General features: G+C 37.0%; 11 protein-coding genes and 1 pseudogene across 18 annotated transcripts; 7 read left to right on the top strand and 5 right to left on the bottom strand.

The window, feature by feature from the left end:
* Positions 1 to 4,010: 4,010 nt before the first annotated feature.
* Positions 4,011 to 5,693, top strand: LOC121784283 (homeobox-leucine zipper protein HAT3-like). Of its 2 annotated transcripts, XM_042182450.1 has the most exons (4): positions 4,011 to 4,289; positions 4,329 to 4,540; positions 4,665 to 4,951; positions 5,043 to 5,693. In XM_042182450.1, the coding sequence occupies exons 2-4, from the start codon at positions 4,348 to 4,350 to the stop codon at positions 5,370 to 5,372; spliced, it is 810 nt and encodes a 269-aa protein (XP_042038384.1). In that variant the 5' UTR covers positions 4,011 to 4,289; positions 4,329 to 4,347; the 3' UTR covers positions 5,373 to 5,693. The 2 variants fall into 2 exon arrangements, with proteins under 2 accessions (XP_042038384.1, XP_042038381.1); XM_042182447.1 differs by having other exon boundaries at positions 4,012 to 4,540.
* A 2,987-nt stretch (positions 5,694 to 8,680) lies between these two features.
* Positions 8,681 to 10,548, top strand: LOC121760135. The gene is made up of 2 exons (XM_042155753.1): positions 8,681 to 9,374; positions 9,445 to 10,548. The coding sequence occupies exons 1-2, from the start codon at positions 8,681 to 8,683 to the stop codon at positions 10,332 to 10,334; spliced, it is 1,584 nt and encodes a 527-aa protein (XP_042011687.1). The 3' UTR covers positions 10,335 to 10,548.
* Positions 10,549 to 14,715: 4,167 nt separating this feature from the next.
* Positions 14,716 to 17,753, top strand: LOC121784265 (phosphatidylglycerophosphate phosphatase PTPMT2-like). 2 transcript variants are annotated; one of them, XM_042182429.1, is made up of 6 exons: positions 14,716 to 15,499; positions 16,181 to 16,303; positions 16,614 to 16,707; positions 16,814 to 16,896; positions 16,991 to 17,080; positions 17,187 to 17,753. In XM_042182429.1, the coding sequence occupies exons 1-6, from the start codon at positions 15,290 to 15,292 to the stop codon at positions 17,532 to 17,534; spliced, it is 948 nt and encodes a 315-aa protein (XP_042038363.1). In that variant the 5' UTR covers positions 14,716 to 15,289; the 3' UTR covers positions 17,535 to 17,753. The 2 variants fall into 2 exon arrangements, with proteins under 2 accessions (XP_042038363.1, XP_042038365.1); XM_042182431.1 differs by lacking the exon at positions 16,181 to 16,303.
* A 520-nt stretch (positions 17,754 to 18,273) lies between these two features.
* LOC121784274 (peptidyl-prolyl cis-trans isomerase FKBP20-2, chloroplastic-like) lies at positions 18,274 to 19,876 on the top strand. Of its 2 annotated transcripts, none has more exons than XM_042182438.1 (7): positions 18,274 to 18,603; positions 18,718 to 18,793; positions 18,880 to 19,073; positions 19,141 to 19,250; positions 19,327 to 19,435; positions 19,504 to 19,580; positions 19,659 to 19,876. In XM_042182438.1, exons 1-7 carry the CDS (start codon positions 18,555 to 18,557, stop codon positions 19,776 to 19,778), a joined length of 735 nt encoding a protein of 244 aa, XP_042038372.1. In that variant the 5' UTR covers positions 18,274 to 18,554; the 3' UTR covers positions 19,779 to 19,876. The 2 variants fall into 2 exon arrangements, with proteins under 2 accessions (XP_042038372.1, XP_042038374.1); XM_042182440.1 differs by having other exon boundaries at positions 18,550 to 18,603; positions 18,887 to 19,073.
* Positions 19,877 to 19,998: 122 nt separating this feature from the next.
* LOC121784260 (cationic amino acid transporter 9, chloroplastic-like) lies at positions 19,999 to 22,993 on the bottom strand. 2 transcript variants are annotated; one of them, XM_042182425.1, is made up of 9 exons: positions 22,744 to 22,993; positions 21,959 to 22,365; positions 21,664 to 21,840; positions 21,347 to 21,571; positions 21,089 to 21,265; positions 20,775 to 21,014; positions 20,607 to 20,696; positions 20,444 to 20,533; positions 19,999 to 20,286 (listed from the first exon to the last, which is right to left on the bottom strand). In XM_042182425.1, exons 1-9 carry the CDS (start codon positions 22,964 to 22,966, stop codon positions 20,266 to 20,268), a joined length of 1,650 nt encoding a protein of 549 aa, XP_042038359.1. In that variant the 5' UTR covers positions 22,967 to 22,993; the 3' UTR covers positions 19,999 to 20,265. The 2 variants fall into 2 exon arrangements, 1 of the variants encoding a protein (XP_042038359.1); XR_006046705.1 differs by lacking the exons at positions 19,999 to 20,286; positions 20,444 to 20,533 and having other exon boundaries at positions 20,775 to 21,010.
* Positions 22,994 to 27,678: 4,685 nt separating this feature from the next.
* Positions 27,679 to 34,049, top strand: LOC121784246 (protein ARABIDILLO 1-like). The gene is made up of 13 exons (XM_042182407.1): positions 27,679 to 28,031; positions 28,113 to 29,848; positions 30,025 to 30,183; positions 30,275 to 30,361; positions 30,451 to 30,582; positions 31,122 to 31,249; positions 31,407 to 31,494; positions 31,656 to 31,750; positions 32,132 to 32,195; positions 32,653 to 32,828; positions 33,039 to 33,260; positions 33,373 to 33,457; positions 33,562 to 34,049. Exons 2-13 carry the CDS (start codon positions 28,514 to 28,516, stop codon positions 33,739 to 33,741), a joined length of 2,751 nt encoding a protein of 916 aa, XP_042038341.1. The 5' UTR covers positions 27,679 to 28,031; positions 28,113 to 28,513; the 3' UTR covers positions 33,742 to 34,049.
* A 60-nt stretch (positions 34,050 to 34,109) lies between these two features.
* Positions 34,110 to 35,147, bottom strand: LOC121784251 (protein yippee-like At3g08990). Of its 4 annotated transcripts, XM_042182423.1 has the most exons (5): positions 34,843 to 35,136; positions 34,732 to 34,766; positions 34,539 to 34,638; positions 34,408 to 34,463; positions 34,110 to 34,322 (listed from the first exon to the last, which is right to left on the bottom strand). In XM_042182423.1, exons 1-5 carry the CDS (start codon positions 34,951 to 34,953, stop codon positions 34,250 to 34,252), a joined length of 375 nt encoding a protein of 124 aa, XP_042038357.1. In that variant the 5' UTR covers positions 34,954 to 35,136; the 3' UTR covers positions 34,110 to 34,249. The 4 variants fall into 4 exon arrangements, with proteins under 4 accessions (XP_042038357.1, XP_042038350.1, XP_042038354.1 ...); XM_042182416.1 differs by having other exon boundaries at positions 34,110 to 34,463; positions 34,843 to 35,147; XM_042182420.1 differs by having other exon boundaries at positions 34,408 to 34,638.
* Positions 35,148 to 40,557: 5,410 nt separating this feature from the next.
* On the bottom strand, positions 40,558 to 44,391 carry LOC121784240 (palmitoyl-protein thioesterase 1-like). The gene is made up of 12 exons (XM_042182403.1): positions 44,018 to 44,391; positions 43,262 to 43,346; positions 42,862 to 42,913; positions 42,743 to 42,763; positions 42,614 to 42,667; positions 42,447 to 42,497; positions 42,030 to 42,092; positions 41,801 to 41,866; positions 41,509 to 41,547; positions 41,188 to 41,304; positions 41,022 to 41,114; positions 40,558 to 40,941 (listed from the first exon to the last, which is right to left on the bottom strand). Exons 1-12 carry the CDS (start codon positions 44,121 to 44,123, stop codon positions 40,705 to 40,707), a joined length of 984 nt encoding a protein of 327 aa, XP_042038337.1. The 5' UTR covers positions 44,124 to 44,391; the 3' UTR covers positions 40,558 to 40,704.
* A 647-nt stretch (positions 44,392 to 45,038) lies between these two features.
* LOC121784224 lies at positions 45,039 to 49,934 on the top strand. The gene is made up of 6 exons (XM_042182389.1): positions 45,039 to 45,209; positions 47,355 to 47,811; positions 48,147 to 48,454; positions 48,532 to 48,588; positions 48,963 to 49,324; positions 49,427 to 49,934. Exons 2-6 carry the CDS (start codon positions 47,450 to 47,452, stop codon positions 49,691 to 49,693), a joined length of 1,356 nt encoding a protein of 451 aa, XP_042038323.1. The 5' UTR covers positions 45,039 to 45,209; positions 47,355 to 47,449; the 3' UTR covers positions 49,694 to 49,934.
* LOC121784231 lies at positions 49,904 to 50,678 on the bottom strand. Its single transcript, XM_042182397.1, has 3 exons — positions 50,533 to 50,678; positions 50,403 to 50,463; positions 49,904 to 50,306 (listed from the first exon to the last, which is right to left on the bottom strand). Exons 1-3 carry the CDS (start codon positions 50,676 to 50,678, stop codon positions 50,016 to 50,018), a joined length of 498 nt encoding a protein of 165 aa, XP_042038331.1. The 3' UTR covers positions 49,904 to 50,015.
* Positions 50,679 to 51,060: 382 nt separating this feature from the next.
* LOC121760000 lies at positions 51,061 to 56,851 on the bottom strand (annotated as a pseudogene).
* A 4-nt stretch (positions 56,852 to 56,855) lies between these two features.
* LOC121771932 (ethylene-responsive transcription factor 1-like) lies at positions 56,856 to 57,720 on the top strand. Its single transcript, XM_042168835.1, has one exon. The coding sequence runs from the start codon at positions 57,135 to 57,137 to the stop codon at positions 57,609 to 57,611; it is 477 nt and encodes a 158-aa protein (XP_042024769.1). The 5' UTR covers positions 56,856 to 57,134; the 3' UTR covers positions 57,612 to 57,720.
* Positions 57,721 to 67,465: the final 9,745 nt, after the last annotated feature.

Raw genomic sequence — 67,465 nt, 5'->3', positions numbered from 1 at the left:
AAATTCTGGACCACTCATTTAATAAAAATGAGTGGCTGATAATGCATCTCAATTAGGCTAAAAAATCTCAATTGATCACAACCCTATAAATGTATATTCGTTTAATTCACAGTTTATTTAAGTATTTCTTAACTTTTGTTTTACTATACGGCATTTGTCCATATCATTTGATGTGTTGTTTAAGTTCTTTGAATGTTGTACTATCACTTTCTGTCTATGTAAATACGTAAAAAATTTGATTCAATTCTTCATTACTGAAAAATGAAAGCGGTAAATTTATAAATGTAGTTACACTTACCCTTCTGTTTCGTAATAATGAAAATAAATGATGTTCGAATTGTGCCTTTCATATCAGTTATGGAAAGAAAAAGTTATAATTATAATTGAGTTTTTTATGGACCGAAAAAGTATTTTTATTTAATTGGATTAAAAAGGAAAAAAATGAAACAGTAATTTAGCAAGTGTAAAGTAGGAGGAGTAAAAAAAGAAAGGTAAAATAGTGGGGGGGCGCGTGGGTGAAAAGGGAAAGGGAAAAAGAAGATAGAGAGAGAATCCAATGATTGTAGGCAAGTGGGTGTCGGATTGAGGAGCGACAAAGGTGTCACGCACGAGCGCTACCCTTGGGCCCCACGTGCTCTCACGTGGGAGCCCACACTCCACGTGAACTCACGCTGCCTTCCCACGTGATCTCCCTTTCAATTTGTTCCATTCGCATCCACTTGCCTTGTATAAAGATCCTGATTTTTTTAGAGTGATGCTAAATGGCCATAATGTGGCCGGCCATAAAGAGTTAATTTAGTCCATTTACATGTATAAAAAAAATTAGAATTACCGATATAAACTTATATGTGTGTGAATGGACTTGTGAGTTGATTCTTATCTTTGAATTCCATTACGTAAAACACATTAATTTCACGAATTACTATATACGTTGAGCAACAATCAAGAAATGACAGTAGTAATAAGTTGAGCAAAAACTACGAAAGAGCAACACTAACATGTTGAGCAACATATAATGAACATGATATAAAAGTAAAATCAAGTAGTATTAAACCAAAAATTTGAAAAAAAATCAATTTTTTTTGTTATTTAATTAATTTATGGCTGGCCATAATGTGGCCGCATAACATTATTCTTTTTTTTTATATACCACTAGTAATTCTAGTTTTTGGTTTTTTAAAAATGTAAATACACAAACTTAGTACTGCTATTCTCTTATTTTTCTCTAAATAAGCAGCTTTTAATAAATTAAAATTTACCACTTTACAAATGATAGAGTATACCTATGTGATTCTAATGTATCAATTCTATACCCTCTCTTCATCTACAAAAAACTGTTCATTATGAGGAGTAATTGATAAAATATAAGTATATGACACACAGTTAAAATGTTTTTTAAAAAATGAATTTGAGATTAATTTTGATGGATGGATCAAAATGATACTAATAATTTAGGCCAAAAGTGATAGCTGGGGTTGAAATAGCAAAAAGTTTGTTATTCAGATTAACTGGAAAAATCAGGAAATGCTAGGAATTTGTTTATTTAAGGACAAACAATCCAAAAAAGAAATTTCAAGTGAATTAATGTTGCATTGAAGGTCATTAATATCGTCCCTGCAACAAAACGCATGTTAGGTAATAGTAATAATATACGGTTATTGTTACTATATATGCTCAAATATGCCTTAAATAATATATGCAAATTGGTGATAAACAGTGTACCAGTGTACATTTAACGAATTTAATTGTTTCGATTTTGTCAAATTAATTCACTGGTTTGCTTATGGGATAAAAGACGGTTGTTAGGTGAGAATATGTTAATAGTGAGTATTAAGTACTCTTCCATCCGCAAGACTGAAAATTATTCAAATTAACTATGGGATATTGTAGTATTAAATGATATCTATGAATAACACCATAACTCATTTTCCCCTTAAAAACACCACTCATATTTTACAACAAATTCCTCCCCTATCACATAGTAATATGAAAAATAATTGAAATAAATGATATAGATTCACGTTCTAATAATCAACATTTTTATCGTAACTTTTGGCGAAGTCGAAAATTAAGGGATAATTACAATTTCAGTTACAATTTTCCTTTGACTTCTAATCAGTCTCATAATTATAAATTTACAATTATTTGCAGTTGTCATATGACAATAAAAATCGAAAATAATGACAATTGCATCTTCGACATTATTTGATTTTGATCCATCTAAAAAAGTCAAATATTTTGATTGACGATTAGGTCACATTGAAACAAGAAGTTTAGTCCACCAATCTGTTAGAATACCTTATAGTACTATTCATGAATATAGTCAAATAATACTAAATTTCGGTCTAACTTTTCCTTATTACATGCACGTTAGTTTTGAATCCCAAACAAAATTAGTTATATTATCTCTCGTCATTTCAAACTTCAAGTCAAAAGAGTTAGCAATCATTCTTCTTAAAACTTTGCCTTGGCTAAAATGGTGCAGGAATCTAAAATTTGCATAAAAGATATATTAACTTATGGAGTATTCTAAATAAACACGTAAGAAACATAGACTCATAATTTTTAAGGACATTAGATGTTAGTGATTCAAAATTTGCAAATTTGTTAAATATGAGGTCGTCAATTCACTTTACATGGTTGGTCTTAACTTATTCTAATAAAAATTTACTTTTGTAAGTCTTTTCCATGTGAAATATAGACATATAGTCTAATTCACTCATGAGTGGTGATATAAAAAAAGTATATTGCACAAAAATGAAATTGGCAAGAGTGATTGATGACTTCTACTATGGAATGGAATAAAATGGAAAATTGATTTTACATGTCAATGCTTACTTTTAAAAAAATTTCCAAATTGATTTAATGTTAGAAGTCGGTCACCGCTTTTTTATTCCCTCATAAAGTGGTTATGACTTTCCTAACTTTGTAGACGAGTTTCTTAACTTTTTGACCCCAATTTTCAGCTACTTTAATATTGTTGGAATATCACATTATATGAGCTACCTATTACATTTCCCTCTTTATTAACAATAAAAGAGTATTCAATTAAACGATACAAACAACATGATGTAAAGAGATAATGAACCTAACAAACTAAATGAAACAAATACTAGAGGGGTAAATGGTAATGTTGATTAAATGTCTCACTCGAAACTCCCCTTCTTATTTAAAGTGTTGAGTATTAATTAATCAATGGTCCATTTGAATTGCGTTATTTAAATTACCTCATTCCTAATAAACACAGCAAATTCCGTTTGCCGTCGGCAATCAAGTACGTTTCAATTTGTGACACAGTAAGTAACCTTAATTCACACTAATTAAGGAGTGGAATATAATAATAATAATAAATTAGTGAATAGAAAAGACAAAGACAGCAACGCAAATCCACGTGCACCACACGGTTGTTCCGTGAAGCGTGGGCCCACCCCCAGGGTGTGCCTTCCGCCATTTCACGAGGGTGGCGCGTGCGAGGACTAGGTGCGTGGGTTTCGGGAAAAACCACAGAAACCAAATGGTCAATGGTCAACGCTTTGAAAGTACTCTTTTTATGAGGAGTTACTGTTGAAACTTGCAACAAGAAAAAAGAAGGAAAAAAGTCATGCCTAAAATTTGTTTTCATTGATATTCAAGGCTCCAATATTTATTGTCTTTAGCTGATTTATTTCTTTTGCTATGCCAATTTTATTTCGTGTTTGACCAGATTGTAATCTAAAGAGAGAAAATATTAGAGTCGCTAGAAAAGGATTAGGGTAGCAGAAGGGCTACGGCAGTCAACTGTAAGGAAAGGGTTATGTTTGTTTGCCCAAATCTCCAAAGGAAAAAGTAAACCAATGCAGAGTTAAAAAGAGAGAGGTGGTAAAGTTAACCATGGTTAGTGAAAAGGCGACTCAAAAATCAAAGAGGTCTCCAAAGCCAAATCCCATCATTATGATTGAGGCAGCAGCGACCTCTGACAAATTCATCATTGAACATCTGCAATGTATCTACTATATCATCATCGTCACACACATTATATAAGTATTGTGTATGTATACACACAGAACACACACACACAAGTAGGTCCACAGCTATATTATCTTTTCTTGCAATAGGCCTGATAAAAAAGCTGTAACTCCTCTGCCAAAGATAAAGACCACCCCATTTCTCTTCATTCTGTCCCCCCCTTCTTGTTTTCTTTAATCCCTTCTTTTCTCCCTTTGTCTCTCTGCATATATACTCCAACCCACGTCAACTAAAGCTTGTCACTCTTCATTTTCAGCTAGTAGTGAGTGTGTGTGTGTGTGTGTGTGTGTGTGTGTGGTGAGTGAGAGAGAGAGAGAGAGAGAGAGAGAGAGAGAGAGAGATATGTCAAGCTCTAGAGATGATGGGTTAGGTTTGAGCTTGAGCCTGAGATGCCCGGAGAATCACAGTCATGATTCTCCTCCTCCTCCGCCGCCTCCCGCCGCCGCCCCTTTTCCGTTGAATCTGTTTAGGTCTCCTCTGCCCTTTATGCAGCAGCATAAACCCTCACCACCTGAAGCTTTTTACCATTCTACTGGTAAATTGATAGTAAAGATTTGATTTTTATTTAATTGTATACCCAGATCCATGCATGCTTTGCTAAATTACACACTTTTATCCGATAAAGGTTGAATCTTGATTGTTTAATTTTGAAATTGCAGATGGGAATATGGAGGCGAGGTCAATATTCCGAGGAATCGATGTGAACAGGGCGATAACAGTGATCGACTGCGACGAGGAGGTGATGGTTTCTTCCCCCAACAGCACGGTGTCGAGCCTCAGCGGGAAGAGGAGCGAGAGGGAGGAAAACGACGGAGAGAGGGCAACCAGCTCCCTCGAGATCGACGACGACGGAGGCGACGCCGCCGGCAGAAAGAAGCTCCGCCTCTCCAAGGAGCAGGCCGCCGTCCTTGAAGAGACCTTCATGGAACACAACACTCTCAATCCGGTAAGTTGAAGTTTCATTTCGAAATTCCGCTTTTTCAATTTCTGGTCATTTCAACTGACTTTGTTGTTCCATTCTCTCTAAATTCGTGCAGAAGCAGAAAACGGCTTTGGCGAAGCAGCTGAATCTGAGGCCGAGGCAGGTGGAGGTGTGGTTCCAGAACAGAAGGGCGAGGACAAAGCTCAAACAAACGGAGGTGGACTGTGAGTATCTGCGGCGGTGCTGTGAGAATCTGACGGAGGAGAACAGGCGGCTGCAGAAGGAGGTGAGTGAGCTGAGGGCGTTGAAGCTTTCCCCTCAATTCTACATGAACATGAGCCCTCCCACCACCCTCACCATGTGCCCCCAGTGCGAGCGCGTCGCCGTCTCCTCCTCCTCCTCCGCCGCCCACCACCACCACCAGAAACCGCCGCCGCCGAGATAAATAGGATTCTGATGTTAGAGATTTGACATATAACCTTTGGTGGAGTGGAGTGGAGTGGTGTTAGAAAAAGTTGACTAGTTTACCAACTCAACATGAATCATTGGCTCAATTTTTGTCTAATGATGAATGTGCTTTTGGGATATAACCAATTTTTAGTTTTGAAGAGAACACAACTATATCCATGAATGAATAAACCAAACCAAAGTGTTCTTCAATGTTGTTTCTCTCTTTGAGTAGGGTAAATTATTATAGGGACTGTAATAGTAATATGACAGATTTTGGTAGCTTTCTTACTGCATTTATTATGTGCTTTCATTCTCATCTCTGTTGTCTCTGTTTATTGTGTTCTTATTACTTCTTACCATGGATAAGCACTTGACAAATTCTGTTCACAAATAGTTTCCAGTGTACCATTTAGAGAAAAATAATTGAGAAGATAAATAGTAGTACTACCTTATCACAACAGCATAATCATTTTACTGGATTACTCATTCTGGTATAGGATTATTTTCTTCACTAGATTCGGTACAAGTTGTCATCCCCAGTTAATTTGTCAACTACTACCAAATGTTGTATGATGAGTTATTTATTACTCCTATGATAAAAAAAACAAGAAATAAGCAAGAAAAGGAATGTGAATTCTTGTGATATGAACATAAACCCAAATCTTTTCCTGGTATTTATGTCAGAGCTACTAATTCAGTTTATTCCAGCACACAGAGATGGAGGATTTGGTATTCATATAGTCTATTAGTCTTTACAAAATAGGATTGGTGCTTGTGCTTGCTTATCTTTTAGAGAGATTCACCTCTAATTAACTTTTTCTAACCAAAGAGGGGATATTTTGTCAAACCAAACACGTCTTTGCATTAACATGAAAATGTGATTTCCATTACCTTTCTTCACAATTGATTCCTGTGACAATGCTACACAGCATATCATATTTTCTTCAATTATTCTTAGACTTGATGAAATGTCTTAACTACATAGGGACATATGAATACAAATACTGTATTGTCTATGTTTGAAATTAATTGATGTGTTTTTATTCAGCATGTATCTTTGTAACAGATACTACTATTAGTATTTCATGAATTAAGTAGATATTCGATAAATCAATAATAAAAATATAACCCAAAATACTTCATCCATCCTTTAAAAATAAATCACATTTGTATTTTAGGAGGTCCCTAGGAAAGAAATTAATTTATTTAAGGAAATATTTATTTTCTCTATAATGAGATGCTCTCATTCTCTACTAACAAAACACCAATCAATTTTTTTTTTCTATTTCGAATGTACTTTACCGATTTCAAACCGTGATCTATATTTTTAGTAGTGATCTTGAGAGCATGCACAACGGTGGCGCCGGGCCCCGCGTCCGTCTGCGCCGCTGGCAAGGACGAGGCTCGCCGCCGTTGCGCTCGCGCCGTGCCAGCGAGCAGGACACGTGGCGAACGGCGATTGGGCAACGGCTATGCCGTTGCCTTTGAATATATATATTTTTTATTAAAAATTGGTTTTTAATTAAAAAACAGATTAAAAAAAATTCACTTCCCAAAAAAATATATCCGTTTATTACCGTTTTTTACCACTTTTTATTTATTTATTTTATTCCCCCCCCCCAAAATACACACTTTCATCTATAAATACCTCCACTTTCACACCCAAAAATTCACATCAAACTACACAATTCTCATATTCATTCTCCTATATCCATTCTCATCTTCATTCTCTCATATCCATTCTCAATCTTTCTTCCGCCCTACAACATAACAATGTCCGGCCAAGGCGATGACCACCCGCCCTCTCACGGTTGGAACCCCGAATGGTTCGGTTCACAATCGTTTCCTAGTCCGGAAACGGAATATTCGGTCCCTCCTCAAACCCAAAGTTCGGGCGTTCCGGGTGGCTACCGGCCATACCCAATCGACGATCAAGGTGCCTCCGAAGGGCGATACGGGTGGACACCGGAGCCTAGGCCGACCGCCCCCTCCCAAACTCTGACTCCTCCTACTCGCGGTGTCCGCACACCGTACACTCCGGCGGAGATGGATAAATTGTTCAAGGCGTACTTGAAAATCTCCGAAGATACGGTGGTTGGCACGAACCAATCCGGCGAGCACTTTTGGTGGCGCGTCGCTCGCCGGTACAATGAAAACCGGTCGCCGAGAACGATCGAGCACAACGAGAGTATGGTGCGCAACGCCATCGACCGAGCCAACGATGAAATTGGCAAGTTCAATGGCTATTTCCTCCAGGAACAGTGAAATGTCGGGAGAGGCCGGAGTGAGGTCGACATCATCACTGCCGCGCTGATCACCTACCAATCCATGAACTGCAAGTCGTTCAAGTACCTCAACGTTTGGCAGGATACGCGGACGCACCCGAAGTATATGGGAGGCGTAACATACTCCTCTAGCGGGGCTCCTCCAAACGGTAAAGGTCGGTATCTCTATCCGACGCCGGCTCCGAAGAAGTGGCTAGCCAACTCGCCGGATCTAACTTGGGTAGCCCCGACGCCGGACCGAGCGGTTCCCAATGCCGACCGCAAGGAAGGAAGAAGGCGGCGGCCAACCGCCGTCGCGGCGAACCCGCTCCCTATGCGCCACCTCCACCCCCGAACAACTCGTTGTGGATCCTCTTAGGCCAACTCAATATGCCCGATAGGTCAATTATGACCCCCACGCAACTTCAAACGCACGAGGCCATGATATTGGGTCTCCAAAAATAATTGGAGTTAGTGCCGCCGGATGAGTAGTCTTCCACGGGTAATATTATCCAATAATTATGTAATTTTTAATTTTTAGGAGTTTAATTATGTAATTTTTAATTTTTAGGATTTTAATTATGTTTTTTTATTTTATTTTTAATTTATAATATTTATTGTGGTTTTTTAATGAATTTTAATATTATAGAAATGTTTTTGTTTAATTGAATTTTAAATTGAATTGTGTTCGTCCTTGCGGAAGAGTACAGCTGTGAGTGTTGTACTCTTGTCAGAGAGCAGGTAGGAATAGTGACGCCGGGCTAATAATCGTGCTCATTGGTAAGAGCACGGATGCTCTGATGTGATAGAACACTGTCAACTAAGACAAAACTCCCCCCAAATTCAAATGATTGAAGTGGGGGCAATTCCGCCAAAACAAAACGGTCATAATTATTGTTTCACCTTTTTTCAAATAATTGGTCACCTACTCACTCCACCTTCCCTTTCTCTCCTCTTTCTCACACAACCTTCTGCTTTTCCCTTTACCTTTGCTAGTAAGTCTCCTTTCCTCCCTCTTCACCCAATCCGCATTCCAACAATGGCACCAGCAGCACCGCCCCCGCCCAATTTCTCTCCCTTCACACCTCCACCAAGTAAGTCCGATTCAAACGCCCTCTTCAAATCCCTCATTATCGTCTTTCTCCTTCTCGCCATTCCGCTCTTTCCTTCCCAAGCCCCCGCCTTCATCCCTCCTCCCGTCTTCGCCGGTTTCTGGGAGATCATCCACCTCCTCTTCATCGGAATCACCGTCTCCTACGGCCTCTTCGCCAGACGAGCTTCTCAATTCGTCCCTGATAAATCTGCGGATGCCAGAACCGACGCCTATTTATCCGGGATTTCTCACATTACTTCAATTTTCGACCATGGGTATGAAAATGATATGTTGCCTGATAATTATGCTAATTGTGGTGATTATCAGCTATTAGGAAGTGATGAATGTGTAGTAGTTCCTAGTGGTGCAAAGATTAGATCTTTAGTGCGGGATGGTGAGGATGAGGGGGGTGGGGATCAAGCCTGGCACTCGCGTTATACGAAAGGTGAATCTTTGGTAGTTGTCTCTAATGCTAAGTGTTTTGTTGGTGGAAGCTCTGATTTTAAGCCATTGAATTTGCCTATTAGGAGTTTGAGGTCAAGAGCTATGGATAGTACTGATAGAGATAGTGATAAGCAAGAATTCAAGAAAGGAAATGAGTTTAGTTGTAACAAATATGAGGCTAAGGGAAATGATGATAGTAATGATGATGATGATGCTACGGCTGTTGTTAAGATTAGGGGTGTGGTTCCTGTGAATTTGGACAAGAGGTTTGAGGAGGTTGCTGGGCGATCAACGAGCCCAATCCCTTGGTGCTCGCGATCGGGGAGGGTGGAAGATGAGGATGATGTTTCCAAGCTACCTGTTCATAGTAGGCCTCACTCTGTTGGGGAATTTGAGTTTGAGCATCTCAAGTCTAGGAGGCCACTTCGTGGTTGGAAGTTTTCGAGTACTCTTGAGAAGCTCGAAAGTAGAAAATTTGGAGAGGGAAAGGGTGTTTGCTGCCTCACATTCGAAAGCAGACTCCATAGATTCTGACCCCTTTAGCAATAGTGCTTCTTCAGACATGGACAGTGTTGGGGATTTGGAAAACAGCCTTGAAAGCTCTAGTGTTGAAGAGGAAGTGAGGAAAGGTAAACAAGCTATTGAATCTTTGGAAAGTGATGTGAAGTCATCACCCCTTTCTAAGGTTCCAGCGAGAGCTAAGTCGGTTAGGACAATCAAACCAAAGAGATACGACGTAAATCAGAAGGAGCATTGCCCTAATCGAGGTGAAGGCAGGGTTGGGAGGAGGTTTATCAAATCCGAAGCAGTGAATTCTTTGATTAAAGGAAGAGAAGAACTGGAAATTCCCCCTGACCATCAAAACCAAGAATATGGTCGCATATTCTCTATGCCGAAGCCAAAACCAACTCTTCCTGAGGTCCAGAGTGAAGAGAAACATGATGTTGATGAACTTAGTTCTACTAAGTCTGTAGATGGAGAGATAGGGTTTGACAAGACTTCGGCCAAGGATGAAACTAGACCTAGCATTGACACTGATGGCGAACTTGGGAGTGAAGTTGATAGAAAGGCTGATGAGTTTATAGCCAAGTTCAGAGAGCAAATAAGGCGCCAGAAGGCTTCGACTTCATCTGTGGAAGGTCACAGTGGCTGGTAGCAAGTAGTCTAGGTAATTCGAAGGCTTGTGCTGCTGTGCTTGCAGCTGTAAGTTTGTGTGATTAGTAGCTGGAAGCTAAGATTGTATCAGCCAGCATCGTATTTTTTAATTCGTTTGCTCTGTAAATTATGTATCCGACTGAATTTTTATCGTATATGATCAATCATAGCACCATACCACGGGGATATTAAGTTCAAGTTATAGGTATCATGAATTACTGTTTTGTTTTAAGCATGTTAAATCTGTTTCCAACTGCCTATTGCTGGTTTTACTAATTGTAGATGATGATTCTTTGTCTGAGTAATGGCTGATTACTGCAAGCATATGCTGATAAATTTGATATGATGGATTCAGTTCTGCATCTTGTTCACTGCATTCTTGTATGACCATGTAGCCTATGACACCCCTATTGCGTGCTTATGAGCAAGTGTTCGATGATCAGAATAGCTCGACTCCACTGACAAAACTTCATCTTTGATAAGTCTGATGCCAAGTTGCCAACCATTTGTTTTAGGGCATTTTCTTTTAATGGTTCGACTTTAGCTGTAGGAATGATGTTGAAGAGGATGTAGACGAAGTTGTTACGGACACGATACTCGGGTTGTTAGCTTTGTTAGAATAGCAGCAGGCAATTGATAAAAGGTTGAAGCTTGAGGATCATGGACTTCTACTATGGTTTGTGAATGGTGAAAAGAATTGAGAGTTTATTAAGACTTTCAAAGATTTGGGCATACTTGTTTCTAATAGAGTGATTGTTGTAAGGTATAAAAACCAATAGTATTAATTTGGTTAAAAAGATTTACTTATTTATATTCAAACAATATTTTGTGGTTGTGATAGGGACATGATATTTTATTTTATTCTGGAAGAGAGCTGATATTCTCTCCGTATATTTATTTAGTTTATTTATGCTTTAGTATTATTTAGTTGTTATGATTTTATTTACTTTCCATAGTGGTTAGGATTTGATTTGCTTTCCTAGTTTATAGAAGATCTTTTTGTATCACATATATTATAAATATGTGTGGAGTCTTTTATTATTATCAAGAAGAATGAATTAAAATAATATTTATCATTCTCTCCCTACGGTTCTCCCCCTTGGAGAAACCGATTTCTCTCTAATCTCTCTCAAAATTCACGTCTCTTCCACTCAAATAACTACTTTGATAGGTAAACCCTATCAAATTGGTGCTTTCATTAGGTTCTCATCCTCCTATTGGTTTACTTTCTACCACCATGTCCGTCTTGCTGTCAAACTCTCCTCCAGACTCTCCTCCTTGGTTTTCTGGTGTTAACCCCGTGAGATGGATTTTGGATATTCAGAAATATTTTGACTATCACTTGTTTTCTGATGCTGATCGTCTATTTTTTGTGAGGTTATTTTTTGACCATCCAGCATCTGTATGACTCCATGAGTATCGATGCTCGAATCCTAAGTGCTCATGGCAAGAATTTCTGGATGCTGTTTATCATAATTTTGATGAGGATGTCATTTACTTCGCTAAGACGAATAAACTTCTCAACAAAATTACGGAGGCAGTTGCATATTTAGCTAAAAAGGAGGCCATGGCTAAAAAGGAGGTCACATCTGATTCTATCATCGAGTCTGTCGCAAAAAACGATGGTGAGCCAACAACAAATGTAAAGTTTGATCCCTTCATCGAAGAGAAGGTAAAAAATGATGATGAATCTTCAGAAAAGATAGATGAGCCAATGGATTTGGTGGAAACCAAATTTCCTCCAAAATCTCATAGCCCAAAAATCACTATTGTCATCCTTGGTTATGTCACTGAAGTCGCGGAAGAGATCTCATGTCCAAAGACGGTTTGTCCATCACTCGTTGCGATCCCAAATGATACAATTTTGTCTGCAGACGAAGATCCAAACAAAGACAGCGCCAACGAGATTGAAGATTATTTTTCTGACTTCCACCTTGAGGGCAAGGTGGTTTTCAACGATGGGGAAGTTGATAGGGACATGATATTCTATTTTATTCCGGAAGGGAGCTGATATTCTCTCCGTATATTTATTTAGTTTATTTATGCTTTAGTATTATTTAGTTGCTATGATTTTATTTACTTTCCATCAGGGGCGGACGCAGAAATAAAGTAGGGCTAAATTTTCAAAATTTTATACAAAAATAAATTTCCATGTAATTTAAAATATTATTAGGGGCTTTTATATACCAATATGTTCAAAATATGAATAAATTTTAAAATTTTATAATAGAAAAAAATTAAAAAATTGGATTCATTAGGGGCTAAAGCCCTTTCCTGTTTAAAGGTGGGTCCGCCAATGCTTTCCATAGTGGTTAAGATTTGATTTGTTTTCCTAGTTTATAGAAGATCTTTTTGTACCACATGTATTATAAATATGTATGGAGTCTTTTATTATTATCAAAAAGAATGAATTAAAGTAATATTTATCATTCTCTACCTACGGTTCTCCCTCTTGGAGAAACTGATTTCTCTATAATCTCTCAAAATTCAGGTTGCGTGCTCTCTAATCTCTAAACTGATTTCACTCAAATAACTAGTTTGATATGTAAACCCTATCAGGTTGCGTGCAAGAGATGAACTGAATTGATACCATATACTACTATTAATCGATTTTTTTACTTACATAAATCGAGTTAAATCCAAAATTTGCACGAACGGTTAAAGTGGTTTTCTTTCCTATCAAGCCAAGTAATTATATAGATTGATTATACTAGATCAACTTACGGTCTAACATTCCATCTCTTTTTTAATTTAATAATGAATCTGATTTTATTTATAAAATCTCATGATTGTAAATTGTAATATGCCAACACTGAGTACTTTTTCCATTACATCTATTTTAACATTAAAAACAACTAAACAGATTATTTTGATAGAATTTTCAAACAATACTGCCAATATCATATGACATTCTGTAAAATGAAATTAAGATACTCTCATCCCACGTTGCATGACATAATAGTTTTATTTGTTTTAATTAGAGAATAAATCATTGTTCCCTATTTTTCATCTGAAGTAGATTGATGTGCTCAGATTCTTGCTCATATAATTAAATATGTGAATACTACAATGCTAGTGTAAAGTTTATTTTATTTGTTTTAATTAGGGTAAAAATCACTGTTCCCTATTTTTCATCTGAAGTAGATGGATGTGCTCAGATTCTTGCTCATATATCTAAATATGTGAATACTACAATGCTAGTTTATTTTGTACGGGACAAATAGTTATTTAAATCACTAAGTTTAGTCAAAATCTAGTTTATCCACAAAGTTTAAATTCTGATAATTAAATTACGAAGTTTCAATTTTTCTAATTTATTCCATGTGTTGAATTTTAGATGGAACCTTTGCATCTTTACATTGAAATTCATTTTGAAATCTCAATCCAACTTTAAGATCAAGCTCCTTGAGATTACACTTTGAATTATACACGCATTTTTCCGTGATTTAAATCTCAATCCACGTCAACAAAAATTCCACCTAAAATTCAACTCATAGGATAACTTAAAAAATTGAAACTTCATGACTTAATTAGCGGATTTCAAATTTTGTGAGTTAGAGACCAGATTTTGATCAAACTTTATAATTTAAATGACTATTTAACCTTTTGTATAATAACCTGCAAAATATTTGAAAAGGGACAAAAGAACACACTAAACAAAACCGAAACGACTAACTCATTTAAAAGACATCAATGGGATATGAATATTTAGACATGTTGCTGTTGTCCTATCCAAATGGAAAAGTCACAATTGCAATAAATCATAGTAATACACTACTACTATATTAATGTCTTCAGCTATATAATAAATAAAATTAGACACTAGAATCATGAATTTTGGACACACACCAACCTTTTCTCAAAAACAATAAATTTATCACCAAATTTTTGTGATTAATAGTCCCTCACGCATAACACATGGCATTTATAATCATTCAATATGAGATCTTTAAATATTCCTCGAAGAAAAAAGAGGAAATTGGGATATATGTATATGTATATGTATATGTATATGTATATAGTTATAGTTATTTTAAAAAACATTATACAAAATAAATAAAAAAGAGGCACTGCAATTCCATTTTAGAAATTAAAAAAAATAGTGCTAAATCGATCAAACATAACATTCCACTTTCTCCAAATATGACAGCTGATCTTTCGAATTTGAGGTAATAAGGAAATTTTATGAGAGAAAAAGATTACGAAATATTTTTCATTGACAAATAAAGAAATAAATATATTTTTCTCTAAAAATTTAATTCTCCGAATACATCCGAGATTCAGTTACGGGAATATCCGGTTTAATTGCAGATATCAAACCGGATTTATAAATTAGCTATTTTTAATCACAATTTAATTGTGAAATTAGAATAAGATTGTGAGATGGAGAAAAATTGAAGTAACCTTTTTTCGGTGAATTTGGTTTAGTTTTGGCGCACGCACTTTGTAAGAAAACTACATCCAACAACCATTACCTCTCCTTGCATACTTCCCCAATTTACTTTTCTTCGTCTTCGAGCAATTTATCTAATTCGATCTCTTTCGGGGTTTAGTTTTCGTGTCTTGGTTGTTTGAACATGCCCATTTTTTACCCCGATTTCCATTCTATTTCTCGGGATTATCAGAGTTGGTGTAGGATTAAGGGAAATAGTAGGTTTTGTTGTTGTTGTTGTTGTTGTTGTTGTTGTTGTTGTTGATGTTCGAGGTGAAGGGCTGGTGTGTTTTTTTTCTTTTTTATAAATAATAATGTCTTGTGGTTTTGTTGATTTTCGAATTAGGTTTTGGTGTGGGGCTTATTTGGGGTTTTGATCAATTCGTGAGAAGTCTGATTTTTTATGTGAATTTCTCGACGGTTCTATTGCTGTTGTGTTTAATTGGTGTTGTGCAGAGTGTTTCTTTTCTTGATTTGTCTTTTGGGTTGGGGTTGAATTTGGATTGTTGAGTTTGTAAACTGAGATGTATATTGAGGAATTGAAAGAGGGGGATTTTGAGTGCGGTGAGCAGCAAGTGTGTGGTGATCTTTGTGAAGGTGATTTAGTCGTTTGGGACCCGAAAAGGCTCTTGGTAGGGGCGGGTGCTCGTGCTCTTTTCTATCCAACATTGTTGTATAATGTTGTCTGGAATAAGATTCAGTCCGAGTTCCGGTGGTGGGATAGGGTTGATGAGGTATGTATTAACTCTTGATTTGAATATTTGTTATAGTTTTATGGCTGTATTTCTGGTTCCTTGTTTGTATTGTTGTTTTTCCATGTGTTATTTTGTTGTTGATTTGGAAGTATGAATATTAGTATTACTCTGTTGGAAATGTAATTGTAGTGTGTTGTTCTTTATTCTGTCTTGAAATAAAGCCTCACTTTTAATAGCAAAAATAGAGCCTTGTCTACTGATGGATCTAGAGAATGCACTTGGTTTTGTTTCTTGAGGTTCAGTCCATTTAAAGGAGATAACTTCCTTTTAGGGTATGTGAGTAAATTTAGTGGAGTATTTAGGTAGTTTCTTCAAAGAAATCAGGTTAAGAGTGATATGGAGTAAACAAGGACAAGGGAAATTTCTTATGATTGAAGATTCTTATCTCTATTTTAGATTTTACTGTTTGTGTGTTGGATTGTTGGTTGAGTTATTCCTTTTAGGAGTTACGAGTTCAGAAAAATTTCTGCATATTTTCTGGTTATTTAGATTATTCTATCCATGAGCCAAAACATTTGAACTTTCTACACCATAGTTTCTTTTTTAAAAAAAATAAATTTCTGAAGTATCTGGCATATTTTTCCATTTATGCTCATATTATTCTTTCTGCCCGCCTTTGTGGCAACTTGGTGGCCTAAGTTAGGTTTTCTGTTTTTCCAGTATGTTTTGCTAGGAGCTGTTCCATTTCCAACTGATGTGCCACGCTTGAAAGCTCTTGGCGTAGGCGGGGTTGTTACTTTAAATGAATCATATGAGACTTTAGTTCCCAGTTCACTGTATCATGTAAGATTGTTTTACTCTCACTTAACCAATAATTTACATTTTTGCTCAAATTTTTTAAACTAGACAAGTTCAACCGCATCACAAACATAGTATATTTTCACCTCATGTCCAGCTTGGTAAGGATTTAGCCATTAAAATCCAGTTTGGCTGACATGCTGGAGAAGAAGCTTTAAAATATAAGAGAATATCTATAATTTGATGCAATTGATTTGAACTTGAATGAAAGTGGCAAGTCTCATCTTGTGAAATTGGTTGTTTTCTCATCAGCTGTTGTTTATGTTGAATAATGTGTTTCATCTTCTCTTTGAAGGATCACGGCATTGACCACTTGCTGATTCCCACAAGAGATTACCTTTTTGCTCCCTCGCAAAGGAATATATGCCAAGCTGTAGAATTTATCCATGGTAAGTTGTGTTATTCACATAACACATTTTTCATACCGTAATTTTATGTTCCTACTATCAACTAGATTGTGCCACATTCTCACATATACACGTGTGTCCGTTTCAGGCAATGCACTTTGTGGAAAAACTACATATGTTCACTGTAAGGCTGGCCGAGGACGCAGCACTACAATCGTTCTCTGTTACCTTGTATGTTACCTAATCCAAGAATTTTCGCATGATTACAAAATCCAGTTTTGTTTTATAGATTTTGTGTTTTTTCTAAACTAACCTTCAATAACAGGTTAAACACAAGGAAATGACACCGGGAGCTGCATTTGAGTATGTGAGATCCATCCGGCCAAGGGTCTTGTTGGCCTCCTCCCAGCGGCAGGTATGATTAATTGTACGATGCGCAACAAGTGTTCCGTTACATTTAATACTTATATTAATCAATCGGAAGTGATGTAGCATTTTATCTTTTCCTTGGCAAAACACAGGGTGTTGAAGATTATTACCATGGGTTGAAAAAATCTGGGGGCGAGAGTCTTGTGGTAAATGCTCCAATAACAACTTTGAGCTTACCCGAGACTGAGGGAGACGATGCGGAAGAGTTTGACGAGAACTCATTGGTGTTGATCACTGAATCAGACCTTGATGGATACGAAGAAAACCACGAATCTGGGGAAGCCGGCGAGAAGATGATGAGTGAAATAAACCTTGCTTGTAAGGTGCAGTTTGTGAGCCAAGCAGCTATATCAAGGCTGTCGTCGTACCTGTGGGTTCGTTGCCAGACGGGTCCAGGAGGAGTGTGGGGGTGGACATACATGTTTATTGATGGAGGGTGAGTGATTAGGGAATAAAGATGGGGTTGGTTTTTTGCTGATGGTGGTGAGAGGGATCTATGTATGAGTACAGTTGCCGAAGAAGAGTTACCGGATTTGGTAAGTGTACAGTCTTTTTATTTTGTCATCTAACTTGGAGTTGAGCAAGTACAAAAATACTTATGTATATAATATACGTATATGTATAAGACTTGAGGGTTTTCAAAACAGTATTTATGCTAATTGTGTCTGGACAACAAATAATGACCAAATTCACTTGCTTAACGTAATCAGAGGGTGTAACGTGGGAGGAAATATTAAGTTTTGTAAACAAGTAACATTGCAATACAATGAATATAATATCTTAAGTGTCAAGATACATGTCGTTATTTTAGTGAAATATTGATATCAAACGAACCCAAGCTAATATTTTGATTACAATGAATGAGGCTCGTGTAACATCCCAATGAAACGGACTCTAGTTATAAAAGGGCAAATTATGGGGAAAAAATTCATAAATTTTGATCAAATTATGGTTTGTCCTGCAAATTTTAAAATCGACTATAAAAATCATAAATTTAACCTTTTTCTTAATTTTTTTCCATGGGATCTAGTTCAGGTAAAATAAAAACCCATGAATTCCTTAACTTTTTGACATGGTCTAATTTGGGTGAAATTATATTTAATGTGACATCTAGAAAATCCTGTGGACGACATTGCCGGTGAAGTACTAACATATGAAAAAATTGAGAAAATTGTAAGTAGTGGAGTAGTTTTTACAGCTAATTTTTTAAATTACGGATCAGAATTTTGAAAAAAAAAACATGATTTTTTTCCAGCAACTTGATCCTACAAAAATATACAATCAGGGAAAAATCGTCTGCTATTGAAAGCGATTTTAGTTGAAAAGTAAAAATCGTTGAAGTATATCGATAACAGAATGAGCAAGAGAAGATAAAGATGGAGAGCAGCCATAGCCGGCCATTGTTGCTGGAGAAAAAAGTCAAAAAACCTTGAGATTTTTGGGCGCAACAATTCAAGGCTATGAATTTCCTTTCTTCATCATTGCCCTCCACTCCTAATTATTTTCCTTGTAAGTCTCCCCCTCTCCTCTCTCTCTAGGAATCATTAATTGGACATTAATACTCCATGACACAAATGATTGCCCTGTTCTTGTTCTAGTATTGAAGTGATAATGCTGTGGCAGGTAATACTCTTGTAATCTATCAATCCCATGGATCCTCTTGGCCTCAAACCAGAGCACCATCTTGTGCCTGCCAAATGTATGTATAAATGTCTCTGTTTTCCATTTGGGATTATTACATGTGTTTACTTGTAGCTAGCTTATGTTAGAACCTTTACATGGTAGAGACCAGGGGAAAATGGGTAGGAGGCTCTTCTTCACTTTCCTTGCTGGATCAGGTGCCATGTCGGCAGCATTGCCATCCTCCGGGAAGACAAAGAAGCAGACCCCGTTCGATGAGAGACGCCTGCTTGAGCAGAACAAGCGCATTCAGAGGGAGAATAACGTGCCCGATGACTTCCCGAGTTTTCTCAGAGAAGGTTTCTTTTCTTCTTTTCACACCACATTTCTGCCTATCCATGTATTGAACACATCTTCATGCTTCAGGTTTCCAGGTTAGAGTAGTGGCACCGGACTACTATGTTACGCATGGCTCAGGCCTGGTGTTGTGGGATATTGCATCCGGCCAAGGTGATTGCCCTAAGGATGGCCAGCAGGTTTGGTTTCTCTATACTTTCTTTACCACTTTGGATAAGTTGATTGGTGCATTCTCAAAGTTGTTCTCCATGGCAGGTGACGTTTCACTATGTTGGCTACAATGAGTCGGGGAGACGTATAGACAGCACGTACTTGCAAGGCTCTCCTGCCAAAGTTCGACTTGGTACTAATGGATTAATCCCAGGTAGTTGAGCTGAGCTTCATAATATAAGGTTTTATCGGAGAGAGAGAGAAACTAAAGTTTGGTGACAGGATTCGAGGAAGGAATCAAAGACATGAAGCCGGGAGGGAAACGGAGGATAATCGTCCCTCCAGAGCTAGGTCCACCAGTAAGTCTCACTTTAATTAAGATAAACTGTGTTTTTTTTTGTTGTTTTTTATCATATAGCCAGACTGTGTTCTTGCAGGTTGGACCTTCCACTTTTTTCAGCTCCAAGCAGTATGAAGTTTTTGATATAGAATTGCTAAGCATCCAAGATTGCACGAGGAGGACGATTGGCTTTTATTCCGATGTTGTTTGTTCTTGAGGAGAAAGACTCAGCAATTCATTAGCTAGTAAGTGAAATTCATTCAGTTGTAGAATTAATTCATTTGATATAGAATTGCTAAGCCCCCATTATCAAAATCCTAGCTCCACCACTAGTTTCACCCCCAAGGTGCATGCACAATTCACAATACTACAATTTTTAATCATGTCTAATTCTTAATTTTTCTAATTAATTATATAAATACCATAACAAACTCACATACGGTGCTTACATAAGATATGCAGCATATAGCTTCTCATCATTTATGTACACAAGTATAAATACATGCCGTGCTCAAAAGCAAATTTACAAGATAGTTGGGACTTTGGACGATGAGTATTATTTTGATTCATAAGTGTGTAACTGATGGAGATGGACTCGAGAATACAACAATTACAATAACACATACAACAACAATGAGAAAAGAGTTACCTATAATGGAATCGATACCATGATCGCTGAAAAAGCCCAGTCATTAGTTACGAATCTAAACTTCACCAGCAGAACCCTAGAAGTAAACATGTCGATGTCAAAAAGAAAATAGAGCAGAAGCAGGCCAGCAATGGTGGTTTTACAGTGGAGAAAGTATTTTGGAATATTAATAAAAGCGGGGTAGGTGAGTGTTTTATGCTCTTGTATTCAGTTATATACAGAGTTGGACTTACAGGTTTGGCGTGAAACTGGCCGTAAAATGCATAAACGCCGAGTGAAACAATGTTGAGGACAACAAATCTCACCCAGGCTTCATAATGGAGCTGCAAAACCAATTACAAATTCAAATGTTACTCCAAATTCATTCACTACTGTGTTTTCATGTTTCTGAAATACCTGAGCGAATAGAAAGATATTGACGAAAATACTGATTGACGGAAGTATTGGAACTCCGGGACAAGAAAAACCCGGTGGATTAGTATAAGCCTGCCAGAAGCAACATGTAGTGTAACAAGTGAGCTGGTATTTAATGAAAATCAGGAAGTAGACGGTGTCTTAACTTACTTGTCGTAGATAGAGTGTTGCACCAGCAGACAGTGCGATCAAAGAAGCTATTATGAGGTAAACAAATGAAGCACCAAATCGGAAGAGGATGCCAGTAGCACAGCCGCAACAGGCAATTGCAACGAGGCAAAAGATGCCTTCTGCCCTATTAGAAATACGCTTTGTAGAATCCTCGTTTGATGTCTTATTGTCCTTCCAGCGTAGGGTAACCACACATGCTGAAACAACTGAATATCCTGTCTGTGACAAACAATTTACCCGATTATTGGTCTCCCGATTCGGGATATAATAGCAGTGGAGTTTCTACTACTTACCAAGGATCCAACTGAGAGAACGTGTGAGAGCACACGAACATTAAGAAAACCTGCCAAAATGCTAGCAATAAGACCAACCCAAACTTGTGAATGAACTGGAGTTTGTCGCACCGGGTGGACTTTGGCAAATATAGCTGGTAGTAAACCATCTCTTCCAAGTCCGAGATATAAGCGAGACTGGCAAAACACAAATCACTTATTAGGAACTGCAAGACCAGAAAAATTACTGATTGAAACATAACTTCAGACAAGATTTACCTGAACGTAGAGCCCAACTAAGAGTGTTGTTGTAAGTCCAGCAATCGCACCGCAGCTAATTAGGACTGAGACGTATTTCAAGCCCTTGGAGGTGAAAGCATTAGCCAAAGGTGCTTCTTCTCCTAGATGTTCGTACGGAACCATTCCAGTAATCACTAAGCAAACAGCGATATACAACCCAACACAGATCATGAGGCTGCCTATGATGCCTAATGGTAAATCTCTCTGAAAGATCAAGCTCCGGGACACTACGTATCAGTTTAACATTCACACTTATACAGTGGCGAAATGTGAAGGCGTATGTTCATTCAGCATACCTGCGGTCTCTTGGATTCTTCCGCAGAATTAGCAACTGCATCAAATCCTACATATGCAAAGAAGACCACAGTTGCTCCTGTCAATATTGACTTGGCACCATTTGGTGCAAAGGGAGACCAATTCGCAACGTCAACCTTAAAGGATCCAACAATTATGACAAAGATTACAATGATTACCTGCACAAGATTTCGTGTTCTATCAAACATTGTACCAAATGTATCTATTGTATGAAAGTTTGCCAGAAACATAAGTTGAAGAAGTTTAGGAGAAGAGAGAGAATGCTGGATGGGTAACCTTTGTCACGGTCATGATTGAGTTCAATATGGAAGACTCTCCTACACCCTGACAGAGCACTACCGTGAGGAGGCCTAGAATGATAGGAGCAAAGATGTTAATCGAGAATACATGAAGAAATGTGTCGCCATGCCCAACCCAACTTGGAATGTTATCGTTTAGAAAGGGAATGAGCTCCAAGACAGAAACCCAATAGCCGGCTAAGCTACGTGCTATGCTAGCAGCACCAATATGATAGTCGAGCATCAGCTGAGTAAACACTAAAAAAGCTGTGAGCTCGTTGAAAGCCGAGTAAGTGTACATGTATGCTCCCCCAACAACCGCGGGCAAACGAGAAGCTAGTTCAGCATAACAGAGAGCATTCAGAACACAAGATGCTCCTGCAATGATGAAGCTAAGTGTAACTCCTGCAGCAGCAAACACATGATTTACTTTTCAATTAGGGATTTGGTGCAATAAGCTCAGTTACACAGCATTACTTCAAGTAGAAATCAGGAAATCCTTTCTAAATAATATCGTCGGCTGAATTTCAAGTGTATTACTTTTCCCATTCAAATTCAATCATAGCATAATACCTAGAAATCACCGATTCAAAATGATAAATAGCGTTATTGCGACTAAACGCATTAATCAATCTATCTCTTAGCCATAGATTTCGCCATTAAATTCCTAATCCTCAGCTAATTAGCGAAATTCAAAATTAATGCGTACCAACTTTAAAGCAATAAAAAAATTTATTTAAAAAAAATAATACTACTGTCTACTAGTGAAGTGTAGTAACTGACCAGGACCGGTGTCACGGGCGACGGTGCCGGTGACGACAAATATCCCGGCGCCGATGGAGGCTCCGACGCCGATCAAAATGAGATCGAACAGGCCTAACCGCCGCGCGAGGCTCTCGCGGACGGAGGAGTCCGGCGGCGGAGAGATCGGCTTCGACCTGGTGGCGGAAGACCAGAAGCGAGAGTAGCACGACGGCGAGGGGGATGACGTCACGGGGCGTTGCATACTTCCTTCCCGATTGGTGGAGTGGAGAGAAGTAGTCTGTCTCTCTCCCTCTCGTCTGGGAAATATTTATAGGTGTGGGAAAGGTACAAGCATTAAAGCGTGTCGAGCAAGTGTCAATTCGGAAGGTACTAACCACTGCAGCGAGTGACGTGTGTAGGTTGTGATCAGGAGGAATTTGTTTGCTGGTCAATAAATGTCAACCATTTATCTATTCGTATCAAATGGCATATTAATTTTATTATGGCCAAAAGTATTTATCACTGAAATGGCATATTAATTTTATTAATTTTAAAGGGATGTACCTAGACGTTTCTCATGTATGAATCCGAAGCATCTAAACAAGAAAATCACATAAGAGAATGAGCCGACAAAATTATTGGTCCATGATTCAATCGATCTGACCGAGTCAACTATTGGTTGAACTGATATATTATTATAAATATAAGTGGTGTTCGGTTTGAAAGATAAAATAGTAATGAGATTCAATATATGATAAGGTAAGATGGGCCTTGTTTTGGACTAAATTAGTACTACTAAATTTTATATTGATGTTTGGTTGAAGAGACTATGTCCAAGACACAATATTAGTTAAAAGTTTGATTGATAAAATTAATGCAAAGCTTATCATTAATTAAGTTTATTTATTATAAAATTTACAAAACAATTTTAATTTATCTACTCATTATATGATACAATAAATAAATATTAATTAATTATATATTCCAATAAAATAATAAAAAAACTTATTTAATTATTACTGAAGTAGGAGGACAACATAAATAGTCGTACAATACAACCCAGTAAATCTCATTCATGAAGAATTGATAATATCCATTAATCATTATAACCTCATTGCCATTGACCAAAAAAACAATTGTTAAACTATAAAAAAAAACCTTTGATAAAGGGGATGTATTAGTGTAGAGACAAAATAGAAGGGGGTAAAGTGTGAGATGGATTGTACGGGATTAAAGCCATCATTTTCACTCTTGATATGGGCTTTGTCAGACCATGACTCTGAGTTGCGGGCCGAATTTTGGTGGATATTGACCAACCGAACGACAGATTCTATGCAATCCTAGCATTAGTTCGGCTAACCGAACGGTGCTATATAGTATTAAATACTCTCTCCGTCTCAATAAATATGAAACATTAAAGTGTTGTTTTGTGAATTAATAAAGAGAGGGTAAAGTAAAACAGAGGATAAAGTAAAGATATTGTTGTTTCCATTTTATGAAATGTTTCATTTTTAATAGGACAATCTAAAAAGTAAAATGTTTCATTTAATTTTTAATGGAATTTAATAGGACAGCCTAAAAAGTAAAACTTTTCATTTAATTTTTAATGGAACAGAGGGAGTATATAATATATTACAAAAATATATTCACTTTAGTGAATAATAAAATAAGCTTCATATATATCACAAAATACATTGAACCTTAGTATATTATTATAAATATAAAAAATATTAAAAACTAGTGAATGATAAAATCTAAATATTTTATCAATAGATATATTTAAATATAGTAAATTATAAGTTAATGCATATAATTTTTTTAATATTTACTTATAAAAATAAATAAGTTCATATTAATTTAAACAAGTTTATATGGCGAAATCATATTATTGCGACTTGCGAGTAGGATAGTGATAAAACGCAAACTCTAAATATTATACAAACTTCAAACTATAATCCTTACAAAATGTAAACAGATAGACAAAATAACAGCAACAAAAAATGTCAACACAACATCTACCGTTGACACTATGTTGACATTTTTTGTTGAAATTATTTTATCATCTGTTGACATTTTCTAACGGTCGAGACCATAGTTTGAAGTTCGTACAATATTTAGAGTTTGTATGAGACGGAGAGAGTAAAAATTATAGCGAAAAAATTACCTAAACAATATACTTATTCCATCCACAAAAAATGGTCTCATTGTCGACGGCACGAGTTTCGATGAGAAATTAGTAGAGTAAGAGAGATAGTAAGAAAAAGTAGGTAAAGTACTAGAGATCGGAGAAAAAGTTAAAAAAATGAAAGATAAACTCCATTTTAATAAATGGGACTATTTTTTTCCCAACTCCAAGCCATATTAAAATTAAGCCCAACACTGAGAGCCCAAGTTGATATCCAACTCAAATTATATATATTTATGTCTAGCGCCACCAATGAATGATCTTCTATGATTAGCAATAGTATTTTCTATGATAAGCACGATACTCAAACAGAAATATATTATATCAAACTACAATAAAATTATAATTTAAGAACATGAAAATTAGACGCAATTACTTTCGTTGAAAAGTTTTAAAAAATAATAATAACTTAGGATGTAAAAGAAAAAAGGTCTTTAATTAAGGACAAATTAACTTAATCTTCTGTATTTTAGGACGCTTCCATTTGCGTTCTTTAATTTTAGTTGCCAACGGTAACTCGGTAAGTGCGCTTTTTGAAGAGTTGGTAGTATATTTAGGGGGTGTTTAGTTTGCAATATTATATCCCATGATTAAAATTTGGATTATGTTTAATAATGAGATTGAATATCATGACTTAATCCTAGATGGATAGTCATCTAATAATTAGTTATAGTCAATTCCATCATGTTAAATAATTTCACAATTCAATCATAAATTATATCTTACCTATTTTATCTAGTAAACCAAACGCCACACTATACACATATCAACCTGTATTAAAAAACATACTTGACAAATTTTTTGTGAAAATATGGCACATAGTATTATTTTTGGTGCTCCTTTGAAGTATCTTTTTTTAATACCGGGGATGAAGTGTAACGGAAATTCCACTCCCTCCATTTTCTAATTTTCGATTCACCACTGGTTTTGTAGGTTGTATATTTGCAGTGAATAGTGATAAAGACGAGAGTTGTTGACAACTACACTCAATTGTTTTCGATGGCTTCATAATTAGTTAGTCCCATAGTCAACTATTCATATATTCGTTTCCATTGATATTTTTGGCAAAATGTATTTATGACAATTTGCCTGCCAATTAAAATTATTCTTTTTTTATTTATATTTTTAGCAAATGTAATTATTGACAATTTGTTTGCCAATTACAAATATTTTTTTTTCTATTTATATTTTTGGCAAAATGTGATTATGACAATTTGCCTGCCAATTTAAAAATATCCATATTAAATATATAGTACTCCTAGTAATAAATAATTTTGAACTAATTTTGTTTAATATTTTTGGCAAAATTTAATTATAACAATTTGCTTATCAATTTAAAAGTATATGTGTAAATAATTCTGAACAAATTTTGCAATCAACTAATGTCTCGACTACAATCAATATTGGGTTTACGATTTTGACAAGTATAGCATGGAGATATATGTCACTTGTTTTTGTTTGACCATGTATGGGTCAGTGAGCAAGTCATGTCAATACTAATAATCCCTTGGTCAAATAGAAACTTTTGAAATTAGATTAAATAATGTTAATAAAGTAAAAGAAAATAGTAAAAAAAAGTAATAATTAAAATATTGTTAGTAAAGAGTCTCACTTCATTAGAAAAGATCTTTTTAAAAATATAAAATTTCTTTTTTATGGGAAGATCAAAATAAAATCAATTTATAATTTTAAAGAACGGAGAAAGATTTATTCTTCTCAATTGTAAAATCATAAATTAATGGTTTAGTAATAAACATGCAAATTTTAAAACTAATATATAGAATCAAAATTTGAAGTGAGTTCAAGAATTTATATAAGATAATCCTAAATAGGAATGTGAATTCATCTATATAGTATGTTTTTACAATAAAAGAGCTAATTTTACACTTACACATTAGGGAAATATCAGAAATGACTCAAAATTAAGTCTGAGGAATTAATGACAAAACAAATATAATGATTCATATACTAAAAATTGATAACAATACCGCTGAATAATTTCATGCCAACTTTTTTCAAAAGTTACTATAGTAGTTCGTTAGGTCAAGAATTTCTAGAGTTACTGTATATCGCACCCAAATGAACAAGACAACTCTAAAACCTATCTTTCTTGTTTCGCCGGCACCCCACAACAAGGGTTGAGGTGACAATTGTGATTTTTTGGCGGAATGTGCGAACGCGATCGTCAAAGAAGTCTGTTGTCGCCTTTGCCCCCCTACACATGCGTTACTGGTAGTAGCAATTGTTGTCTTCAAGATGACAATTCCTTATTAGGGCCGATGATATGTCAATCATGAAAAGATTGCCCCATGCAGACGTATATATATAATATTTGAATTAGGATACTGAGAAAGATACCTGGCTCATGGTACGTAAAATTATAGCTTCATCTGCGCGAGAAGCAATTATCCTATGCTAATGCTAATGTGATATAAATTTTCATCGATCATACTATTCTATAAATGGTTGATTATGTTCCATTTTTAATTTGAGAACACTTGAAAGCTAGAAGTATAACCTAAAAAATAAATCCTAAAAATAAGCATAAAATATAATTATGCATTTGAATAATGAAATAAAAAAGATTCATAATGTGCCCCACATTGATAATACTATGTTAATGTGATACCAATGCAAATATATTAGAAAAGCAAAATCATATTTTCAACACTACTTCATCAAATAAACGAACCAACACTGATAAAATATCGAATTTTCTACATTTGTTTCCTATATTTAACTGATTTATATATCATGAATATTTGTAACGCATCATTGCCAATTTGATTCCTATATATGCGTCAGCCGGTGTAGGTGAGATACAGAGAGAGAGGACTGGGCGAGTGGCATGAGCTCTGGCTTTGCCTTTTCTCACATCTTTGGCTTACTCAATTGAATTCTCTCCAGCGCCTTCTTATCTCTCTATCTGGAGGTTACAACTTACAAAGATACCTTTCACATGGAAGAATAAGCATCATCGATCTATACACAGGACAGGACACAGCTTGTGTGTGCCCATCCCCATTTCTGCATTCTCTCTTGAAGGTGGTCAAAACTATTGGATTCAATTTCAAGAGCCAAAGACTGGAGATTTCAGGGCTTACCGTAAGGCCCAGAAGGCTAACAACACTTGGGATTGAGGGTAAACTTAATTCTACTTTCCCCTATTGCATGCATTTGTGTTTGGAATTCATCTGATATATAGCCTGTATTGAACTTGCAGATTAGGGTTTTTGGAGGGTATAGGGCATTCCTATTGGGATAATTGTTGGAAGCTTTACTGGTTTTGAGTTTTGGGTTTTGTGATTGGGATGCTTTTCAAGTCCGGGTATCTGTTTGCTTATTAGTGGTCCTTGAAAGATCGAGTCTTCAATGTGCATGTAGGTACTTGGTTCGTTTGTTCATTGGTGTTGTTTGACCTCATTTAGGTAGGGTTTTGGTTGTTTATGGTTTGGGAAATTGTTAGGGTTCATCACTGCAGTTAGTGAAGAGAAAAGTGTGTTGCTTTCTGCATTGTTTATCTGGTAGATATTAAGGAGCACTAGATAAGTTAGGGCGTGTGTCCTTTTGTACATCATCACTGGCCATCACAAGTAGTGGTTTAGAGTGATTGTGTCTGATAGAATGATGAGTAGGAGAGTGCGGGGGAGGGTTGTAAGGAGGGGGAAAGAGAAACTGGATTGCCCTGACATCGATGGGAATTTGAGTTTGGATGAAGGGATGCTTGATTGGACAAGCCTACCTGATGATACAGCGATCCAGCTTTTCTCATGTCTGAGCCACAGGGACCGAGCTAGCTTGTCATCTACCTGTCGGGCGTGGAGGGCCATAGGTAAATCTCCATGTTTGTGGCAGACACTGGATCTCCGGCATCACAACTGTGATACTGCAGTTGCTTCATCGCTTGCCAGTCGATGTGAAAGTCTTCATAAGGTCCGGTTCCGTGGTCCTGAAGCTGCTGTTGATATCATCCAGCTTAAAGCTAAGAATTTGCGTGAGATTAGTGGTGACTGTTGCAGAAAAATGACCGATGTTGTATTTTCTGTGCTTGTAGCTCGCCATACAGCACTAGAAAGCCTTATTATTGGGCCAGATTTCTGTGAAGGAATCAGCAGCGATGCTATTTATGTACTTGCAGTTTGCTGTCCAAAATTGCGGAAGCTTCGGCTCTCAGGCTTCCATCAAGTGGATGCGAGAGCAATCAATGCTCTGGGACAGCATTGCCCAGATTTGGCAGATGTGGGATTCATTGACTGCCGAAGAGTTGATGAAACGGCCCTCGGAAATGTCACATCTGTTAGCTTCCTCTCAGTCGCAGGGACAACAAATATAAAATGGAATTTGGTCTCACAACAGTGGACTAAGCTTCCACACCTAATAGCTTTAGATGTTTCTAGAACAAATATTGCACCAGTTACTGTTACTAGTCTTTTTGCATCCTCGTGTAGTTTAAAGGCCTTGTGCGCCTTGAACTGCCCATCACTTGAGCAGGATGCCAGCTTTGCCACCAATAAATATCACGAAGGCAAAGTGCTATTTGCTATCTTCACCGACATTCTCCGAGGGGCAGCTAGCCTTTTTGTTGATATGCCAAAGAATGATCAGAAAGTTTTCCTTGATTGGAGAAATACCAAGGATAGAAAAACCAATGAGATTTTGAATTGGTTAGAATGGATAATTTCCAATTCACTTCTACGTGTTTCTGAAATTAACCCAGGCGGCTTGGATAACTTCTGGTTAAATCAAGGCGCATGTTTGTTGATTAATTTCCTTCAGAGTCCACAAGAGGAAGTTCAAGAAAGAGCAGCTATGGCACTTGCCACTTTCGTTGTAATTGACGAAGAAAATGCTAGTATCCACACTGGAAGAGCTGAAGCAGTTATACGATATGGTGGGATACGTCTTCTCCTGAACCTTGCCAGTTCATGGAAGGAAGGACTTCAAGCAGAGGCTGCTAAGGTAAAAATTCTTGCTATTTATGGTCAATTTTTGGCTTTACTATTGGTACAATCTGACTCTTGATCTTAAAAAGGTAAAAATTTCAATTTACACATCACCACATAAGTTTTATAAGGTTTTAAGTTTTTGTGGATCCATAATCTGGCCATAATAATCTATAGTGAAATTATATGCAGGCCATCGCAAACTTATCAGTGAATGCTAATGTAGCGAAAGCCGTGGCTGATGAAGGAGGCATCAACATTCTCGTAAACCTTGCTAGGTCGGCGAACAGATTTGTTGCTGAAGAGGCTGTTGGAGGACTATGGAACCTTTCTGTCGGCGAAGATCACAAGGTTCCCTTTTCGTGATGTTATTTGAAGTTTCTATTTATGAATCACGTCGATCTTAATCTCGAGATTTAAATGAACAAAATTCCTATGATAGGGTTCATTTGCTGAAGCTGGCCGTGTAAAAGCTTTACTCGACCTTATCATTAAATGGTCAAGGTCTAGTGGTGGTGAAGGAGTTACGGTAACATCCTGCAGGCATCAATATGGTGATATTATAATGGAACCGAAAATTAGTGAAAACTCGCAACTTGGATCTTTGATTGATTTCAGGAGCGTGCTGCTGGTGCATTAGCAAATTTGGCTGCAGACGAAAATTGCAGCATGGCAATAGCTTCAGTTGGCGGTCTGCATGCCTTAGTTACACTAGCTCGCACAAGCAAAGTTGATGGTGTGCTAGAGCAGGTTGATTTTCCTTATCAAATTGATCATCTTTCTGATTGCATCATTAATGCTTTCTTAATTACTATATAATACGCATGCATTGGCCAATACCTTGAGATGAGTTGTGTTTTCTGCCACCAGACTAATACTTTTTTAGTCCGAAAATTGTTAAGCTAGCATATAAAAGATTTTATTAAGTTTGTAGGTGCAAATTTTTGTAATTCGGAATGTAAAATGCCTTCTTACAAGAGCTGCCCATGGTTATAAATTCAAGTTTCTTCATCTTCATTGTATCCCCTACAAAATCTATGTGGAGACTCATCTGGCACGTACTTTGTATATGTCCTCACATCTGAATGTGCGGAATTCTCTTCTTCGCATTTTATGCAAAAAAATTTCTTGTCATCTACGGCATATAGTTTCTTCTACTATTGTAAATTAAGATTCTTCAATGGTTTTTGTAATATCTGCTTTTTTACTCGCTGCTTACTGTGAATATCAGAATATGTTTCTGTGCTCAACCAGTTTCTTACTCCTACCACTTGACATTTGCTATCCAGGCTGCTCGGGCACTAGCAAACTTGGCTGCTCATGGAGAGAGCAATAATAGCAGTATTGCAGTAGGAAGTGAGGCTGGAGCTCTTGAAGCCCTTGTGCAACTTACTCGTTCTGCTCATAATGGTGTTAGGTGTGTGTGTGTGTGTGTGTATTTGTATAAATTTTGTTTCGAATTTCTTTTAGTTATTTTTGCACGAAGCTGGATTGATACTCCTTGCCTGTGGTTTGATTACTGGATGCTTGCGAGAATGAAAAGAATCCCACTCTTGGTATTGGTTGATATGCAGGCAAGAAGCTGCTGGTGCGTTGTGGAATTTATCCTTTGATGATAAAAACCGAGAAGGAATTGCAGCAGCCGGTGGAGTGGAGGCATTGGTATGACATTGTTTCTTATCCGTGGAAGTAATTCAGGCTTGCTACTTTTCGTAATTGCTACACTATGGCTTCTTATGATGCCATTGTTTTTTTATTTTCTTTGTGGTATGATAGGAATTTTTTAATATGCTCCAAGTGACAATTTTTTGTGGTGGTGTTAGGTGGCTCTAGCAAGTTTCAGTGCAAATGCCTCCCAAAGCCTTCAGGAGAGAGTTGCTGGTGCCCTTTGGGGACTGTCTGTGTCAGAAACAAATAGGTATGCATGTTAAGTTACTAATATTAACACACATTTCTTTTTTTAAGAAGATAGTCACTGTGTATATGGACTATTCAATGCATAGTGTTACATGCTTTCCAGTCTGCTGCATCCCATTAAACTGAAGACTTAATCATAGTTACTTCATGCAGAGGGACACAGTATCTTATCACGATTATCGTGCTAATATTTTCACCTAGACATTCCATATTATGGTGAAATGTTAATGTTGGCTGGAAGCCATCGGATATTCTTGTTTTATTCATTAGTTAGTTTTAATCTACTATGCTCATTATTGTTGCATGCTCAATCATGGATATAATTTATTATGTCCTTCACCTATAAAAGTATGTATTCTCACATACATTCCTTCTGTAATAGCATTGCTATTGGGCAAGAAGGAGGTGTGGCGCCACTACTTTTATTGGCACAGTCTGCTGCTGAGGTAATTCTATAAATTTATTTATAATGAAAAATGGCTCGGCATTTAATGAATGAGTTGGAAATCAGTGGAAATCGCAACCCCTTAGCCCATTTACTCTTAGGGTCCGTTTGATACACAAAATTGGAATAGGAATTGGAAGGAATTGAATTGTAATCCAATTCCAAATCCTATGTTTGGTAAAATGAAATATGAAATTGAATTTGAAGCATTTGTGCACACACAAAATATAGTGTGTGAATTTTGTGTATAGTGTGTTTATTTTGTATATAGGTTGTGTAGACTGTGCGGTGTGCGTATTGCGCGCAGAGTGTGTGCAGTGCAGGTAGTGAGTGTGCATATTATGTGAAATGAAATACGATAAATGCTGAGTAGGACTTCACAACTGCCACAGACATAGCTGGTGGAAATAGTCTAATGATGTCTTTGTGTTGATCTTGACTTACTCCATGACTTTCAGGATGTACACGAAACTGCTGTAGGAGCTATATGGAATCTTGCTTTCAACCCTGGAAATGCACTCCGCATTGTAGATGAAGGCGGAGTTTCTGTCCTAGTTCGTATTTGTACTACTTCTGCATCAAAAATGGCACGCTTCATGTCGTCATTGGCACTCGCGTACATGTTTGATGGGAGGTACTTGCAATACTTCTAAAATCTGAATCTAGATATGCCATGTAATACCGTGACCATATTATCTGAGTTAATTCATTTCCGGAGGAAAGATTATGTATGATATTTTTCTGGTGTCATACTGCGATCATAGCCGCTTCTTGCTGGTCTATAATCTACATATAGTTTGCAGATACTGGCCTCAGAATTCTGAAATTAGATCTTTATGTGCAGAATGCACAAAATTGCACTGGAAGGAACATCAGCTGGGGGCACTTCCAAGATTGTAAAGCTGGCTAATCTCAGAAAATTGGCTTTGAAATGCATCGACGAATTTGTCATGTCTTTTTCTAATCCTCAAGCATTTGCTGCCGCTGCTGCTTCATCAGCCCCTACAGCACTTGTGCAAGTAACGGAAGCTGTTAGCATTGAAGAAGCCGGTCAACTCAGATGCAGGTTCTCTCTCTCTGTCTCTCTCTCTCTGTGTCATCTATCCCGTTGGCATTCTTTTAGTATTGCAAACACTTTACTGCATTTCTCATTGAGTTAGTATCTTACTTTGACTCAGTGGAGCTGAGATCGGAAGGTTTGTTTCTATGCTAAGAAATCAGTCTCCTACACTAAAAGGATGTGCTGCATTTGCTCTTCTCCAGGTAGATAGCTGCTTCCTCTATTAATTATGCAAAAGCATGTTCAATTGGATGCCATTTCTTCATATTCGAAAAAGATGATAATTTCAAAAAAAATTTAACTATAGTTTACAATCATCGGAGGCCGGCATTCTCCCCTTCATGCGAAACTCCTCCAGGACACTGCATCTCAACGGCTGCTGCGTGCAGCAGCAGCAGCAGCAAGCGCTCCACCTGAAGCCAAAATCTTTGCTCGCATTGTCCTTAGAAACATCGAGCAGCAACAGGTTGGGTCTTCTTCAATCTGAGGAGCATCAATCAGCGTGCAACTATCAACGTGCAACGCGTGGGTCTGTCTACAATGTCCCACCTTCTTGAATGTAGAATAGAGCCTTGAGAACAATGAGAAATATTGCATTTTTTGCTGTTTAAATAAATCTCTTCATAGCTTTCCTATATAATTAAGGCCCTCTAACATAGATTTTGGGTGCCTTTTTTTGTATCATCTCTTTATAATCTTGTTATGCTTTTAGCTATTAATTAGCTATAGCTACTCTGTTGGCCTTCACTTTTTGGTTATTTTGAATATATAAAGATGGGCCATGAATTTTCTGCAGACCAAGTTTTCATGTTTCAGTCTCTTATTTTATTTTTCTATTGCACAAAACATGCACAGTGATGCTAAATTAGGTTATTTGATATATGCCAAAAGTTATTGCAGATTATTACAAAATGAGTAATAAAATTGCTCAACTAGAGAAGCATCATAAATAAATCTTGATTCTGATCATAATCTTGATTAAAAATGGCTTAGATTCACACAGCCTGAACTGGTTGCTCTGTATCTGCACAGAGCATCTGATTTCCTTTCCAAAAGAAGAGCTTTGTCCTGCCAAACACAAACCAAACTTCGTAAACACGATAATCGACCTCTTAGATTCATGAGAGGCGAGGGTAAGAGGCAATGGACTTGCATATCTATCATGAATCTTCCAGCCTTGATAGCAGATGTCTCAATACTTAAAGAAACCTGCAAAAAGAAGATAAGTGCCAAAGAACATATGTATAGGGAGTAGATTTTAAGGTTGTAAGAACTTTTCCTCACAAATTTGGATCCCAAATTTGAGCCACAGTTGATGCAAGAAACTGGCGCTCCGGTTTGACCACTTACTATCTGGTAGTTTGCACCCAACCCCACATTAACCCTGCATAAAGTGAGCGTGCGCGAGAGAGAGTTACATGCTAATTCGTGATATTGAGTTAATTATAGTGACATGTAAGAAGAGGTGGAAACTTACAGATCTTGGAAGAGTGCATGCTTATTAGCTGCATACTGAAATGTATAATCAAAATGAGTTGTAAGACTACAAGTCTATGATGAGAGTCAAAGAAGATGCAGAAGAGAGCACCTTGTGAAGCAATTCTTGATGTAGGGCTAGGTGAGTTTGGCAGTGCCGGCAGAGGTAGAAGCTCGTATTCTGATTCTTCTCGTAATGGACTAGAAACTTAGTCCTCTCCATCTTCTCCAATTCCGAGTTCCTGATTATGAAAGGTGGTATATATAGTGGAAAATGGGAATAACTGTTTATAATTGAAGTCTTTGGACATGGTGTACATTTATGGATCCATTCAATAAGATTAGATGGCTATACTGACATATAACCAATTTAATTTTGCAAACAAAATTCATAAGCCTTGAGGATTTTTTGGATATAGTTATCATCATGAACACTACTCGTCTTTCACGAGTTCCTGTCACACTAATGCCAAATTTCACTTGGAAAATTGGAGACCAAAATTGATACCTAACTCACAAGTCACATTAGCTATTTTCAATGTTGATTACTTCTTTAGTAGAAGAAGACAAGCATTTTTATTGATGAGCTGAACAATTTTGTCTGTGTAAAAAAAAAGCAAGAGGAAATTGCTGGTTAGGCCAAAGACAAATGACATGTTTCTGAACATATTGATCATTATCTTCTTCCTTGACATGCCATCCCAATCAATCCAAGACAAACTCACAGAATCTGAGGTGTGAGAATGAAGATGTCGGCGTTTTATATGACTACATGGCGATGTATAACTGTTGGGTTTTGGTGTGGCTGGACCAACCATCGGCCCAAGTCATTATTGAGGGCCGAACTCGATTAAGCTCGGCTAACACCGAACTCGATTAAGCTCGGCTAACACCGAACTCGATTAACCTTCTCCAACACCGAGCTCGATTAAGCTCGGCTACCAACCGTTGTATTTGAACAGCTCGTTCAGTTACAACGACTAGTTTTTCAGTTTTCAGTTTCACATCTTGTTTTTCTCCATATATTAGTGTGATTCAAGAAACTAGATAGAGAAGTGAATATACTTTGTGATTCTTGAGCTAGCTAGGTGAGTGATCCACAATCGAGTTGTTTTCTCCGATTGAGTAGCGAGCTAAGTGATAGTGTGTTGTAATCGCCTTCGTTTGCTTTGTATTCGTAATAATATCGTCTCACATTTGTTCGTGAATCTCGCGTCGATTCTGTATTTGATTCTTCAAATTGGCGCCGTCTGTGGGAAAGAAATCGGCGCGATGTCTACGGCGAAATTCGAATTGGAGAAGTTTACGGGCAAGAATGACTTCGGTCTATGGAGATTGAAGATGAAGGCCGTGATGATGCAACAAGGGCTTTGGGAAATCGTCAAAAATGGGGAGGCCGACACCGCCAAGGGTGCGGATGAAAAGGTCGATCCAAAGGCTCAAGAACTTCAACAAAAGGCGTATAGCACTCTGATCCTGAGTCTCAGCGATCGAGTCCTGAGGGAGGTTTCGAAGGAGGAGACCGCTGCGGCAGTATGGAGGAAGCTTGAGTCCATCTATATGACGAAGTCTCTTGCAAATCGCCTTCATCTGAAACAGAAGCTTTTCACCTTCCAGATATCAGAGGCGAAGAGCATCTTGGAGCAGCTCGAAGATTTTGGTAAATGCATGGATGATCTGGAGAACATCGATGAGCAGATCAAGGATGAAGATAAAGCACTTATGCTTCTCAATTCATTACCGAAGAGCTTCGAACAATTCAAGGACGCTATACTCCTTGGAAGAGACTCCAAGATCACCTATGAAGAGGTGTATTCGGCCCTGAAATTGAAGGATTTTCAGAGTTCTTCAACAAGACTGCAGAATCAGGCTGGGGAAAGCTTGAACGTGAAAGCCAATATCAAGAAACCTGAAAAATGGAAGAGGCAGGGTTCTGAAAAATGGAAAGGAAAAGGCCAAAGGGAGTGGGATCAGAAGGAGTCCAGGTCTTGCAACTATTGCAAGAAACCTGGGCACATCAAGAAAAATTGCTGGGCCTTAAAGAAGAAGCAGGCTGATGGCAATTCTGATCAGAACACTGCTGACTGTGCAGCAGATTTGGAGCCGGCTCAGGTCATGAATGTGACTGAGAGGCCCATTGCAGACTCTTGGATCGTGGACTCCGGGTGCTCTTTCCATATATGCAGCCACAAGAATTGGTTTGAGAACCTGACTGAAGCACAGGGATCAGTCTTGCTCGGCAACAACCAGGTGTGTGTTGTTAAAGGCATTGGTAATATTCGTTTTAAGGTGCATGATGGTTCTATTAAATTGCTGACTGAAGTAAGGTATATACCTACTATTAAGAGGAACCTTGTATCTGTTGGTGTGCTTGAAATGAAAGGATTTTCTTGTGTATTTTCTGGTGGGAGTATGAGAATTATGAATGGTGGTGCTATTGTTATGTCAGCCTCTAGGATAAATAGATTATATTATCTGGAGGCTGAGGTCATTGTGGGAGATTCCTATGTTGCTGAGGAACAGAATCTGGTGTTGTGGCACAAGAGATTAGGCCATGTGGGTGATAAAGGGCTTAAAGAATTGATCAAGAAGGGCGTTTTTGCATGTGATGATAGGGAGAGTGTAAAAATGTGTGAGTCTTGCTTACTGGGAAAAGGAAAGAAATTGCCTTTTGGCTCAGGAAAGCACAACTCCACAAGACCTCTGGATTATTGTCACAGTGATCTATGGGGTCCTAGCCCGGTTAATTCCATAGGTGGTGGAAGGTACTTCTTGAGTGTAGTAGATGACTATAGCAGGAAGGTTTGGGTATGGATCCTCAAGGAGAAATCAGACACATTCAGCAAGTTCAGTGTATGGTACAAGGCAGTTGAAGTTGAGAAAGGGTATGGCTTGAAGTGTCTGAGGACAGACAACGGGCTTGAGTTCCTATCAAGGGAATTTGATAACTTCTGTGTGCAAAGGGGAGTGAAGAGGCATAGGACAGCTCCGGGGAATCCACAACAAAATGGAACCGCGGAGAGAATGAATAGGACTCTCCTTGAGAGAGTAAGATGCATGATTTTTGAATCTGGAGTGCCTAAGAAATTCTGGGCAGAAGCTGTCTCCACAGCAGCCAAATTGATCAATAAATGTCCATGCTCAGCCATTGGTTTTGATACTCCAGATGGCAGATGGTATGGAAGCCTAGGAGGTTATGAGAAGCTTAGGATTTTTGGTTGTAGAGCCTTTGCTCACACAAGGCAAGGAAAGCTAGAACCTAGAGCACTAAAATGCATTTTCCTTGGCTACCAAGATGGTGCTAAGGCATATAGACTTTGGTGCACAGAAGAAGGGAATCAAAAGGTCATCATCAGTCGAGATGTCATTTTTGATGAGTCAATTATGCCATTCAAGCCTACTCTGCAGACAGTGACAACTCCAGAACCTGCTGGGGTCAGTTTTGATCAACTTGAACCAGAACATAGAGCCTCAGATGCTGCTGATTTCCAAGAGCCAATGATGTCCTCAGATGAGGAGAATGAGCAGCCTACTGATAATACTCCAGATGTCTCTGATCCAGAGCCACAAGTTCAGCAATATGCTCTGGCCAGAGACAGAACCAGAAGGGAAATCAGACCACCAGCAAGGTTCAGAGATGCAGATTTTGTATACTATGCCTTGTGTGTTGCAGAGGAGTTGGAGATCTCAGAACCAAGCACCTATAAGGAAGCTATTGGCAGCAAAGACAAAGAGAAATGGAAAATGGCTATGAAGGATGAGATAGACTCTCTCATCAAAAACAAAACTTGGATCCTAGTTCTCAGATCACAGATTCAACAAAGACCTATCTCTTGCAAATGGATTTACAAGAAAAAGGTGGAGGCCTCTGAGAATGATAGTATCAGATACAAGGCTCGCTTGGTTGCAAGGGGTTTCACACAGGAGGAGGGGATAGATTACACCGAGGTCTTCTCTCCTGTGGTGAAACACAGCTCAATAAGGATACTCTTGGCAATTGTGGCTCGGAGAGATTGGGAATTGCAACAACTTGATGTAAAAACAGCTTTTTTGCATGGTGAGTTGGAGGAGACAATCTATATGGAGCAGCCACAAGGATTCATAAGGCCGGGAGATGAGGATAAGGTCTGTTGTTTGAAGAGAAGCCTCTATGGACTGAAACAAAGCAGCCGGCAGTGGTACCTGACTTTTGACAGACAGATGGAGAGACTTGGCTTCAAGAAATCTGCCTTTGATAGCTGTGTTTACATAAGGTACAAGGGAGGTAAAGCTGTTGCTTACTTGTTACTTTATGTGGATGATATGCTTGTGGCAGGCCCTAGTAAGGCAGATGTGAAGCAAGTGAAGGAGGATTTGGAGGAAGCTTTTGAAATGAAGGACTTGGGAAATGCAAAGAGAATTCTTGGCATGGATATCATAAGAGAGAGAGCTGCTAGGAAGTTATGGTTGATGCAGCATAGCTACATCAAGAAGATGTTAATCAAATTTCAGATGATTGACTCTAGAAAGGTATCAACTCCAACAAGTCCACACTTCAAGCTCTCTGTCAGTCAGAAACCAGCTAATGATCAGGAAAGGAAGTTGATGTCTAAGGTGCCTTATGCAAGTATTGTTGGGAGTATTATGTACATGATGTTGTGTACTCGGCCTGATCTGTCACATGCCATAAGCCTGACCAGCAGATACATGGCAGACCCGGGTAGCACACATTGGCAAGCTTTGAAGTGGATAATGAAGTATTTGGTGGACACACAAGATTTGGGATTGTTGTTCTGCACAGCAGACGGTGAGGATGAGCTCATAGGCTACTGTGATGCAGACTATGCTGCAAATATTGATAGCAGAAAATCCCAATCTGCCTATATCTTCAAGCTCTTTGGTACAGCAATCAGTTGGAAGTCTAATCTCCAATCTGTGGTTGCGCTCTCTACAACGGAGGCAGAGTATATATCCTTAGCAGAAGCGGTTAAAGAAGCTAAATGGCTAAAGGGAATATTGGGGGATTTTGGTGTGGTGCAAGAGGCTGTAACTATCTTGTGTGACAGCAACAGCGCCATTAGCTTGGCCAAGCACCAGACTTTCCATGAGAGAAGTAAGCACATCGACATCAAACTTCATTTTGTAAGAGATGAGATAAGCAAAGGCGTGGTGGCAGTCAAGAAGGTCCACACCTCTGAAAATGCAGCTGACATGATGACTAAACCCCTACCAAGTGCTAAGTTCGAGCATTGTTTAGACTTGGTTAACTTGACTGCAAGAAGATGAGGGAATTTTGGTGAAGGTGGAGTTTTGGCTGGCCGGATGGTGGATGCAGCCAAGGTGGAGATTTGTTGGGTTTTGGTGTGGCTGGACCAACCATCGGCCCAAGTCATTATTGAGGGCCGAACTCGATTAAGCTCGGCTAACACCGAACTCGATTAAGCTCGGCTAACACCGAACTCGATTAAGCTCGGCTAACACCGAACTCGATTAACCTTCTCCAACACCGAGCTCGATTAAGCTCGGCTACCAACCGTTGTATTTGAACAGCTCGTTCAGTTACAACGACTAGTTTTTCAGTTTTCAGTTTCACATCTTGTTTTTCTCCATATATTAGTGTGATTCAAGAAACTAGATAGAGAAGTGAATACACTTTGTGATTCTTGAGCTAGCTAGGTGAGTGATCCACAATCGAGTTGTTTTCTCCGATTGAGTAGCGAGCTAAGTGATAGTGTGTTGTAATCGCCTTCGTTTGCTTTGTATTCGTAATAATATCGTCCCACATTTGTTCGTGAATCTCGCGTCGATTCTGTATTTGATTCTTCAATAACAACTCTGGACAAGAATGTGAGAGTCTGAACTCAGAGCAGATTTTTATTTAGGACAGAGAAATGGATACAATATCTAGTTCATGTTAGATACAACTAAAATCTGGGTATCAATGTGGTACAGAGGCTCCAGACTGATCTGAAATACGTCTACAAATCATGTCTCTTCAATCAGAAGCATACAGCTTGCGAATCTTTCCCTCATGAGCAGACCATGCTGAGGGATGGGATGATTTTAACAGTCTTAGTTGTGCAGTGGTGCTTTCGAGCAAGTATGGGACTATGTAGTCCTTCATTTCTCCATCGGAAACCTCTAGATGGGACCCCGACACGCTCACAAACTTCACTCTCCCAGCTTCATCCAAGGTCTTTAAACCAATCCAATCTTCGGTGTAGAGGGTTGTCTGGACATAATTTTAAATAAGTGTAACAATCAATATGGGATCGATGTAAAAGATGAAATATTTGACATAAAGCATAATACCTCTTGTGCAGGCAAAATGGGGTCCCAGGAGCCATCAGGGAAATACCCAAACCAAGCGGTGTCTTTCGGCACTAAAACCTCGTCGTTCTCAAACTGAAACAAAAGTAAAGAAACAAAGTCTTGAGCCATTCTACAGTAAAAATCTAAGCATCATGTTCTGATTCACCTTGATTAGCACCAAGTTCTCTAAGCTAGAAAACCGCTTCTTGTATGTGGAGTTCTTGTGAAACTCGTTGTTTAGCACAGGAAGGAATTTGCATCCGTTTCCATACGCATCTAAATCCTAATCACGAGAAAGAAGTGAGTCTGATCCAATCAAATAAATCCAACTATGAATGGCACAGGTTCAATTTATACACTAACTGATTGTGAAAGAAAGCATCCAATATGAGAGGGAAATGAGATAGAAAAGCGGAGTGGAGGTGTATAGAGATAAAAGAAGAGTAACAGCGAAACTGTAGTTGCAAAAGAAGATCATATCACTCACTGTTGGAATTTTGATATAGTTAGAAGGCGCAAGATGTTCCTGCAAAACACGTAAAGCTATACATTCATAAGGGGTGAAATGTGTGTGTAATTGATTGAATCCAATAAAATGAAGAGGTAGCATGGTTTGAGATTAATCAAAGGTTTACTGGCTGCCTGAGTTTATATTTGGAAGGAATATACATAGAACTAAGTTGGTTCAGAAAGCAGAACATAGTTTCTCTTTTTTGTGTGAATGTGCCAGCAGAATCTGCTTAGTATTAGAATAAAACAACACATGGACAATTCCGAACCTGGACATAGTTGCTGTAAATTGCCGCCTTGATCAAAGAGTCCACTAGAATGCAAAACCAAGCTGACTGCAAAATCAAGCACAATACATTTTCAGGACACAAAAAACAATTGGTATGTGAAATCGGGAATTAGCCTATCTCTAACCATCTGTAGTTGTTCTAGATCTTCCCAATGAAAACTCACCTTACAAGACATTGAATAGCATGATGTCTATAAAGGAAAACTTACTTTACAGAGGGGAATAGCAGCTATTCCAGCATGTGGACCTCCCAGAGATACAAAATTTCTGACCTGTTGCGAAGGCGACAAATATGATGAATTTCTACAAAAATTGCAGCTTGCAGATTACAGTTAGATCTCACACAAGAACACTTTCGTTGTCTTTGACAACAGAACTGCAAACAAGTATTGAAGTTGAGAATAGAGCATAGAAGCAAACACATCAGCAATAGATACATATACTTGCATGCTCTTTACCAGCCATCAGGTCTCATTTATTTGTATAATTTTAGTATGTATGACAATTTAGTCACATATTACTACTAAAAGGGCGAAAGAAGGATTAAAAATATGTAGACTGCAGGAATGAATCCTATAATATATGTAGATAAAATTTTAAAATCATTTATACAGTGATGCACTTACAGGTGGTCCTCTGTCACAGAGCTCAATGACACCTCTCCCGACCAAATTACCCTGAAAACATAAGATTGAGATGTCATGAGAATGGAAACCGTTCAAAGATGACACTAAACAACAAGAAGGTTTTGCAACTGATGAAGAAGATAAAACTCAGAATTTGCAATGTTGACCTGTGAGAGCCCGACAATGTTGTAGCCTCCACTGAGCTCACTCATGCTCTTCACCTGTAAGTTGAGCGCATTCTCTCAGAGAAAGAATCCCTTGTCAATAGAGTAAAGCCTTGGGTAAAGTTAAGATACCTTCTCACAGGCTAAGGCCGTCTACAACACAAAATCAGAATATATTAATTTTGTGTCTTCTGTTCATAATTCATATAGTGGGGCGATTATCTGGTCATTTCTTGAAGAAATAGTAATACCTGTTCAAAGAAGGGCATGGTCCACGAATCCATAGCACCATTTCCAATTTCACTAGAACAAAGGCAAGAAGAAAAGAACAAGAATCAAGTCATTATTCACTACAAATAAGAAACAAATAATTCCACAACTTGTTCTAAACTCCTCAGTCCTCAACTAGCAACTATGTTCTGGCAATAGTGACAACGAACATTGATTACTAATTCTTCCTTAAAAGAGAGTAAATCGGAGGAAGCTTATGTCAGAAAAGTCTAAACCTCCTAGCTATCATAACAGATTCGAATTTGGTGGAGTCATGTTAACATGTTGACATAAGGCTAGATCTTAAAATGCACAATGCTTCAAGCGTGGAAGAAGTGAGTAACATATGATTATATAATCGAAACAGCAAGAACATCATACATGCAATGTCCTTGTGCACCAGACCAATCGCTCAGAAGAGAGGTGAACTGTGAAATCCCTTTGTTATGGCAATTATCAGATATTCCTGCAATGTTATAGCAAGCAACAAGTCACCTATTGAAAATGTAGAAAGTAAATGATTTGGTTTCACATTACAAGGACCGAAAACATGCCATTTTCAGAAAGAGACAGATACGTCCTCATACAAAAAAACACACTCAAGAAGATAACACTAAGCTTCAAAGGCGAAATTCTCAAAATGGGAGTAATTAGAATTCTTATCGCGTATTAGGGAGAGCTTTTTTTTTATATTACAAAAGAGGGAAACATGCATCTTGCAGACGCTTCTTTAAGAGACACGCGACACACTAGGGAGAATTTTTTCAAAGGCGCGTATGCAAGACGCATGTTTCCCTCTTTCGTAATAAAAAAAACCCCATTTTGAGAATTTCACCGAGCTTCAAACTATCCTAATACTGAGTTTTCTATAAATGCTTCCAAGAAAACGGCCCCATCAACAACCTTATCCTTTTTAGACAGAAGTCAAACTCCTAATCTGAAAACAACTGAAAAGTAGAAACTGAGAAACATGAAATCGGTCTTCAACTCTCCCAAAAGTAGCTAAACTAAAGGGGCAGAAATCATAAACTATGTTAATTTGTAGCTCTCATTGATGAGACCACTACCCACAGCAAAGCAAAAAAGCAACAGATATGAAAAGCAGAAGCAAATCCATCATAACAGTCGAGAAATCACCATGAAAAACGACAAACGGGATGGAAAGAGCACTTCTTGGAAGAAACAACAGTTGAGCTATAGAAAGCACAGTAAACAACACCAATAAATTCTTGTTAGAGGCCATAAGTTGTTGAGATCAAATGGCCTCTAGCTCCACAAATGCTGGGGCGGTTCAGTTAGTTTGTTGCAGTTTGGGGGTTGTTGGCTTGGCTCTCCTTTATATATGGAGCACGATATAAGACTAAGAAACGTGGGAGATCTGGGGATATTGTTTAAGCCCTTCTCTTGTTTATTAAAGATCTGATGAATCCCCTTTTCAAGATTTGATTTTTTAAGTAGTACTGTGTAGAAACTTGAAACAGTGGGAGATCTGGGGATATCTTTATTGATATTGAAAAGAGCACAGAGTGCTCTTGCTGTATTATGAAAAGGGAAATTCAATATCCACTTTTTTTCATTTAAGTGTTATTTTTTTAATAATTACTAATATATTACAATTTTATTAGATAATTAATCATCACCATAAAATATAAATACCAAGGTTTGCAGAACGCAATATTTTTTGGGCATTTTCTTAAAGTTAATTTATAAAAGATAAGTATATATCATTAAAGTTTTTGGTCAACCTAAAGAAGAGGCAAACAATCTGCAGAGGCAGAGCCGTTTATTTAGGAAGTAATCACGAACAGATTTACATTTAATAGTACTCCTATTTTGTTAATAAGTATTTTTAATCATGTGCACAACACCAACTAATACTGCATAAAAAATAGTATGGTCGTACTACACAAAGTCAATGAAATATTATAGCCACGTAACTAAAAACTATTAGCAAATTACTAACATATTGTCATATGAGCAAAAGATAAAGAAAATCACGTTAAAATTCATGATTAATCATTTAATTCTTCCAATTTCCAAGCCATAAATATATTTACACAGGATAAGCAGTAAATTCAAATCAAGAAATTAAAAAAAGAAAAGAAAAGAAAAGAAAAGAGAATCAAACACATGGCATAGGTTGATTTTATTTTGACAACTCAGACATCACCAGAAAAAAAAACAAAATCATTTATCACGTCGCTCATCACCAAAGCTCAGAGATTCTGCTCTCAAAAATCATCACTACCAAAACCTTCACACATTTTTCTTCAACACCCAAACCGTTATAGCATGAACTGTTGATGACAACGCTAGGATTTCGGACAAGGTATTGTTTCTCGATCGCCTCATGTAATTTTCAAGGGCTTTTACTTGCTGTCAGAGACCCAATTTGGTTAACCCTTTCCGTTTCCTGCTGTTTACTCTAATGAGATGCGCTCTATTTGTGATTCGTCTGATTAATTGATATGGAAATTTGTACGAGTTTTTAGTCGAAAATTCAAGATTGATTTTTTTTCCTCTTTCTTTTGGTGGGGGCTTATTTTTCACTGCTTTATTGTGTCTTTTTGTGGGTATTTTTTGTTTTAGAAATTGAATGGCTGATTAGTTTGATCCTGATGTTTTTGTATTTCTGATTTTTCAAGCGTAATTCTATAAGCATAGCTCACGAATAGCCAAGTGATAAATGATTTTTTTAGTCCTTACAGATTATAGGGAAATAGAGCTCAGTTTTCACAAAGCAGATGTTAGCATCTGCAATATTCAATGACAAAGTTTCGTGTATCCAGCTTCAGCACGACTCAGAAAACATTCCTACAAACAAACATATTTTTTTTAAATTTAATGTACTAATATTTTTCATCGTATGGAGTAATTACAATGTTTCACTAATCCAATCCAACTATACAGAATATGAGTCAAAATACACACCCAAACACACATATGTACATGATTTTTTTTATGCAAGCTAATAATTTAATCAACGGGAGCAACTAATTAATGGAGCACCAACATTTGGCACAAACTATAAGAAAGATGTCTAGTTAAGCAACATAATTGTCCATGCTAAATACTCAATTATCAGATCATATAAGTTAATTAAGTGGCAAAGTAAGAGGTCACGTATGGATGTCATTGCATCCTTTTTGCCATAACACAATAGGTTTAGGTGTGCAGACTCATAGGTGAATTTATAACCGTTGGCCGGTAATTTTAACGTAAAATTTTGATACTTTTATAGTGATAATCTAACTAACGAATTTTAGTATTTATACCATATAATTTCGTAATAACTTAACCAATCTTCCTTTTCAAAATTTAATGTAATTTGCGTTAGCTTTGTTCATCCGGATCTGATCGCTCGATTAACCCAAGTGATATGAAAAAACTTAGTTTCATTTCCCTATTATCTGTTAGGACCAAAATAAGTGAAATGCGGCCCAACAGACTTTGTCGCATCCTCTTATGTTTTTGGTATGTGGATTAGAAGATGTCCTGTGCAAATGCGACAAATTCTAGTTACTGCTTATAAATGCTCGAATTTATTACTGATGATAATATCCTTTTGTATGTTGCTATCCTAGTTGTATTAGAGGCGGTAGGTTTGTGAGCTGGAGATTTTTTTCAGGTAATCAGAATAATTATATGATTTATTACCATTAATAAATTACTATAAACCAATTATATTGGACAAGGCATATAACGTTACAAATATTACGTCCTCTTAGTAACTGAGCCTGGTTGAACAATTTGATTTATATTGGTTGAATTTTCCGACGAAACTTCTGTTCTTTGGGGTTACTGTTGGAATGAGCTTTGAATGTTGTCCATGTCTTGATTGGAACATGTTCATTTTTTATCAGGAAAAAAAGGTAACACCTCTTGTGATAGTTGAGTGAGTTTGTAGATCATACCTTATCATTTGTAGATCTGAACTTGGTTTGTCGGTATATGAGGGTTGTCTGCCAGTCTGCATACTAAAACATGTTTAAGGTGGATATCCTGTGGTTAGACTTGTTAGATTTCCTTTTTTCATCTGGATACTTTTTTTCCGAAGGTAATCATTAATTTCTTGAAGAGTTTCTCTGAGATGTCATTCTTGGATTTCTTCAGCTGGACTTTATGTTACTCTTGATGCATATTGGTATATCAAAATATTTTTGTATGTTCTAAAGATGAAGACTATATTGTTTGTTATATTGTGGTCATCTGATGTCTAGGAATCATTTATAAGTCCTTGTTTAGCTTTTGGAAGTATGAGTAACATATCAAGCTTTATTGCTAAAAGTAGTTTCACTGCTTGGTTTGATCAATTTTCTGATATCAGTTGGTTTACTAGTAGATGTATAGCATCATCTTGAACAGTGGAACTTCGCTGCATTGTATATTTCTGCTACTCGTTATTTCCATTAGTTTGGCTGCAGGTCCTGTTCAACCTAATTCGTCATTGAATATTGTTTTCATTTTCCTTCAGATGCCATATGCGTGCTTTTTCAATCCCCCCACTCATTATGACTTCTAGTTGTTGATGCCATGCGAGAGACGCTCAAGAGAGACTAGAAAGCTAAAATGGAGGCCTCAGCCTATAAGTCAGATGGGATGTTGGCTAAAGAAATGGAAGATGAGCTTATGAAGTACACAAAGAAGTATGACCATAAAATGGAGCCAAACTTGGCCGTGAAGATTAATGAAGATCAAACGGATAGTGATGCAGAGGTTAACATCACTGAATGTACAAAATCTTTGGGCAATGAGCTTGTTGCAGCAGATGTCGATGACAAAACAGAGACCTCAAGTTCTTTTGAGGACTGCAATTCTGGTGTAGAAAGTGATGATGCCTTTGGTGATTCTGAAGCTTCGTCAGATTTTCGTGGTGATGCTGGTGCATCAGCGCTGGATTCTGATGGATTCGGTGAAAGGTTTAGACTGAGGTACTTATTCTTTTCAGTGCACTCAGTTTTTCTCGATGTCCTCATATTTTGTCCCTTGATGAAGATTGGAGCATCCACCCTTAAAAGTACTGTCCTATGTTTCATTGAGATATTTAATGTATTATAATGCCATTAATTATTAGCTGTGGACTCGAAAAAGTGGTTGGATGGGGGGCTTGTGGTGGTCGACTGGTCGAGTCATTGTTACCCTTGATTGAAGTATAGTAAAATGAAAATTAGGAAACATCATATTCAAGTCTTCAAACTTTACATTGTACCAACTCTTATAATGTGGTTGTTCATGCTTATCATCTTATGCCGCTTCTGTTATTTAGGCGGAAAAAACTGACAACTCATTGGAGGTCTTTTATTCATCCTCTTATGTGGCGTTGCAAATGGGTTGAATTGCAAATTAAGAAGCTGCAGTCACGGGCACACCTATATGACAGAGAACTAGAAGTATACGATTTGAAAAGACAGTCTGAACTGGATAGCTCCACAATGGTAGATGGCACCAAATCCCTTCCATTTTCACGGGAAAATGCTAAATTAGATGTCCTTAGGAGAAAGAAAAGGAGGAGGACTGAAGCAACAACAGATGTAGCAGCATATATGTCCCAACATAACCTCTTCTCATGTTATGGTAGAAATATTTATCCATTGCTATCAAACTATTTCGTTTGTTGCTTCTTGCCAGTTGAGAACTTGATATTTTTGCAGAAAATAAGAAGTACTTAACCGAGGGTGCCTTCATGAACAATGAGTTGAAGAATCCAGGTTAGAAATGATATTTTTGCTATATATTCAGTTTTTGCATTATATTTGCATCATCACTATGCGCGCGCTGCTCGCTTAATTGCTTATGCTGTTGTAGGTCTCTCTCCCGATGATTCCTTTATATTTGTTGGTGAATCTATCTGTTGTTCCCGCTCTCATTACCTATTGGACTTTGATATTGTTTAGTAGTAAATCTTATTCCAGGCTTCCAGCCTTACGAGTTATTTTTTGTTTTTTCTTTTCATAGGTTATGAATGGATAACGTGACTTTGCCTACCCATTCTTAGGTTATGATTGGATAGTATCATTCATATTCTGACTTGAGATTGATAGAGGTTTTCTTTTCTTTTCTTTCCCCCTTCTGGCTGGAAAAGCTAGCCGGAAAAGCACAACTAATCTCCCGATGTTGGATGATGATGATGAACTACTACCCCTTGATCTTGGAGATGATGATAATTCCATCGGACAAATACTTTTGAAGATTGACTTTCTACACTCTGAGGTGGGCAAGCTGAGGAGCAAATTTGATAGGATAACAACCGAAAATGCTGAAAGAATTTCTTTTGCCGAGAAATTGGACTTGCCGCCTCCAGATAGTGAAAATGGAGTAGAAGAAATGCATATAGCATCTCAGAGTACCGCTGCAGTAGTTTCTCAAACTGGAGCATCAAGTTATGTAGATGTTCCTGTGACTAGTGGAAACGTCGATCCTTCTTGCTTCAAAGCATACAAACCTGTGAGTACAGTACATAGCTTCATTTTCTATGTCACGTCTCTCCTCTCTATTCTTTGCATTCATCTCGTCTGCAGTTGTTAATGGTGTGAAATATGCATTCAGATGGAAGGTGAAGTACTTATAGATAATCAGAGGGTTAAGGAAGAGATGGACAGTTTTGAGGAAGTGAAGATTCAGGAAATGCCAATGGTGCTTAAGGATGAGACTAATAACACCACACCTCCCATTATAGCAGAACCTGGCACTGCAGATGATCAGCCGCCAGCAAAAGTCCGTTCTATTGCAAAACTTACCGGCGCTAGAAGCAAGAGAAAGAGGGGGAGGAAAAGAGCTGCCACCTATCGTCGGGGCAGAAGATCCACGGGTTAGCATCCTTAGGTTTGGCCCACTCGTGTATTGTTGAGGAGGAGGTAAGAAGATGAATATTACAGCTGGGAAAGGTTCCTATTGCCATTAATGAACTCATCGTGCAAATAGGACCACAAATTTTTTTTGGAGAAAAGTGTTGATTACATTACCCCTTCAACTGTAGATTCTGTGTTTATTCTTTTCCTTAGATTTGTATTCATGAGATGTTGATGGCAGTAGAAAACATGGAAATTGCATATTACTTGTGTGTTTGGTTCATCGAAATACAAGTTCAGGTGTTCATCATATATTACAGTATGTAGGAAATTATGGTTGTGGAATTTTATGCAGTGGCGTTGTCACGGAACATCTTTCTGGACAGCTTGACGGAGATGAGGGCCAACACAGTGGCTGAGGGCACAAAAATGACGTCGGGGATGGACTTGATGAGCTTTAGCTGAGGTACACTCTCGCCTGCTCTCTTGGCTGCCATAGCTGCTGGTGGTGTTACTATTCCTGTGATAAGGCTGGACTCGTCCAGCCTGCTTAGATTCACCTTCTCCTTCATAAATTTCACCAATACTTCCTTCTTCGCTGCCTCGTTTGGGGCGACCTTCCATTCACCATAACATTCCTGTGTTGACCTGTTTGAGTTAGCACCCACCCAACCAACCAACTAGGACTAGAGAGAGAGAGAGAGAGAGAGAGAGAGAGAGAGAGAGAGAGAGACCTGGACTTCCTCTGGAGAAGGAACATCATAGTGTTTACCAGGCAATGCAGAGTTGAAAGTGCTGGAAACATAAAACCAGGCTATTAAGATCAAGAGAGGGAAATCCTTAACAGAAGGTGAAAAATATTACCTGAAGATATTAAGCATTGCAATGTGAAAGTCCTCAAAAGTTTTGATCTCTTTATCTATGAATTGTCTTTCAAGTGTTCCCATCACCATATTTACCATTTGTGCTGTAGGCAAACCTTTCCCCATCAAACTCATGGCCAATCCCATATTCACTAGACTCAATTAGGCTATCTCAACCCTATATATGTATATGTATATATATAGAGAGAGAGAGAGCGAGAGAGAGAGGGATTTGGAATTGCTTGTTAGTAGTAGAGGAGATAAGTAGAAGCAAGGAATCCAGAAATGATTCTGAAAACTAGAGATTCCTGGCTTTGCCTCTCTAGTTTGGTCTTGTTCTAACAAAAGCTGCACTTGAAGCTTTGCAGATGCAGATGATCCTCTTTTACTCTTATTATAGTAATAACTAATATTTTTCAAGTATATATTCCACATTCTTGCTTGATTCGAGTTTGTCGATGCACTCATACAATAAAGCAACCTTCTTCATTTGATTGTCAACAATTCTTGAAACAATAATGTTGTCTTCTTCAACTATTGAAACTTCATCTCATCAAAAAGGTAAATATGTTCTTTGATTGTAATTTCAGCAGCTACATAATCGTGTGATACATAGAAAAAAGAAACAAAGAGAGATGGAGAAATGTTTAAACAGTGTAGTGTTGATTCATGGCATCAATGTCCAATCCTTTTAGCTTGGCAAAAGACGCGACCTTTCCTTTGAGGGTATGAATCTCTACCAATCTGCAAAATTAACACCATACAAACATTCTTAGACCCGAAACAGATAACGATTCAAACCAAATTACCAATTAACCGAACTTAAAAGCTAACCTTGCGATCTCTGCACGACGTTTAGCTTCTTCTGCCATGAGATTAAGTTCTGCAAAGCTGCTCTTTTCAAACAGTGAAGTTGGCTGAAGCCCGTGTAGTGTCCGTTGCTCAGCCGCCCATGCAGCCTCACACGCCTCCCTTCCAAAATCCTTCTTCATGGAGAACGCAGTCTGTGGATCGAGCACTTCATTCAGCTCACGTTTCTACTCAAAATTCATCTATTATGACAACAACTTACCCTTTTCTCCAACACAAGGCCCCAGGCTCTTCCACTCAGAGCATATCTAACTGCGAATTTGATGGGATCAAGAAGCATGTACGTCACCTTATTAAACAGCCAGATCACCCCCGTCCACCCCCACCCTATGCTTCTGATCCCAGCAAACTTTATTGTTGCAGTGGCAGCTATTACAGTTGCAGTCTGCCAAACAAGATACAACCAGAACTTAAAAAATGGTGATTTTCTTGGTTTGGGAACTTGTAAAGAGATGAAGCAGATTAGACGGGAACTGAATTCTGACTTATTACCAGCTGTGCAATGAGAAAAGCAGTGACAAGAAGGAGACCAGGGTGTTCGAAGAAAGAAAATCCCCTCGAGCTGGTCACAAAGATCAAGGCCTGGCTGATCGTGCTGACTTGAAGATAAACTGCAGATGACATCATCTCATTGAGTGGATCCGCTTGTGAGTGATCCGAAATGTTGTGGTGGTGGATGTTGAAGCTTCGTACGTTGAAATGATTCTACATACATACATAGAAAATGTAGGAAGAAAGAGCAAAGTTCTTTAGAAATAGGCATCAATGATTAGAGAGGCTGTTTGAGAATGGTATATGGAGAGATGGCTTTACCAGGAAGAAATCCGTTTCGTATGCAGCCCAGAAAAATATTACAGTCATTAGAGCCAAGTAACCTCCAAGGACTACCCCAGTTGCGAATATCTCACGTAGCTTCCAACTGTCCGGAAATGGAGAAGGTTTCACTCTGTCTTTCGATATTGTCATAATAGTACCTGAACATCGATCTTTCTCTCAGACAAAAAGAGGCAAAAAAAGGAGCTGTCTATGCCTCCTAAATCATAAATGACTTACCATCGTTGAGGATGGCAATGACGAGCACCATGAATGGAGGGAAGTCGAATTCCCAGAACACAGTGAGCAGCATAAATCCGAGCTGCAAGTACCATTTCAGAAAGATAAGGCACAATTTACATGCTTAGTAGTATGATAGAGATCCTATGGTTGAGATAAACTGAAGCTTACCACTATACGTATAGTGATGGAGACCGCGTAAATCTAGGAAAAGAGAAGGAAACTATTAATCTCTTACTAAGTCACTGCCAAATTTCTCTTGATAATAACTAAAAGGAAGAATTATGATTGTCGTAAAGGTGCTTTCTTCACCGTGTAGTTTTTCATTCTCTGGAAAATGGCGCGGTTCGTCAGCACAGCGCTGATGATCACGCTCAGTCAGAACTATATCAGAAGCACTACGTGCTGCATCTGTCGAGTCGGCCACAGCAATCCCTATGTCAGCTACTTTGAGGGCGGGGGCATCATTCACGCCGTCACCAGTCATCCCACAGATGTGTTTCCTAGCTTGCAACTTCTTCACAATCTCGTATTTTTGCTCTGCAGGTGACAATGATTTGGAATTAGAGCTGATAAAAAGTCGGAGCCCATTGATTGCGACAAGGATGCATACCTGGGAAGACGCCAGCAAAGCCATCGGCCTTCTCAATGAGCTCGTCCACGTGTAGAGAAGCATTCGCCTCATCCTTGGAACCACCGAGCAGAGATGACGAAGGATACATATTTGTGCCCATCCCAAGCCTTCTGCCAGTCTCCTTAGCAATAGCCAATTGATCACCTGTTATCATCTTGACACTGACACCTAGATCGAGAGCTCTCCTAATCGTCTCAGCACTGTCGTGATGAGGAGGATCAAAGAGCGGGAGAAGGCCAACGAACTCCCAAGGGCCACCGGGGCTGTCTTTGGTGCCAGCAGGCACTTCCTGTCGAGCAACTCCAAGGGAGCGGAGTCCACGCTCTGCAAACTTGTCGATTATGGCATGCACCCTTCGTTCAATCTCTGATCTATTGTGTGCTAGGTTGAGAATCTATAGAGATTCGTGTCAAGAATGTCAGCATCTCGTGTATCCGAAAGGTATAGCAGTTGACGAGAGTGAGACGTACCTGCTCCGGTGCACCTTTGCTAACCCTGTGCATTTTCCCTGCTTTATCTGTGTATGTAAGAGCAGTTCTCTTGTCTGTTGGATTGAATGGCAGGAAATGCACCTCCGTTATCCCAGCTCGTGCCTTCAAACGAAACCGAGTGAGTTTAGCATGAATCTATCTATCTATCCGTCATCAACAAGTATGAAAAGGTCATACCTCCTTTGAATCTCCCAGCATTGAGACGATTGCAGTGTCGATTGCATCTTGATTCTCCAGCCTAGATGCTCTTGCAGCCATCAGTACCACCGCGTCCCTGTCAACTCCGTTGGCAAACAGCTGCCAGTACACGACGTGGCTAAGAAGTTAAACGGAAGGCAACAGAGAGTTATTTTGTGCATTTCTTTTCATGACAAGTACCTCAATCATGTTCTTGTCCACAGTGAGCTTGTTCAGAGTCAAGGTTCCTGTTTTGTCACTGCAGAGGACGTCCATCCCGGCCATCTCCTGGTCTAGAGCAGACTGCACGGTTCAAAAACAGTCGATAAGAGCTAGGATTTCCTTTAGCAAACAGGACAGCAAGAAATGATGAGATTTTGAAAGCACCTGGTCTATTTTCAGAGGATCTCCTTCCAAAAGGCGTGCATCAGCCGGAATGATGTCTCCGAGTTTGATGCTGATTATGTCACCAGGGACCAGAATGGCCGCTTCTTCTTCGCTCCACTTTCCATCTCGTAGAACCTGGACATGATTAATCAGATTGGATGCACAAAATCAAGATGATGGCAGTGATAACTTTGTCATCACCAACAAACCTTGGATTTTGGAGCCAATCTAGCCATGAGGGCAGCAGCAGCGTTCCCAGCATTGTTCTCCTCGATGAAACTGATGGTCAAGTTGATGATGAGCAACACAATGATGCCAATGAAGTCAGGGTAATCAGATGGCTTATTCTGCAGGAACATATTGACTCAAGTGAAAAATGCTTTATGAAAATCGAGAAATGAAATGTTGAAAGAGGAAACAAACAATAGTACCCCTCCATGTGCAAGAGCAATGGCCATTGTAGCTGCTGCTTCCATCACCCAAGATAAAGGATTCCACATAAACCCCAGACTTGAGAATCTTGCTTTCCTATAAACATGAGAAGGGATTAGAAGTAATACTAATTAGATGAGAAACAAGCATGGCAGTGTGAAGAGGTGTTGCGAACATTTTTCTCTTGGAGTTTGTTGTATCCAAATATACCCAATCTTTCCTTAACTTGGCCCGTGTCCAAACCTTGTGGCGTGCATTCGAGGAATTTGAAAACCTCTTCGACGGGTATAGTCTCCTGCATTAATTAATCATTCAAGTTCATATGCCAAAAACCTCATTTTCAAGAATATTACAAGAAATTACCAGATTAACTTCTTCCCGAATGACCGGACCGAGTGCTATGGACTTGTCCATTATCACCAACCACCAAGATGATGTGCTGTAAAAATATCTGCATTCACAATTTCACATCACATTCATAGATCTATAAAGGGAAAATGGTTCCAAATGCATCAAAGAAGAAATGTGGCACCTCAAAGTTGTCAACAATTCATTGGATGTTGGAGATGTTAGCGATGGACAGAGTGTTCCAAGCAATATCAATATGTATGTATATATATTGGAGGTGAAGGAATAAGTATATGCAGTTGTAGACAAACCAACCAATGAAACAAGAAAAATGAAAAAAAAAACTGTGGATTTGCCATGTGGAGCCAAGTTTTGTTGGAACAGCCGGCCTGCCATCAAAGACATTCATTTGCAACAAGTTTTAAGCTTCAAGAAACTATAATATAGTATGATTCTGAATAACATGGGATTAAGCGACTGCCCTTTTTTCGTTTATTTTATTTTATTTGGAAAAAGAAAGTAAATTACTCCGATTTTATCATTAACATGCAAGATTTTCACGAGTTGAATATCCTTGAATGAACACATTTTGATCACAGAATTTAAGAAAATAATATTTAATAAATTAAATGAAGAGGAATAAAATAAGAAAAGAAAGTAGGGATATTGTTTTTACTTACTTTTATGTCATTGATAATAAAATTAAAATTAAATATAGGAGTATTAATATGTATGGTGTGGTTTCTTGATTGAATACTCCAATATAAGAATGTACGGACAAGGACAAGGCCGTACAGGAAGCATCTGCAGATTAACAAATGATTAGGGATAATTATCAAGTACAAACTATAATCGTACTTACCGTCAATCACTACTGACAAAATTATAGGAGTATGCATCAACGTTTGGCCATATGAATTAAACACTCTGCCACTAGAGCAAGTAGATCTTGGAGGAGAAATACACAAAACGAAAAACCGGCTTCATTTTCTATTATCTTCCTCTTGTTTTTAGTTTAGCTTTGTTAGCCCAAATCAAATTTTAAATTCCCTTGCACACATCTGAAGATGAATCTTTGTTTTGAATAAGTGAGTGAATAGGCATTCTTAACACAAATTTTGAATAGTGACACTCATATAATTCATATATATAAAGACGAAATAGTCGTAGCCTGACGGATCACCAGTTTTTTGGGCCGGTCGCCGGAGGTACGGTACATTCGTGGAAGGTGATTAAATGTCGAGGGTGGATTTTAATTGATTAACCATACTTCCTGGAAGGTAATTAATCCTTAATTCGTGGAACTATTTGCAGAAAGCCCCCTTTAGTTAATTCTTTTTAAGTCACGTTGTTGATCCAACTATTTAATACTATTAGCCATATTATAGTTTAATAGTATAATCTTTTTTATTGAGGCCCTACGTAGTACTACTACTATATATTTTTGAATATCAATATGGACAATGACGTAGTCGTATAATGGATGCTTTTTTAGAAAGCCAACCACCACTGTCACCATAATTATCAAAATAAAGAAGCATTTGCAATTTAATATTCACGTATTCACCTCATTGGCAAAATTGATCAAATTTATTTTTTAAAAATTCAAACCTTAAAGCAATATTTAAAGACTCGATTTTCTTTACCAACAAAAAAAGACTCAATTTTAACTTTCTTTGTTATTTACACCTATCATATTATGTGAGAGATTTAAATTGAGAACTGGACGACAAATTCAAAAGTGACATGGGGATCTTTATTTATCTGGATTAGTATTTTTTTATTTTACCAAAAATCTGGATTAGTATTTTATTTATCTGGATTAGAATCATTAATACATGATCAATTATCAACGCATGCCCCATCTAGAATAATAATCCTACTTTCCACCTGTTAGCGACCTGTCGTTTTGGATCAGACAACTTCATTATCGTTAATAAACAAAAGTAAAATATGTCACTCCCTACAATTCCTTTGAATAAAAAACATAAAAATAAAAACGTGGCTAAATTTAAAATAAAATAAATAAGCCTAATACATACATGCAATTTCGTAGAACTCAATAAGTCTCATTTCCAATAGTAGTTAAATAAACACTGTAATTCACTCTATATAAATCACACATCAAACACTGCAATTGCATTCACCAAAATTTGGAGCCAAAATCACAAAGATTAAAATTTTCCCCAAATCTCAATCTTCAACATTTCCATGATGAACACAGAAACAATGGAAGCTGAAATTGCATCCGAATTCGTTTCAGCTTGGCTCCAATCCGTACAGGACTATCTCCTCAGCGACGCCGATTTCCCGATCCGCGACGCAGCAGCGCTCTCCGACGACGACGACGGGGTTTCATCGCAGATGATCAAGGAGCTGATGTGCGGCGGCGACGACGACGGTGCGTCGGCGGCGGCGGATTGGAAGCGGTACAGAGGCGTGAGGCGGCGGCCGTGGGGGAAGTTCGCGGCGGAGATAAGGAATCCGGAGAAGAAGGGGTCGAGGTTGTGGCTAGGGACGTACGAGACGCCGGAGGAGGCCGGCTTGGCTTACGACAGAGCCGCGTTCAAGCTGCATGGGTCTCGGGCTCGGGTCAACTTCCCTCACCTCATCGGCTCGGGTGCTTCCGAACCGAACAGGGTGGGTAAGCGACGTCGTATTTGTATAGATGATCGGCGTCTTCGTTAGATGTAATTATTTCATTTAGTTTTTGATAAATGTAATTTGCGGAATATAAACTGTAATTTTTAGAGCATAAAATATAAAGTGTTGAATGCTTTCAATTAGGAGATCGGAAGATTTGGGCTTTGAGTAATTGAGGTGATATACTAAAAGGTAAATTATAGTACTTGCGTAATTTATAATACATGCGATATCTACCGAATCTATAAAATAATAGCATGTGGAATCAATTATACAAATACACGTTCATACTGCAACAATCCATTGAAGTTGACATAGAATTTATTTATTGTCGGATCGGTAGTCGGAATTGGAATTACTATTATTAATATGAAGTATGTGTGTGCATGCATGCGTGCGTGTAGTGTATATATAGTGTGCGCATGGGCGGAGCTAGAAATTTAGTTCAACAGGGGCAAAAATAAATATATGATTTTTTTTAAAAATTTGAGGTGGGGCATTTATAAAGGAAATTAAAAAAAATTAGAAATTAAAAAAAAACTAGAAATTAAATAAGAAATTAGTATACATAAAAATAAATTGAGGTGGGGCAATTGCCCCTTACATACATTAAGTAGATTCGCCCCTGAGTGTGCCTATGTGCACTCGTGCAGTGTGTAAATGTGTCCAATTTTATAACTATTTGGAATTCAAATTGTGGAATTGAAAATAATTGAAATTGTAATTTAATATCAAATTCAAATATTTTACGGTACCAAACATTGGATTTTGAATTGAAGGCTCAAATTCCAATTCTGCAAGGCCAATTTCATGATACGTAGCCTCAATCTATGTATATAAAGACATGCCCAAGTTTACGGAACCGCCGGTTTCAGTTCCGGAAAATCTCGAACCGGAATCGAACTTTGAGTGTATCTCGCGGTTACAGTTTGGTTCGAAAACTGCCGATTCCGATTTTAGTTCTGAACTGACGGTTTTTTGCGGCTCCGAACCGTAAACTTTAGGTATCTCTATGTTTATATGATCTAGATTCTAGATTACAGACTACGAAAAATGTTCCAATAAGAGTCGATAAATAAAATTGTGACATCTTGCTAGGGATTGATTTCCTAAATGAGATACGCTTTTATAGGTAACAAAACATATAAATGCATGTGGAGATGTAAACTCAAAATGTTAATATTTATACTTTTGATTATTCTATAATTACTTTTAATTATTAATAAGGTGAAGTTTAATACTGCATAGTCAAAATTTATTAATTTACAATGTGAATTAGATTTTTATATATGGATGCGTGAATCCAAAGAAGTGATTCGAGTCTCCTTAATTTCTGAGTCTAGACAAAAGGAAATAAATTCGTTTAATTAGATATTCTTTTAGCAAAAAAAAATCATAAAATATTGGTTCAGTCACTTCAGAATTCAGATGGTGGAGTATACTCGCAAACTTTAAAATTTATATACTCTGCTTCTCTCAAAGTGATACATTTTGAAAAACGACAATAGATTTTATATACTACTAACATGTATTTAGTGTGTTAAATAATACTAGTAATAAAACGTACTCCGTAGTAAATAAAGTAAAATAGAGAGAATAGTATTTTTTTAATGTATCCAAATGTGATAATGTAACTGGGAATATTTTTTTGGTGACCAAAATAAATCTCCGGTCCCACGATATTCATATACTCCCTCCGTCCCACATAATTTGACCCAGTTTTCTATTTTGGGCCGTCCCACATAATTTGACCAATTTCACTTTTACCATTTTTGGTAGTGGACCCCACATTTCACTAACTCATTCCTACTCACATTTAATTATAAAACTAATATATAAAAGTAGGACCCACATTCTACTAACTTTTTCAACTCACTTTTCATTACATTTCTTAAAACCCGTGCCCGGTCAAAGTGTCCCAAATTATGTGGGACGGAGGGAGTACTTTAGACTAAAAAAAGGAATCTAGTGGTTACAAATTTTGTTCTCTCTTTTTAGACACCCACGATATTCATATACTTTAGACTAAAAAAAGGAATCTAGTGGTTACAAATTTTGTTCTCTCTTTTCAGACACTCTGTGGTTTGTTACATCGCAGAGAAAAAGAGTATTTGACTAATTTCCCACTTACCCAAAATTCTAAGATAGTGAAATAGGTCTGAACACTCGTTAATTACATTATTTGACTAATTTCCCACTTACCCAAATTTCTAAGATAGTGGTGTGAACACTCGTTAATTACATTCACACTTTTAGATGCCTTCGGTATAGATTATGTTTTTTAATTGGGATAGGATTATGTTTCCTAATTATGATAGGATCTCATGTGTGTCTATTTATATGGGAGTAGAGCACATAATTCTGCGATCCGAAATATGTAGCCATAATCTGAAAGGCGAAAGCACTTTGAATAAAATATGTTCTCCGTTTCTTGCCCGAGGACGTAGCCAACAACGTTGGTGAACCACGTAAATCTGTGTCTTCTTTACGTTTCTGTTTGTCTCGATTACATAATTGCTCTATTCTGTCACGACAAACTGGTATCTAGAGCCTGATTTTCGGACTAGGGTTTTGATTTCCGCATCTGTTAGGGTTTCTGTGTTAATCAATCAAGATGTCTGCTCTGAACGTGAAGGTCGACAAATTCACTGGGAGAAGTCTGTTCATCTGGCATTGTAATGATGCGTCTGCAAGGTGAATTCGGTTTATGGCAAATCTGAGGCAAGAAAGGAGAAGTCTAGTATCTGGCATTGTAATGATGCATCTGCAAGGGAGAATTCAAGTCAAGGTGGAGATTCGTTAGTATGCCTTGAATCTGTATAGATTATGTTTCCTAATTGGGATATGATTATGTTTCTTAATTATGATAGGATCTCATGTGTGTCTATTTATATGGGAGTAGAGCACATAATTCTGCGATCCGAAATATGTAGCCATAATCTGAAAACACTCTGAATAAAATATGTTCTCCGTTTCTTGCCCGTGGACGTAGCCAACAACGTTGGTGAACCACGTAAATCTGTGTCTTCTTTACGTTTCTGTTTGTCTCGATTACACAATTACTCTATTCTGTCAAAAAACATACTATGGACGCACCAAAGGCCTATTGACAAGTAAATTTGAGTTTCTTTAATTTATTATCATTTCCTGGCAAATCTGAGATATTGGTAATCATTTCCAAGATTAAGATTTTGAGAAGAAAATTAATTTTCTTTGCCTTGGAACTTGGATGTGTGCCCAAAATTTTATTCTCATCTGAACAAGTTATGATAAATTTCAATGATATCGGAATATGGGCGAGGGCTACGAGTCGACACAGGAGATGATCACCTTGTTGGGGGAGTGCTTGCCTTTTCTCTTGCTCGTTGCTTGTTGTATGCCTTAGGTTTGATCATGGCTATTGGTTGATGTTTATAGTGGCTAGTTGTGTTGTGTGGAGTAGCTTTTGCTCGTTAGCTTTTGGTAATTGTTTATCTTTGACTTTGATTTTTTTGTTGCATTTTTTCTCGTGTCAGCTTTGGTGTTGATATGATGTCATTTATCGTTTTTTACTTCTTCTTGTTATATTACTCCTTTATTGTTTTATAGTACTTACTTTTTATATCTCACCACTCCTGGTGATTTGAGATTTTTAAATTATAAAAAAGGACCAAAGATGAATATATAAATTTACTTTAATTGGAGTTATATATTACTATTAATTACTTTAACGTTTGAAATTTATGGTAATAATTTTTTTATAAGTATTATTTTTTGATAAAAGAATATTTTACATAATAATTAATATAAAATATTGACAATATAAATGATACTATATAAATAAGAAAATTTAACTTGGTATGAGCTTAACTTAGAGCATCGTTAACGCGCTGGGCCGGGCCGCAAATTGCGAGTCCCGGCCCGTTCCAAGCGTTGGAGGAGGTGGAGTCACGGCCCAGGCCGGTTGCGGATCGGTGACGGTCCCGCGGCCCGGCCTGGCGGGCGATGGAGCTTCCAGTTTGAACAGGCCGGGCCGCTACTATTCACGGATTTGCAGATTTTTGGAAGAGGAAGAAGAGGGAGGGGGAGAGGAAGAAGAAGGAGAGGGAGAGGGAGAGGGGCGAGATCCTATGTGCATTTTTTTATTTTTTTTTGCACTTTTTTTTAATTTTCTAATTTTTTATATATTTTTTAGTTTATAATTTATTTTTTTTAATTAAAAATGAATTTCTCGTGTTATAATTGCTCAACGTATTCTATTTTACGAGTAAAATAAGTTGGAGTTGTGAATAATATTATTTATTAGTTGCGGCCCGGGTTGGGGCCTGCCGGGTTAGAGCAGTTGTGGGTCGGGACTTAAATTTAAGGGAATGATGACGTGGAGGGGACTTGGGGCCCGAATCCGGGACAGGTTAATGATGCCCTTAAAACCTTTATTGGAGGCATGTGTGTCAGTGTGTCCATCAATCGGTGCACCACCGCCGCACACTGGAATTGCCGCACGAGTGTCATTGGAAATTGCAATGAAGCAAAGGTACTGGCGTAGAAGCGTGAAACCAAATTTTTTAAGATGGATATAAAACATTAACACTAAATGATACCAAAAACTAAAATATTAGATCCGTAAAAGTTTATAACTCATAGACTAATACTCCCTCCGTCCCCGATTAAGAGTCACACTTTGACCGAGCACGGGTTTGTCTACTCCCTCCGTCCCCGATTAAGAGTCACACTTTGACCGGGCACGGGTTTTAACAAATGTAAAGAAAAGTTGGTTGAAAAAGTTAGTGGAATCTGAGACCCACTTTTTTATTGGTTTTGTAATAAAATATGAGTGAAGTAAGTTAGTGGAATGTGAGACCTACTTACCATTTATGGTAAAAATGAAATGTGACTCTTAATTGGGGACGGATCAAAATGGTAAACATGACTCTTAATAGGGGATGGAGGGAGTAATACAAAACTTATTCTTGAGAATCCACTAGTTTTGTGGTCGGAATTGTCAAAATTTTCGTTAATTAAAACTGTTATATCCTACCATATTTGATGATAACGACAACGACAACATCGCCATAGTGGTTTATCGGTGACGATGTTTACACAGAGGTGGCAGAGAATAATATCAGGGGATAAGATGCTATATTTAATTTAGTAATGATTTTATTTTTAAAATGAATAATTTAGCAATACATATACCGATAAACAAAATTTTATAGTACTCTTATTTATGAATGTTTAAATAACTGAGGTTATTTTGGTAAGAAATGCTATTCCTAGTATTTATATATTCTAAAACCTTGCTACTATTTATTTTGACTATCCAAATTAATTTCTAAATTTTTCTTATTTTACCAAAAAATACATGACAAATTTTTTTTGACAGAGTTGGTTTTATTATTTTCTCCTAAATAAAATAGATCACGTAGTATAATTTCCGAGCATGTTTTCTGCAAGAGAAATGCGAAATTTATAATGTCAAATTTCAAAGATGGATAATCATAATTCAACCACAGAACAAGATGAAAAAATATTCATAATTCCAATCTAACTTATTTTATAGCTGCAAATTGTTGAATTTCATGTAAAATAGTACTCCTGTACAAGAAAATAGCAGCGCACAGTATTATACTATTTAGATATCAATGAAAAGTCCGATTTATCCTTTTTATATATAATTTTAAATAATTGAAAAATATATAAATTCAACTTTAGTGTTCATATAGTTCATAATATCAACACTAATAATATTTTTATAATATTAAAATAAAATAAAATAGATAATAATAAATGACTCAACGACGTCGATGATCATATGGTATTTAGGTAATACGTATATATAACAAAATATAAATATATTTCAGATGGCTTTTGGGGTGCACTTATGGTTGCACTTTTTTAACATCACGTTTATAACCTGGAATATTAGTTTTATAATTTTTGTGAGAAGAATCTTGGGATATATTCTCATATCTTATTTACTTACGTAATTATGTGTAAAGCCAATAAGGCCAACACTGAATTATTCATAACTTCTGACCATTTTATTAAAGAAATGTATTTATGCCGACAAACAGCATCTTATATAGAAAGAACGAAAAATAGAGATGGATACATAACTTCTGACCCATTTTATTAAGAATCTGCGTGACTCACTGTTAATGGCAAAATCATAGTACTATGATTTTAATAACAAATTTATCAATTAATAATATTCCCAAATAAATTAATATGGTCACTAGACACTAAATACTAATGGTGGTGTCATATAGCATCGTGATATAATGATATTAATATATCATCGTGAAGAAAATGTAATGTGTCATTTTATAAAGTACTTCCTATTACTTTTAACGTAGGTGATAAATAGGAGCATTCAAGGGCGGAGCTAGGATTTGACGAGAGGAGGGGCAAAAATATATTTATAATCAAATTTTGTTGTAATGAGAAGGGGCATTTAAAAGAGAATTTAAAATAAATTTTTAAATTTGAAGAAAAATATCATGGGTATAAATTTTTGAGGAGGGGCAAATGCCCCACCAATCCTCCAAGTAGATCCGCCCATGGGAGCATTGCCTTTTTAGGAGACAATATATATTGAATCATTGATGATATAATAAGTTACTAATATAAACATTTATGTTGGCTACTCATAGGGTTTAAGAGTGGGTAATTGTATACTTAGTGTAACAAACATGTAAACAAATAACCTCGCGGTTGGCTACTAGACATTAATTGAATTTACGATCAATTTAATTGGACCGGGCATGAAATATTCAATTAATAATTTAATTTATTTTCTGTTAATCAATAATTATTCAAATTTTACGGCAAGAACTTTTCGTCATCAACAAATTATGGTAACGGCTTAGGATTCTTATGAATTTAATATTCTTTGTAATTCGCAATTTTATTAATTTTTAAGAACGATTTATATCCCTATCGTGTGAAAAATAAATATTCTATGCAGGTCAAAGAAATTGAATTTAATTTCTCACAACACGCTTTTCCGAAAGATAGACGATGGTTGCAATAGAGACTGATGTCGAGTATTAATTTTAAAATTTTCAGAAGGCGAAATTAGATTTTCTCATTGACCTTATTATTACAATTAATTTTGTTAATTACCGTAGATTTTTCATATCTATGGATCCTATACTATATTGTAGAACAAATTAACGATATAACTGGAAACACGTGTATAATAAAATATCAGTTATTTTGAATTGACCTGGACTAAGCACACGCGATATGATGTGACATCGTATTCTTATCACAAATTAATTAACAAATCCAAATTAATTAATAATCATGCCATCCATGAGTTGATAAATTATTCTTCAGGTAGGGCTGTTCTAAAAAACCAATAATCACCAATAATTTGTATCATTGCAACCACGATTTTCTTTTAGCTAGTCATTAGTTAATTAAAAATAAAGGGGGTGAAATTTTATTTTTATCAGATAAAATAAATATTTTGAGTTTTAATTTTAAATACTAGTATAAATTTATTCTTATATCTTAAGGGAGAAAAAGTCGAATATACATAGTCGATTCGTCTCAACTCGAATATTTAGAATATCTAATTAACAAAAAGTCGAATATATATATATAGTCTTTAGGGAGAAAAAGATTGTTAGCCTTAATAATCGTACAAAATAAATCAAATACTATGTTACAACTTAACATATACTGTATATGGGAATTGAACTTAATTTAGGGTCATATACCATTTTAAAGACATTCTAATTGAATTATGGCCTCTATTTTAATTTTTCATTACCTCTAATTTTGGATTATTATTGTTGTTGCTCCATTAGTTTTTAGCTATATATTGTCACCATTTTAACGATTTAAAAAACAGTCAAAATGAACCAAAAATTAATGGGCAAATGGCTACTTAAAGAAAATATTAGTATTGTATCAGAAGATTAATGTAAGACATTTATGACCACCAAATTAATTAAGTCAAATTTGCATATTGATCAATTATATACTTTCATATATTATCGTTTATAACTTTTATCATGGTGAATTCACATCCGTGGTGATGAAGTATATCCACATCCATGTGTATTAATTAGGCTATAAAAACTACATACAACTCATAAAACCATGCTTCAGAAATAAGTAAAGTGTAACAAGCTAGCTCAGAAATATTATAAAAACAATTTACATATTCGAATAAATAACTGCATGTTCTACATCATTTTGCTGACAAGCAAAACCTAATCCTGATATATTTTTTTTAACAAAGAAACAGTTCTCCAAAATTTATCTGTCAATCACGTTACAATTCTCCATTTCATTATGTTATATCCAATAGTTTAATTAAATTAATGCATACAATAAAGAGATGAGATCATACAACATAATGCAATTTGGCTGGCAGGGGAATAAGTGAATAAAGGTGATAAATACAAGAGTAAAATCCAAAAAAATAATACACCAGAACATGGAGAAGAAACATATAGCAAACAAATCTAATCTAATCAACACTAATTTGATAATGAGAAGAAGTTAAGTAAAATATTTTAATGATGAAATTGAGACAAATATTTGATTTGTTTTACTAGTGTATTTGTATTTGCACTAGGCCCACAGCTCACCACATGATTAAATTACTAATCAATAATTTCCCACTACATTATGTCTAGCTAGAATCTAGCTACTTTTGCAGATTTTTATTGGTTACATACATATTTTAATACCATCATATGCATTGAGTTATATACACTGGAAGATCTTATAAATCCGAATGTGCTAGGTTTAATATTCTTTGTGTTGCACGCAATGACGGCCTAATTATTAATTTTTAAATAATTGACAACGAACTACTACCAAATAAGGACTGCATATAACTGGCACATAAATTAACTAATGATTTCAACAATATTAGGCGCGATTAATTTTGGGTGGACTATAAAAAAGTCCCTCAATAATGTAATTTGCATATTTCAGGTAAAAAATATATCACTAAACTTTTTGGATCAAGACTTAATTACTCAAAAGTGGTACTTTTACACTATTTAAAATTATTTCCCTTTTTTTTTACTTTAAGGGATATTTTAAGTTTTATGTTCATTCTCATCTCTTATTTCTCCTTTTCACATTTTCTTCATTTTTTTAATTTTTTTTAATTTTTATTCATCTATGGCATCCTCCATTTATTCTCAATTTAATTTAATAATATATATTCAGCATATCAAACTAAAATTAATAACAAAAACTTTAACTATATATATATATTAAAAATAAATTAAAATACAAAATTATAAATATACTGATCAAGAGAGTTTTAAGATGTGTATTGAATATTTATTGTTAAGCTGAATTAAATTGAGAAATGGAGAATGAGAGAATTGAATAAGAAATTGTATAAATAATGAAAAAGAGAACAAAATGGGAAAAAAAGAAAAGAGATAAGAGAAGAGCATTAAACATACAGACTAAATATCCCTTAAAACTAAAAAGGGTAAAAAAAAAGCTAAAAAGTCTAAAAATAGTGTTAAAGTAGCTCAAATATAATTATGTCTTTTTCTAGAGACCTGTAATGATATTTTTCTATCAAATACCGAAAATATGTAAACTATATTGTCCAGAGACTTTTTTGTATTTACTCATTATATTTTAGAACTAATTAATGGTGGTGATCATCTAGAAATTCTGCTAATGATATTTTTCTATCAAATACCGAAAATATGTAAATTATATTTTCCAGAGACTTTTTTCTATTTTACTCATTATTTTTTAGAACTAATTAATGGTGGTGATCATCTAGAAATTCTGCTGTCAAAATCATAATTTTGTTGAGAGCAATTGAGAAGATATATTTACCTTCTTTTTAAAACGCAATGAACTTTTAAGGGTAGAAAATAAATTTTAAAAGCCAGACAAAAATATAACCAACTTTTACCTTTAGT

This window comes from Salvia splendens, chromosome 2 (assembly GCF_004379255.2).
Source record: "Salvia splendens isolate huo1 chromosome 2, SspV2, whole genome shotgun sequence".
NCBI lineage: Eukaryota > Viridiplantae > Streptophyta > Magnoliopsida > Lamiales > Lamiaceae > Salvia > Salvia splendens.
This window is presented reverse-complemented; position numbering and strand designations above follow the sequence as displayed.

Excerpts from the sequence above, each read along its gene's own strand:
- LOC121784283 (XM_042182450.1), top strand. The coding sequence starts at position 4,348 with ATGTCAAGCTCTAGAGATGATGGGTTAGGTTTGAGCTTGAGCCTGAGA. Across the intron at positions 4,541-4,664 it reads AGCTTTTTACCATTCTACTG|ATGGGAATATGGAGGCGAGG; the intron begins GTAAATTGATAG and ends TTGAAATTGCAG. Across the intron at positions 4,952-5,042 it reads AACACAACACTCTCAATCCG|AAGCAGAAAACGGCTTTGGC; the intron begins GTAAGTTGAAGT and ends AAATTCGTGCAG.
- LOC121760135 (XM_042155753.1), top strand. The coding sequence starts at position 8,681 with ATGGCACCAGCAGCACCGCCCCCGCCCAATTTCTCTCCCTTCACACCT. Across the intron at positions 9,375-9,444 it reads GGCTAAGGGAAATGATGATA|GTTTGAGGAGGTTGCTGGGC; the intron begins GTAATGATGATG and ends TTTGGACAAGAG.
- LOC121784265 (XM_042182429.1), top strand. The coding sequence starts at position 15,290 with ATGTATATTGAGGAATTGAAAGAGGGGGATTTTGAGTGCGGTGAGCAG. Across the intron at positions 16,708-16,813 it reads AGCTGTAGAATTTATCCATG|GCAATGCACTTTGTGGAAAA; the intron begins GTAAGTTGTGTT and ends TGTCCGTTTCAG. Across the intron at positions 16,897-16,990 it reads CAATCGTTCTCTGTTACCTT|GTTAAACACAAGGAAATGAC; the intron begins GTATGTTACCTA and ends CTTCAATAACAG.
- LOC121784274 (XM_042182438.1), top strand. The coding sequence starts at position 18,555 with ATGAATTTCCTTTCTTCATCATTGCCCTCCACTCCTAATTATTTTCCT. Across the intron at positions 18,604-18,717 it reads CACTCCTAATTATTTTCCTT|GTAATACTCTTGTAATCTAT; the intron begins GTAAGTCTCCCC and ends ATGCTGTGGCAG. Across the intron at positions 19,251-19,326 it reads GCCCTAAGGATGGCCAGCAG|GTGACGTTTCACTATGTTGG; the intron begins GTTTGGTTTCTC and ends TCTCCATGGCAG.
- LOC121784260 (XM_042182425.1), bottom strand. The coding sequence starts at position 22,966 with ATGCAACGCCCCGTGACGTCATCCCCCTCGCCGTCGTGCTACTCTCGC. Across the intron at positions 21,266-21,346 it reads TAGTTGGGCTCTACGTTCAG|TCTCGCTTATATCTCGGACT; the intron begins GTAAATCTTGTC and ends GTGTTTTGCCAG. Across the intron at positions 20,697-20,774 it reads CAACACTCTATCTACGACAA|GCTTATACTAATCCACCGGG; the intron begins GTAAGTTAAGAC and ends TGCTTCTGGCAG.
- LOC121784246 (XM_042182407.1), top strand. The coding sequence starts at position 28,514 with ATGATGAGTAGGAGAGTGCGGGGGAGGGTTGTAAGGAGGGGGAAAGAG. Across the intron at positions 32,196-32,652 it reads TGGCACAGTCTGCTGCTGAG|GATGTACACGAAACTGCTGT; the intron begins GTAATTCTATAA and ends CATGACTTTCAG. Across the intron at positions 33,261-33,372 it reads GCCGGTCAACTCAGATGCAG|TGGAGCTGAGATCGGAAGGT; the intron begins GTTCTCTCTCTC and ends ACTTTGACTCAG.
- LOC121784251 (XM_042182414.1), bottom strand. The coding sequence starts at position 34,953 with ATGGAGAGGACTAAGTTTCTAGTCCATTACGAGAAGAATCAGAATACG. Across the intron at positions 34,767-34,842 it reads ATCAAGAATTGCTTCACAAG|TATGCAGCTAATAAGCATGC; the intron begins GTGCTCTCTTCT and ends TATACATTTCAG. Across the intron at positions 34,639-34,731 it reads CATGCACTCTTCCAAGATCT|GGTTAATGTGGGGTTGGGTG; the intron begins GTAAGTTTCCAC and ends CACTTTATGCAG.
- LOC121784240 (XM_042182403.1), bottom strand. The coding sequence starts at position 44,123 with ATGGCCTCTAACAAGAATTTATTGGTGTTGTTTACTGTGCTTTCTATA. Across the intron at positions 42,764-42,861 it reads CCATGCCCTTCTTTGAACAG|ACGGCCTTAGCCTGTGAGAA; the intron begins GTATTACTATTT and ends TTTGTGTTGTAG. Across the intron at positions 41,548-41,800 it reads TTTACAGCAACTATGTCCAG|GAACATCTTGCGCCTTCTAA; the intron begins GTTCGGAATTGT and ends CGTGTTTTGCAG.
- LOC121784224 (XM_042182389.1), top strand. The coding sequence starts at position 47,450 with ATGGAGGCCTCAGCCTATAAGTCAGATGGGATGTTGGCTAAAGAAATG. Across the intron at positions 48,455-48,531 it reads TAACCTCTTCTCATGTTATG|AAAATAAGAAGTACTTAACC; the intron begins GTAGAAATATTT and ends ATATTTTTGCAG. Across the intron at positions 48,589-48,962 it reads CAATGAGTTGAAGAATCCAG|CTAGCCGGAAAAGCACAACT; the intron begins GTTAGAAATGAT and ends TGGCTGGAAAAG.
- LOC121784231 (XM_042182397.1), bottom strand. The coding sequence starts at position 50,678 with ATGGGATTGGCCATGAGTTTGATGGGGAAAGGTTTGCCTACAGCACAA. Across the intron at positions 50,464-50,532 it reads GCAATGCTTAATATCTTCAG|CACTTTCAACTCTGCATTGC; the intron begins GTAATATTTTTC and ends TTATGTTTCCAG. Across the intron at positions 50,307-50,402 it reads CTTCTCCAGAGGAAGTCCAG|GAATGTTATGGTGAATGGAA; the intron begins GTCTCTCTCTCT and ends AGGTCAACACAG.
- LOC121771932 (XM_042168835.1), top strand. The coding sequence starts at position 57,135 with ATGATGAACACAGAAACAATGGAAGCTGAAATTGCATCCGAATTCGTT.